This window comes from Lytechinus variegatus, chromosome 7, assembly GCF_018143015.1.
Source record: "Lytechinus variegatus isolate NC3 chromosome 7, Lvar_3.0, whole genome shotgun sequence".
Lineage (NCBI taxonomy): Eukaryota > Metazoa > Echinodermata > Echinoidea > Temnopleuroida > Toxopneustidae > Lytechinus > Lytechinus variegatus.
The window spans coordinates 7468293-7540381 of NC_054746.1; the positions used below are offsets into that span (position 1 = coordinate 7468293).

At 36.2% G+C, this 72089-nt stretch overlaps 5 protein-coding genes across 6 annotated transcripts; 2 read left to right on the forward strand and 3 right to left on the reverse strand.

The window, feature by feature from the left end:
• Window positions 1-1375: 1375 nt before the first annotated feature.
• Window positions 1376-22372, reverse strand: LOC121418337 (enolase-phosphatase E1-like). 2 transcript variants are annotated; one of them, XM_041612151.1, is made up of 7 exons: window positions 22367-22372; window positions 7406-7538; window positions 6771-6872; window positions 5607-5803; window positions 4082-4214; window positions 3176-3299; window positions 1376-2460 (listed from the first exon to the last, which is right to left on the reverse strand). In XM_041612151.1, the coding sequence occupies exons 2-7, from the start codon at window positions 7529-7531 to the stop codon at window positions 2309-2311; spliced, it is 834 nt and encodes a 277-aa protein (XP_041468085.1). In that variant the 5' UTR covers window positions 7532-7538; window positions 22367-22372; the 3' UTR covers window positions 1376-2308. The 2 variants fall into 2 exon arrangements, with proteins under 2 accessions (XP_041468085.1, XP_041468084.1); XM_041612150.1 differs by lacking the exon at window positions 22367-22372 and adding an exon at window positions 16024-16171.
• Window positions 19642-31552, forward strand: LOC121418336 (coiled-coil domain-containing protein 170-like). The gene is made up of 11 exons (XM_041612149.1): window positions 19642-19996; window positions 21576-21646; window positions 22043-22088; window positions 22434-22559; window positions 22939-23328; window positions 23809-23994; window positions 24483-24800; window positions 25287-25487; window positions 26116-26289; window positions 26992-27234; window positions 27710-31552. Exons 1-11 carry the CDS (start codon window positions 19799-19801, stop codon window positions 28232-28234), a joined length of 2478 nt encoding a protein of 825 aa, XP_041468083.1. The 5' UTR covers window positions 19642-19798; the 3' UTR covers window positions 28235-31552.
• Window positions 31553-37126: 5574 nt separating this feature from the next.
• LOC121418338 (TWiK family of potassium channels protein 7-like) lies at window positions 37127-44089 on the reverse strand. The gene is made up of 3 exons (XM_041612152.1): window positions 43910-44089; window positions 38287-38714; window positions 37127-37969 (listed from the first exon to the last, which is right to left on the reverse strand). Exons 2-3 carry the CDS (start codon window positions 38663-38665, stop codon window positions 37206-37208), a joined length of 1143 nt encoding a protein of 380 aa, XP_041468086.1. The 5' UTR covers window positions 38666-38714; window positions 43910-44089; the 3' UTR covers window positions 37127-37205.
• Window positions 44090-48166: 4077 nt separating this feature from the next.
• On the reverse strand, window positions 48167-56482 carry LOC121418340 (NPC intracellular cholesterol transporter 2 homolog a-like). Its single transcript, XM_041612153.1, has 4 exons — window positions 56162-56482; window positions 53609-53710; window positions 52379-52554; window positions 48167-50941 (listed from the first exon to the last, which is right to left on the reverse strand). Exons 1-4 carry the CDS (start codon window positions 56325-56327, stop codon window positions 50855-50857), a joined length of 531 nt encoding a protein of 176 aa, XP_041468087.1. The 5' UTR covers window positions 56328-56482; the 3' UTR covers window positions 48167-50854.
• Window positions 56483-59242: 2760 nt separating this feature from the next.
• On the forward strand, window positions 59243-66595 carry LOC121417949 (acidic fibroblast growth factor intracellular-binding protein B-like). Its single transcript, XM_041611661.1, has 10 exons — window positions 59243-59439; window positions 60311-60509; window positions 60835-60961; window positions 61567-61667; window positions 62124-62257; window positions 62929-63037; window positions 63581-63650; window positions 64281-64367; window positions 64661-64761; window positions 66101-66595. The coding sequence occupies exons 1-10, from the start codon at window positions 59352-59354 to the stop codon at window positions 66177-66179; spliced, it is 1095 nt and encodes a 364-aa protein (XP_041467595.1). The 5' UTR covers window positions 59243-59351; the 3' UTR covers window positions 66180-66595.
• The last annotated feature ends 5494 nt before the right edge of the window (window positions 66596-72089 follow it).

Sequence of the window (72089 nt, forward strand, 5' to 3'; positions counted from 1 at the left end):
TGGCCTATAGTGAGAGCTCGCGCGCACACGTGCTGCAAACTTTAACGGGTGTTAATTTCGTTATTAATGGTCGTAGAAGGTTGATCAAGGTATCAATTTGTTCAGAATTTTATTATCAATGAAATGATGTAAAAAAAAACGGTGTTTCTGTGTTGCATTAAGGCGTTACGCGCGGAAACGTGCGCGCATGCGTGCGCGCGTGCAAAATTTTAAAATGCTTAAAATGACTTGAAACGTACTCTCGTTTGGTCAAAAAGTGATTTTGAGCATTTTGAAATTTTGACGCGCGCGTACGCGTTCGTCGTGACCTCCAGGTGACCTTTGATGACATGACCTGATGACCCTTAACTTGAAATTGATGTGATGTTAATTTAATTGATTTTTGATAATTGATAATGGAGATATGATTGATAATGTGATTTTACAAAATGGCGCCTAGATGACGTCATCATGACCCGGGGGGGCCACTTCCATTCACGAGTGGATACCATGCGCGACCATGGGGTCTCGAAAAGCACCCTAAACACGTAATTTTCATATTCTGAAAATGCACCCCTTAACAAGTATTGGCATGTGAAAACCTACCCTTAACAAGTGTTGGAAACAAAACGATACTCTTGGCAAATATTCCCTGAAATGAACCCCTAAACAAGTAAAGGAATGTTTTATTGTTACGGGTCCTTCGGTCGTCGGCTTTACCTTATTTGGTTTAGTACGACCCCACCTTCTACACCTCATGCAAATCGGACTCTAAACACGAAGTGTTGGGGCAAAAAGGACATCCTTTATGAAACATTTTAATTTTGTTTTATCATCCCCGCAAATTTGACCCTAAACACGTAATTTTTATATCGAAATAGATACCCTTTTAAAATTATTTTTGTGTTTTTGACACCCTTATCACGTTACGTACGTAACGTGCCCTATCGTGAAAAAGACATCCTTTTTACGTGTTTTTTGGTCGCGCATGGTATCCACTCGTCAATGTAAGTGGCCCCCCCGGGACGTCATCATGACCTGATGACCTTGAAAAGCTTATTTTGACGTGTCCATGACAGATCCTATAAATGACATGAAATTCAATGAAATTGATAAAGTCCATTTTGAGATAACTTGGCGACAAGAAAATCCGTAAAAATAAAGAAATAAATAAAGTAAGAAAGAAATAAAAAGAAAATTCTGACGAAATTAAGAGGTGATCTGTCAAAGACAGACCACTTAATAAGAATGCATTTCACACTTATTTATCCATGATAAAAAGTAATCTAAAATCATTTCACACTCGCTTCTTTCTCCAATTTAATAATGAAAATCAAACAAGAATTTATTCCCCACTTATTTCTTTTTTTTTCAAATCCATATTTGTTCTGAATCATTTGTGGAACCATGAAAGATAACAAACAACTACATCAATTATTGATTAAAAACCACAACAAGATAGCTTGGAATGGAAGAATGTCTACCTGCCCTCAAAATAGTATTAAAAAAATACACAAAGAAACGCCATACTTTATACTTTTGTTAGAAGTGAAAAAAACAACAAAAAACAAACTTGATGCACAGTTTAATGAAAAGAGTATACATGTAAAAACAATGACTGAACTGAATAAGGAAAGTATGACTTATTATTCTAAGAAAGGGATATGAATGAGTATTAAACACATTTATACATCAAATATATTTCAGTGTTGAAAGCAAAAACAAGAAATGTAGTACTGTTTTTATTATTTCTTTGCTACTCCAAAATAACTGTTTTTTACACAGACTAACGATAGCATAATTGCTACACATGATCGACATCTAAATGATCATCACACACACCTTAATAATCACATATACAGATCAATTTATCATGATAATAATTATAGGCATTTGTATAGCCCCATCTATCTAGAAACAATATATTATGAGGCAAATTGTTATTATTATTATTAACCTGGCTTTAGCTTGAGCTGCCTTTCAGTGCATGTGCATTCAAGGAATTAATCCTGACGGGTATCCATTCACCTCACCTGAGTCGAGAGCAGCACAACCCACGACATCCCCAAATGTTGAAAAAACTTGTCCTTTCAGCTGTCTATGAAATACCCTGCTTACAGTACACAATAAAATACAGGTTGAAACCCCTTTTGTGAATACAGGCCTTTTTGTTCAAAGCCTATTGTCTCTTATATTCAAGTGGTAGTTCGACAAAAGTTTGCTAAATAAATAGATGTATCGGAAAATAAAGTCTCCCCTTTTCTTCCTTTGATTACCACAATTGTATCACATCAGCAGCAATTTTTGAAAATACTTTCTTGGAAATTGATCAAGCATCATCTTTGTCCTCCCAATCCGGCCAGAGTTCTTTAAATGATTCGAGTAGATCAAACTCCTTCTTCTCTTCATCTGTCAAAGCCTTGTTTCCCGGACGAACTAAAATAGCCGATTTAAGCCCCGCCTCCTTGGCTGGTCTGGCCTCTGCAGGGAAAAGAAAGTCGCCATAGCAAATGAAATGGTTAAACATCAACAAAAAGAACAAATTTTTAAAAAATAAAGCAACGACTATCAAAAAGGATAGACTGGGTTTTTACTGCACACAGTCAAAATTTATGTCACCAGTTGCCAGATCAGAAACATATTACTCCTAAATAAGCTCAAAATAAATTAATATATCATTTCATATGCACATATCAATATTTTCTTGATCACATACATTGAATCCTTTTCGTATCTTCGCTTTAAGTGTCATGGCTTGCTCATAATCATAATATAATAATTGGATTTATACAGTGCTTTTTATAGAGGATACAAGACGATGTTAATGACAATTTTAAAACAAGTTAAGGTTTATAAAATATAATAGTGTATTTTAAGATGCTTTTTGAAGAGGTAAAGAAGAGATATTTCGGAGAGTTGGAGGAAGTTTGTTCCAAAAGACAGCAGACAAGATATTTAAAAGAATTGAAGCCAGCCTGTTTTCTGGATTTAGGAATGACAAAGGAATGAGGTGATATATATTTCCATCAGCCCCCTAAAATACATGGAAATGTTTATTTAGACAAATCATGTTATTATTTTAACAGACCATCTGAAACATACCATCAGGAAGATAATTAAACTTAGAACAAAGTAAATGCATTCATGCCATCGACATACAGAAGAAAATGAGAAAGGCTCATCATCGTCATCATACCTCGAGTAACATCAGTAAGAAAAAGTATCTCTCCTGGTTCCACCTTTAAATCATCAGCAATCCGAGTATAACTTTCTTTCTCAACCTTGGCTCCGATCTTGGTGTCATAGTGGCCAGATAAAAGCTATCAAAAATAAATCGATAGACAACTAATAATATTGGAATGTCCTTTTTTTTTTTTATTAAAATACATAAAACACTCTTCCAATAACTACAATTAATGATTGCTTATTGCAAAATTCAAAATATCGAATTTTTGGAAAGGCAGATAAAACTTGTTTTCTTGTCAGACAAATTAGTTCACATCCCTATTCCTACGACGAAATTGAAGTCCCACCTCAACAACAAAATTATATCAACAGAGACAAATCTTACACGATCAATATTGGAAATATCATCTAAATCAAATTTAAAATAAGAGAATTCAGGATTTTTTTAAGGTATATTCCACTTCTTTGCACATTTTCTCATTTCATCCACTTGAACATGACATTAGGTGACTTGGGATTTTCATAAATGATCTCAACATTTAATTGTAAATTAAAGGTTTTCTGTAACAGATAAGTCATGTTCGAAAATGTGTTATTAATGGAACAGCCTATATCAACAGATATGTGCTTCAGAAAACCTATGCATTTGCACCAGTAATGTACACAGCAGAACTTAACATCATTGATGTGGTTCATATCAACAAAGAAACAGACCAACTGGAGGGGAAAACGGGTCAGTGAGTCAAAACAGCTTTATGTTAACCAATGCCACGGGGAGCTCAACTACTGCAAATAAAAAAAAACAATTGAACCATGAAACCTTGAATTTCATACTGAAAATTTGTGTACAGGCTCTCGATCCTTGCATCCACAATAAAATATTTGGAAATAAAAATACAGGTTTGTTTTTACTTACTGGTAAAATGTCTCCTTCAACGCTATTGCCAAAGAGAAGCTTTTGTGCCTGAACACTGCCAGATGAGTAGATGTAAACATCTTTCTCTTCTTCTTTCCATCTTTTAATGCACGGCACAACATCTTTATACAATCTACAACGTAATGAAAAGAAATACATTCAAATTGCTTTTACTTTTAGCCAGCTGTAATATCAAATAGATATTTTCCAGCGCAATGATATCATTCTAAACATGAATAAATTTACTTCAAGTTCATCCACAGATCATTTGCACACAATCATTTATGAAAAAGATGCTTGTTTATGGTGACCTACAGAGCCTTTTAAGTGCCAGAGATACCTTCTCTTGCCATGTCGACATAACCTAATTATGTCGACATGGCGAGATACGTTATCTTGCCAAGTTGACTTACAAAACAATATATGTCAACATGGCGAGATATGAAGTGTCCAAGGCCCGACGAGAGTCCAAATATCTTGCCAAGTTGACATATAACTTTTCATAAGTCAACTTGGCAAGATAACATATCTCGCCATGTCGACATATAACCTTTTATAAGTCGATTTGGTGAGATAACATATCTCGCCATGTCGACATATAAGTTTTTATAAGTAGACTTGGCGAGATAACGTATCTCGTCATGTCAACATAATAAGGTTATTATGTCGACATGGCAAGACAAAGTATCTTGTCAAGTCGATGGCACTTTAAAGGCTCTGTAGTGACCATCAATCAAATCACATTTAAAATGGTATGGGACCAAAGACCTTCCAACAACTTTATACTTCTCGAGCTGGGTTAGTTATTACTTGAACTTTAACAAATTCATTATGTTGCCTCCTAGATCCACGAAGCCTTTGTAGAAGGATAATAGCATCATGAATTCAGTATTCAAGAGGTTTCACGTTCTTAAGTACTCCATTACCAACTAGTTTGCAGTGCAAACCCTTCACTCAAAGAAAATGGTCTGAATACTCCCTGCAAATGACTGGAGTACAGAAGGTCCCTCTCATTTGTGCTAGTCTTGTGTGAAGACCTACTTGCTCATAAAAGTTTCAATCAGGGTATACGTCTGCACTCTGCAAACTACTTACTTTAAAGGTTAAAACTTTGTGAGCAGCTGATTTAAAAAATTCTCAAACCAAGATGAAACATGTGTACAAGTGCATGTATTAGAACTAATAAACCCTGAAAAGAACCATTATTGAGAATGAAAAGCTAAAACTACAAGGCAAACCCTGATTTTGTAAATATGCGTCTTATAGACACCTAAATAGTGTATGGGATGAAATTAAGATGGTGTTTCCGGTCACTTTATATTTCAATTTTTGAAGCACTAAATAAATATTTTTGAATGCAATTTTTTTCTGGGCTTCATTTTTGTAACAAATCACAGACACAAGTGACAAGTGTGACCTTCTAGCTCAGATTTTTTAAAAGTCAAACCAATGTTAACCAATCACTTTAACAGACATGTCATTATTACAGATTGCCTTGGATTAACATTATGAAAATTTCACTTACTCTCCTTTTATCTTGGAACCATACGCATCTTGCCACATATGACCCTGTAGCTGCTTGAGAGCAGTCACCTTACGGTCAGCATCCATCAGCCAGAGAACATTCTTTACTACAGCCTCTTTGATAGTCTCCTCATCAGACTCTTTATCAGATGCATCTGGGATGGAGACTACTCCATCAGCCTCTTTGTCCAATTCAGCCTGAATATATTCATTGGAGAGAAATGAAAAAAATGATGATTTTGCAGGTTATAATTTTGATGCAAATCTTATCTCACTGTCATAATGTATCTCATTTGGCTTCTGAGGTTATTTTCAATTTTAGGTTATAGGAGTTATTTCCTTGTTGGGTCCTGTTTTGATAAATATATTATATTGGACTATTATTTATCAATCCAATCTAAAAGTTTAGGGAACATTCAACAATTTCCCATTGACTTAAGTCTTTATATTTGTATTTGACAATTGGCCTGATTTAAGTGCCAATTTTCAGTAATGCTATCATCTTTTTTTCCTATAAAAGACCTACAACTTACGCACTTTCTTATAGAATTATTTATGGCACATTGAAAAACAAACGCATGAACATTCTATCCTGAAATTTCCATCCCTTTCGACACTCAAGAAGTTGTGTCATACCACAATGGGTGATTTCAAGTTCAGTACTGACCTTTTGGTGTTGGTGTTAGGTCAATTTTTACACAATTAGAACACCAAACATAAAATGAAGATGGCCTCCAAAAGTCACTCACTAGTTGCTGAGATGTCAATAATGTGATCTGGTCAGTTTTACAAACTCTGAATAAGTTTTGGAGTTGAGGGAAACAATACAAATTTCAACACCAACACCAAGGCCACCACATGACTTGAAATCACCCAGTGTTTCTAATGAACTTTTGTTGAAGCTCTGCTTTGCACAATTTGACATTGCAATTGAAAATGACATCAATAAATGTAATAGTACGATTGCATCTTTCACCTTGAGCTTTACAAAAATTGAATACATGTTTCAATCTCACCTATCTCTCTCCATGTGCATGAATCTATTTCATTGTTATTGTTTTTTTAAACCACTAATGCAGAAATCACTGTTTTACTTAGCCTTCATATGATCATCTTTTTGCCAATGAAAAAGAACTTAAAGAAGCGATCATTACAGAAACATTACCTGTAATCTTAGTGCCTCAATATCTTGTTGACATTGTTCTTCTTTCCAATGAGCATCTAAATATTCTGCTACGTTCTCTCGGATGTATGGAAACAAAACATCCTACACATGTAGATGGAAAAAATTAACAGTGGGAGATAAAGAAAATCAAAATGCTTGAAATAATAATGTAATACCATGATACAGTAACATAAAAGTTCAAACAGAACTTAGTTCATGCAATTTTGAGATATTCACAGCTTACCAATGCATATGATCATTAAAATAAAACTAAAGTTCTTAAGAATTGGTTTGGTAATTCTTATACACTTTCCTTTAAAAATTTGAACATATGAAAATTACCGCATTTTCTTTATATTTTTTTATAAGGTGAATCTTGCCGTTTCCTATACTCATAAAAGTGTGATCTAGATCATGCCAACCTTTCTTGACCTACCACAGAGGGAATCAGATTTGAGCTCACCACCAATAACCATGGATCCTCTGTGAGCATGGGAACAATGCTTTCTCAATTCACATTTAGAGATGATGCAAACTACATCTACATCACACTGTGTTTTCTTCAGAGAACATAGTCACTAATTTAGAAATTATGGAGGAAAGATCTTTTCTTTCGTACTATGAGAGCTACTTACTGCGACAAATGTGATAGGAGTAGTAGTTCCTTCTATATCCAACAGTATTATCTTTGCATTGTTTTGAAGAGATGACACAGCCGATTTGGTTTCTTTATGCCTCTTTGTAGGTGGAGATGAAGACATCTTGGACCTAAAAAGATGAAAAAAATGATTGGATATCAATTCATCTAATACCCCTTTCATAAACCCAATTATGCGGCTAATAGCAGCATAATTTGGTCGTAAAATCGGAGGAGGACCAGAGTTATCCGCATTATTTTGATTCTGCTATTATCCGCATAATAGCAGCATCGGGACCAGATTTTGACTTTATGAACGCATTTCCAAATAATGCGGATAATTGCCATGGTGCGGTAACAAGGTCACCCTTTTCCAACACCACCGCATCGGAGGGGGCGTGTCCAGTTGTCATGACGATTATCCGCCTTTTTCAGGACGGGTGCTCGTAAAAATAGTGCGGATTATTTTCAGAGTTTGTGAACGCAATTTTTATTGAATTATCCGCATTACTCGCTAATTGGAGGATGGGTTTATGAAAAGGGTATAAAACACACCATGTTTAGAATTCTAATACATGGCATTCGACCCATAGATCTACAGGGGCGGATCCAGCCTTCGCAAATAAGGGGGGGGCGGAATTGTTTTCAACCACATTTCCCTGATCGGCCGCTTGAAGTTGATTTTTGTTTCTTTCTTTGAAGGGGTAGTCCTAATAGTCACTTTTAAGCTTTATTCTTATAAATCAACATAAATAGATTCTATATAATAATCTCATAAGCCTAATTCAAATGGTGCAAGCACAAACAGAGAGTCATGTATTTTGTCCTAAAATTGAAACATTCTGGGCAATATTTGTGATCCTAAACGAGATGTGTATCAAACTAAATAATGACTCCGAGTGTGAGCAGAAATTTTTAATATACATTTTGATCTGATAAAAAAGGATCTGTTAAGGGCTGCTCGCAGTTAGCCATGAAGTCATTCCATATTTCAATAATAAAGTAATGCGAGTGTGAGCTGAAAATTTTGACATTTTATACTTGAAGAATGGAAATTCTGAGCACTTTTTGTAAACATGACAAAGATAAGTATATAATTAAACATTTTTGTGCGAGCGGAAAAAATTGAGAATAACACCAATAAATGGGACACTCTATTCATGTTTTGTAAATCATGAAAAGATGAGTAATTGGAAATATTCCTACATTAATAATGCAAGCGCAAGTAGAAAATTTTTGATATTGTGATCTGAAACTGGATAATGATTTAAATGAATTAAATTAATAAATAATAAATGTAGAACAAGCTGCGTGTCTGAATAAACATGCGCGCCTTTCAGATTTTGACCTAGAATCTGGGCATTCTAAATAAGTTTTTTAATCCTGAAAATCAATAAAGCGAGCGCAAAGTGCGAGCTTAAACTATTTGATATTCCGATCTGAAAAAGGGTCAGTTTAAGTTCTGTATTTCAAGCACTATGTAGAAAAATTGTGAGATGGATATGGATCACGGATAAAAAGAGCTGATATGTCTCATTACTTTGAATTTTGACATACAGTAGGACCTGGATATTCTAATAACATTGTCATCATATGAAAATGATGACTATATATTCCTATTCTTATTCCTAAGCGCAAGATGAAACTAGTTGATATTCCATTCTGAAAAAGGACAATTATTATCAATTTATAAAAAAAATGAGAGTGCGAAATATGTTGATATAATGGCCTGAAAACTGGACGTCTGAAGCACTTTATAAATTATGAATAAGATGAATAATATATTTTCATATTTGTCATTTCAGGTTCCATTATCGATCTTGTTTATACGAATCGGCCTTGTTGATACTGCAAGTAACCCAGTGAAATCTGATCATCATACTGTTAACATCTATATCCGTTCTCTGAGACCTTCGCCCCAAAGAGCAACTTTGAGGTCCTTTCTACAGGTTCGTTGTAGAGATTTTGCGAAACTTTGATACCTCATTCATCTGATCCCATGGCGAGCTATGCTATCTGGAACTGATGTGGATGAGTGCAACGAAATCTTGTCTTTCTTGATGCTGCCATTAAGGAAACTATCCCACAGGTGCACAAACGGAAGAATCACCTCTCTCCTTGGATCACACCTGAAATCAGGTCTCTGATTAATGAAAAACGTTCTGTTTAGACTTGCTAGGAGAACTCATAATCATGTAGATTGGTCATATTACAAAGTTTTCAGAAATAATGTGAAGAAGGACTGTAGAAAAGCGTATTGGACATATGTTAATACATTGTTTGTCTGTGATGACAATAGACGTAGGTTCTAGACTTTTTATAAGAACTCGCCTCCTCCTCCTAAGTTTAGGTTGAATGATGTAGATATTTGAAATCCTGCAGATATTGCAGATGCTTTCAGTTCTTATTTTAATTCTGTATTCAGTCATCAGTGTACCGTACTCTACAGAATGCCACACTCACTGCTTTTGTATAAACTTGCCAAATCATTTTTAACATTCAAGCCTTTACGGAACTGGATTCACTCCAACAGATCCAAGCGAGTTTTGTTTTTAGGCGCTTCATCGGACCGGATTGATGTCCCAAGCGGCGTCGTCCCCCAAGGGATTGTCCTGAGTCCCACACTTTTTAACTGTTTGTCAATGATATCTCCCATAATACTCTATCTGCTTGTGTTCTGTTTGCAGATGATGTTCTTATTTTTAGGAACATCTATTCATCTGCAGATGAACAGCAACTGCAATCAGATCTCTTTGCTGTGAATTCATGGTATGCAATAAATGGAATGACTTTTAATACCTCAGAGACAAAGGTGATGCATATCACAAGTAGACAAGTTAACTCACCTACCTAAATTACTTTAGTTGGTTCTTCCATAAGATACCTGGGACTGATCCTCTCTTCCGATCTCTCCTGGAAAACCCACATTAACTCGCACAGGATACGATTTTTTTTAGCTCGGAATTTTCTGGATTAATATTGCTTTTTAAGTCATCATTTCGATCATTTCAAAGGTCTTGAGAATTCGCCGTCGAATACTATACTCCCTTGATCAGTTTTTGGATTATTTTCTCTGCCATTTGGACATCATGCCTAACAGTACTACAGGGAAAAGGAAAGCTGCTACAAAAAAGAAGACTGTGGTCGACAATCCCTATCAACCGCTAACCGGAGCTTCGGGGGAAGTTTGTATCAGTGATTGCGACGATTCGGAGGGCAATTCGGCTGCTTACCCAACCCTATCAACGCTTTCAAATTCAAATTCGCCGGATGGTATGAAGAGTGATTTAACTAACAAAGTGATTATTGCCTTACGCTCCCCAACTGTAGTCAAGGAGATCGTTGACGCGATATACACAACAATCTACAAAAAGATTGCAAATGAACTTCATCGGTCATTTCAACTGGATATGAAGAAGACCGAAGAGAAAATAGCTTGCTTATCAGCCTCTTCTGACTCTTTGAAAAAAAGGATTGCAGATATGGAATCACTGATTGAAGACCAGGAGCAATACACAAGAAGGCAGTATCTACAGATCTATGGCGTGAAAGAAAGAGTTAATGAAAATACTGATGACCTTGTCCTAGACATAGCTAAAAGGATCAACGTTGCTATTGACACTCGTGACATCGATAGAAGTCATCGCATCCGCTCCAGGTTTGGAAATCAACCTACCAACCAGTCCTCAACATCGTCTGTTATGTCTGAACATCGTCCGAAACCAATCATAGTAAAGTTCTCAAGATATAACGCCCGTCAACTCATGTATAGCTCGAAGTCTAGGTTAAAAAACTCTGGTATAGTTATTAGAGAGGATCTCACATCTCGTCGACAGGACCTTTTCTCCAAAGCTATGAAGCATCCGAACACGAAATACACATGGTCTAACGATGGTAGGATCTTCTCGCTCACCAAAACTGGCCAGAAGGTGTCAATAAGGAATGCCTCCGACATTGAACGTCTTGGTACGTAGAACCATCTCAGACTTGAAATTTAGTTGTTAGTGATTTTTCCTTCTTACATGGACACGTTAGATATCATCAATCAATTTAATGAGAGAGATTTTTCGCCTATAACTGAAGAAGAAGATGACTGTGACTTTGTCTTTGTTCAAAATACACACTGTAAATATTTTAATGAAGATCTTTTTCATAAGAACATTCGTACTGTCTCAACGAGACAATTTAGTCTCGTCCACTTTAATGCACGAAGTCTATATAAAAATTTTGATAGCATTTGTGCATATTTAATGTCTTTGAATTATCCTTTCTCCTTGATTGGAATATCTGAAACTTGGATGAATAACAAACCTGACATATTTTCTCTTCCTGGATATACATTTTGTCAATCAGCTCGTTTATCTGGAAAAGGTGGAGGAGTGGCATTTTTTATAAATAGTAAACTAAAATATCGAATTTTAGACAATATAGATTTTGATATTGATGGTGTAGAATCGTTATTCGTTGAAATTTCTCATACCAAAGTCATCGGAGTTGTTTATCGTAAACCTTCAAGCAGCATTGTCGATTTCATAAGTAAATTCGAAAAAATATTACACTCTCCGTTATTACGGATGCACCCTTTCCATTATTTTTTATTATACCTTGTACTTTATTATTTGTATGCTATGTATATTACATTTCCTATTTTGTATCGTTTTAATCGATTTGATATTTCCATTTTTACTTGTATATATCTATGTATTTTAATGGAAATAAATAAATGAATGAGTATCACGTGCTAATCGTCTGTTGGGATTTGTACATGTAAGACTGGTGGCACGTGGGGCTTCTGCATCCTCCATATTCTGTCTATACAAATCAATAGTATTTAATACCGATCTTAGAGTATGGTGTGCCTGCATGGCATCCCACTACCTCAAAACAGGTGGATAAGCTTGAGCGTGTTCAAAGGACAGCCACTAGACTTGCCCTACAAAACAGCGTCGTGGTGAGATGTCCTACGAACTGATAAGCTCAACCTTCTCAAATGGTCCTCACTTGCCTCCCGACGGGATTTTCTCCTGTTTCTTTGGATTTAAGTGTCTTTATGGAATTTGTGACTGTGAACAGCTCAGTGCAAATATCTACGTCAACCCCGCCATCCTGAAACAGTTTCTTTCCATCATCTGCATTCCAGAACTCAGTCTTTTTTCTATTCACCCTCTAGGCGCCATCTAAGACTTTGGGACACTCTTCCTCTAAACTATCAAGAGACAATGCTGTTTCAACTTCCCTCTTATCATTTCTTTCTTCTTTAAAGGGAGCACTCTTGCCAATTTTATAAATACCTCCATTTTCTTTCTATTTCATTTGGTTTCTTTTCACCAACTCGTTATTTGTGGTATGATACCAACAATGACATTTCTTTAAAAATTATTTATGTCTGCTGCAATATACAGTGCATACCACTTCCCTTTTGATATGCCAGTCATATAACCTAGATAATTTACTTTGTAATATATTTCATTCTTTGATGTGCATCCAACAATTGTGTTTCCTGTATATTAATTTGATTCAATTATCTGTCAGTAAGCATTTAGTATATAATTGTTTTTTTTTTCAGTTAATATTTCAGAATAATGCTCAACAGTAGTATAGACTGTATGATCTGTTATATCCATTTGGTAGTTTTTTTTTTAGCAAAACTTTTGGGGGCACATAGAAATCTAAGAATCTCAATATCATTACTTTTTTTTTAGTATTATTACTACGCAGTTCTTAATTTCTCTTTCTTTCTCTTCATTAAAGGACGCGAGTTTCCTGTAATCTTATTTGTTGTCTCTATATGTGTTAGGTGCTGGAGGCTGGCAAGTACACATGTCAATAGGAATGTGGAGGCATGCTCTTGCTGTTATCTAGGGCATTCTTCCTTATTTCATTGTTGCTTTTCAGGCTCTAGTACCTCACACAAATTTAAGTTTTTTTTGTACTATGTTATCTTAAGCATTACACACATTCTTTAATCAGTCCGGCATGGATATCCTAATTCTTCCCAATACCCCTCTTTATTTTTGTTATCTTGCCTGGTATCACATACCTTTTTAAATAATATTTGTTGAATGCATTTTCTTTGAATTTTAATAATGTGTAAATTTATATATTAGAATGTGCAATATTTTCTCAACGGTATTTCCATGAGGGCTCGCATGCCTCTGGGCAACTTGAGGGCAAGTACTGAATTTTACTTTTGGGAGCCCTGGCCCATGGAAAAAACCGTTTTCTTACTCTTTTCTTCTTTTTTTTCATTTCTACTATACCCATCAATTATACAATTTCAGATTGTATTTTTGTACATTGTACAATTTTTGCATGTTTTTAATGGCCGAATAAATAATAATCAATGCAGGCGCAAATCAAGAGCCAAAATTTGTCATGAAATGGGGAGTTCAAGAAGTTAATTATAGAATTAATATTGAGAACAATGAAAATATGAGCTTGCAGTGCTAGCTGGTACGTTTTGACAATCTGACCTGTATAGGAATACAGGAAAATAATAGGTTCCAAATCAAAGTTTACGAGCACGCAGCGCGAACAGAAAAGTTAATATTCAGACCATAAAACATAATATTTTACAGAGCACTTTTTGAAAATCAATTTGTAAATCAATTCCACTTATTTGACATGAAGAAAGATTTTTAAAACTATTTCCCCTCAAAACCAAAAAAGGGCCTATTTTTTATTCTAAACTCCTCAAAAAAGTTTGGAAATCTGAATTTGATCAAAAATCCCTCTCCGGTTTTAATAAATATCAATGTGTAATTAATATCAATGAATAGAGCATTTAATTATCTTTAAGATGATACCCTACTTGATATGATTATGGTTCAAATGGAGGTGCAGTGCCTTGAAATGTGGGGCAAGGTCAAAATTCAAAAGCTGCAAAATGGCACAATATTGTTCTTTTTTCCGTGGTGATGAGTGAGTTTCTCAGCAGTTTTGTTTTTACTTTGACTGATAATTCCTCAACGGTTTTAGTAAATATCAATGTGTATATATCATTGAATAGATCATTTAATTTTCTTTAAAATGACGGCCTGCGCCTATATGATATGTTTATCATTCACATGGAGGTGAAGTGCCTTGAAATGTGGGGCAAGGTCAAAATTCAAAAGTTGCAAAATGAGTAATGACGCAATATTGACAATTGCGCGATTTGCGTGCCGTCGCCAAGCGGAAGACAAAGAAATCAAGATAGCGACGTATACACGGCTGTAAGCTCTTCCCATCTTTTCATAACATTTTGTTTTTTTAATGAATTCTTCTTTAAAAATGAAATCAATATCGCAGAAATGTTGGAAAAGAAGTTGACCCTATCCTATGTTGTACTAGACCAAAAGCTTCGGTCTCTGTTATGTTGGTTGTTCAGCTGAACTTCGTTGGCTTCACTCACCAAATACATAGACCGAAGTTAAACCGTCGTCTGTACGAGGGCTCAATGGCCACGGCTAATTTCTTGTTTTTCTCCTCAATACCATGATATTTTACACAAACTGTGCATTCATATGCACTTTTAGGTGATAATGTTTAAGTAACGACAGTTTCTTACCCTAAATTCCCGCTTTGAAACTGGCATTCAGAGGATTGTCTCTAAAAGTTGACACTTGCGACTCGGAGAGTGGGCAGCCATCTTGGTAATGAATCATTCATGAAAAAGTGGCCGGCGAAAGTTAGACTCCGCCCTATGACCTTTACGTCACACATATACAGTGCCCGGGCGAGCAAACGTTGAAAAGGAAAAGAAAATTAATATTCATAAGCCTGACGTAAAAGAGATGATCTGATTGGCCAACGGTTTCGATAAGCAGTTGACCCGGAAGTTCATCCCACCTCATATGTTTGTGTACATTATCGACTTCGGAGGAACGAGTGAATTGGGAGCTACACGACAGCCGAGGAAAGTCACTGTTTTCGTTCCTTTTCAATTGAGTTTTCACCACTTAAATGCCAATCAAAGCCAAGAGGAAATAACAAGCTGCATTTTGGTAAGCTTCTTTTTATATATAATAATGCATTAGTGAAAAAAATCGATGAGCCCCGCCGGGGGGATTTTGCGTTGTACCTCCCCTAATGGCGTGGACACGCTAGCGAGCCGTCTGTCGACGAGGAGAAATTAAAAAAATAAAAAAAATGTTAAAAAACTCCTCGAAACAGACGGCTGCCAGCTGTCTAATGCTGTACATGTTTTAGGGCTAGATCTTTACTTTAATTAGGCCTAGGCGCTAGGCCTAGATCTAGACTAGCATTGACTAGGGAAAGAAAGTAAAAATCTCGGGGGCGAAAGTTTCAGCGTTTTGTACCCGTACATGGGTGAATATAGCTTGGGATCCCAGGCGTCAGTGGGGAGAAAGCCTACGTAGAGTGCTCCCCAGACGCCTCCCGGCTACCCGGATCTTGGTCGGGTGACGTGACTCGGGTCTCATCTGAGCTGAGTACCGTGCGATCCCGGCTAGCCAGATGACAACGCCGTCGGAGTCCCGTGGTGTTGGCCTGGCCTGGGCCGGGTGGGTGGCCAGCCTCCCGCTGCTCAATAAGTAATGCCAATTGCGAGTATCATTCATAGATGAAATTTCACATATGACAATCTCAAAATAAATTTGCCATTTACAAACTTACTAATTACTTGGATCAGAGCTCAGAGCAACCCAATCAATGATCGATCTGTCAGCATCTCCCCGCAAAGACTAAAGAGCCAATATTCTACGTTATTTTCGAGAAGAGCTAGACTCGAGCTGGACAATGTTGTCTGCTTCCAAACAGCATGTGGTCGTATACGGTTATAAACGTAGAGGGCTTTTTCATCAACAGCATGCATGCCATTTCGGGCAAGTTCCGACTTTGCGATAATTAGTTTAGTTTACTCCAACGATGTTGTAGGACGAAGCCTGTTCATCGATCAAAGTAGAAATGTCTATTGCTGCTCTCCTTCAGACAAAATTAGATGCGCTACTTATGTTGGCATGGAGGAGTGGCAGGGGTATCGTAGACAGTGAAAAATCCCATGGAAACACACAAGAAACGAAAATTACTCAAAGTCATAGGCAATCTTCTCCCAATGCTTATCCAGTCTATTCTTAAAAGCAATCACTGAACAAGCAGTAACTACATCTTCTGGGAGACTGTTCCACACATCTATCACTCGGTTAGCAAAGAAAAACTTACGCACATCAAGACGCGAATATCTTTTCTCTAGCTTTAAGGAATGACCTCGCGTTTTACCACCTTGTCTCAGAAAAGTTCAGAACTTGAATCATAGTAACCATCATGACCATCTGACCATGCAGATATTTGTACACATCAATCATGTCACCTCTTTTACGTCGGTGACTGAGTGATGGCAATTTCAGGAGGCGAAGACGTTCAGAGTATGATAGGATCAATTTAGTAGCTCTACGTTGGACACTTTCTAACCGCCTCTGCTCACCCAGCTTATACGGTGACCACGCAGCCTGGCCATGCTCTAAGATAGTTTATAACTATTGAAATCATTCAATTTGATTGGCTGCTAGTAAAATTGTTATAAAAAATGAACAACATTAATGACGATATGATTATAATTTTTTATTAAGACGATGATGATATTCAAAATAATGACTATAAACGACAGTGATGATGATGAAGATGATGGTGAGACAGGTACGTACGTGGTGCATGATGACGATCATGAGGATGATAATGATGATGATGATGATGATGATAATAATAATAATGATAATAATAATATAGATAATAATAATGAAAAATGTAATAATTATTATTATAATGAGTAATGATAAAAAAATAAATAATAATATACTGATAACAAAAATAAGTAATAATATACATAATGATGAAAATGTAATAAATAAAAAAAATATATATATTTATATATATATAAAACTATAATGATATGATCAGGGTAACCAACTGTGTGGCAAAACATTGATTGATTCTTTATTTCCATGCAAAAAAATAATCATACAACATAAAATATATTGACAACATTTCACGGTAAAATAACAAACAATCATTGTATGGGAAGGGACAGTCATAAGCACTAAGGCTTGAAAAAGGACGCCCCTCAAGAAAGACTACGGCCCTGAATAAAATCAATATAAAGTCATTAAAGAATTACAATAAAAGCAGGGCCAAAAGGAAAACACATCAAGCATGTCAAGAATACTCTAATGATAATAACACACCAGTCGCGTATGTTACTATGCTTAAAGGTCAAGTCCACCTCAGAAAAATGTTGATTTGAATCAATAAAGAAAAATCAGACAAGCACAATGCTGAAAATTTCATCAAAATCGGATGTAAAATAAGAAAGTTATGACATTTCAAAGTTTCGCTTAGGCAACAAAATAGTTATATGAACGAGCCAGTTACATACAAATGAGAGAGTCGATGATGTCACTCACTATTTCTTTTGTTTTTTATTGTTTGAATTATACAATATTTCAATTTTTACGAATTTGACGATTAGGACCTCCTTGCCCGAAGGACAAAATGTTAAAATAATGGAATTCCAATGTTCAGGGAGGAATGAAACTTTATTTCACATGAGAATGACGAGAAAATCAAAATATTTCATATTTCATATGATGAAATACAAAAGAAATAGTGAGTGAGTGATGTCATCAGTTCCTCATTTGCATAGCGACCGAGATGTGCATATAACTGTTTTGTGAAATGAAGCGAAACTTTAAAATGCCATAACTTTCTTATTTTACATCCGATTTTGATGAAATTTTCAGTGTTATTCTTGTTGAATTTTTCTCTTTTTATTCAAATCAAGTTTCGTTGGGGGTGGACTTGTCCTTTAACATAGTTACGTCTTTATAAATACAAAAAATACAGTAAGCAGTAAGATGAAATAATGATAGAACAATATCTCAACTATGTGTAGTGCTAATGGAATGCTTAAACTCAAACTTATTTTTATGTAGGAGCACCAGGTCTACTTCTATTATGAAGAAAATAATCTTGAAAATCATCATTTTACTGATTATTTTTTAATATCTAGTACTGCATGGGGGGGGGGGCGGGGGCATGGCCCTGGAAAGTGGGGGTTTGTGGTGCGTGTGCTGCATGAAGCGCACCCCCAAAAAATCCTTGAAAGTAGTGCATGTATTATTCTCCAGCACCCCAGGCCCCAGGAATATCGCTGGCAGTTGTTTAAAGGATTTTTGTCCTGATTGCGATCATATTTAGCAAGTTTATAATAGACGCCTTTTACCTTTCCCGTTTTTTTTTATATTTCAATCCTCGGCAGCCCGGTCGTATAAGTTTTTTTTTTCTTTCCTTTCCTGTCCATTTTCTTCATATTTTTGATTTTTCAATTAAAGCTATACCTTCTTTCTTTTTGCCTCTTTCAATTCCCCGCCATTCCCCGTGCCGGCCATTGAGTCATACCTTATGATTTTATATCCCCCAGCTCTTGCTAATCATGCTAATGTAATAGTAGTATTTTGTACTTCCTCAAATGTTCTTCGTTCCTTTCCCCACTTTCCTCTATGTATGTTCTTTCTTTCTTTCTCTCTTTCTTTCTTTCCCTTTCTCTCTCTTTTCTCCTTTTCCCGTGTTTTTCTTTATTTTCCCGTTGAAATCCGCCTGTTACGCCACTGCCTTTCCCATCCTTTCCCACACCCTTCGATCTCTTCTTCTCCTCTCTTCTCCCCTTTCCTCTTTCCCTCTTCTCCCCGTCTCTTATTAGTCCCATCCCCCATCTCATCTCGGTTCCCATCCATATCTTGGCATCTTTCTCCCTCTGACCCTCTCTCGTATTCTCTTCTTATCTTAAATCATTTTATCTGATCTAATCATGTTATATCATAATGCCATTTAGATCTATATAAAAAAAAGGCATCATAAATTGTGTTCAATCGTCGCCAAAGCAACTCTAATGAGGCGAAATAAATGTCCTCGAGAAAAGATGGGAAAATGGTAAAACAGGTGGAGTGCTCCATTATTATTATCATGTTCATGATATACAAAATCTAATCAAATTTTCCAAATGACTCACACAATACAGTTGAAAACTAAGTGAGGTAATTTAATTTATTGACAATTCTATGTGATATTTATTTTTCCAAATGTATTTTGAACGTTCAATCTCAGTTCATATTGTATTACTTGTGACAGCCAGACTGATTCCCCCATACACATAATCGATTCGTCCAATTAATTAATTCTGTCATCAACCCGAAAACCAGCGAGGAGATACGATCCGATTTACGCTGCAGTGCCGTATAGCAGGTGTTTGTTTGTTGCCTAGCAAAGAGTGTAATGTGTACACGCAATGTGTATGTACATATCGCTCGCATTCCAGCGATTTTCTCAAAATTTTGGTCTATCTCACCAATTCATAAGTGAAAATAAAGTTATATGTACCACAGAATAAATCTTGGAAATGGCATATTATAATAGAGATCGTTTCGAGGATGGTCTCCCAAGATTATCCGGAGGAGGAGGAGGAAGAGCAGCGGATTTGCGACTTTTAGACGATGAAATTCAACGACTTGTCCACAATCGCTCTGCTCCCCCATCTGGGTCGCCTAACGCTTCGGCGTATGCAAGCCCGATGCAGTCGAGAAAACTGGTGCAAGATGTAAGTAGACTCACAGAATGGCAGATATTGGTGTAGACAGCTGGCAGCCGTCTGTTTCGAGGAGTTTTTAACATATTTTTAAAATTTTCTCCTCGTACACAGACGGCTCGCTATCGTGCTGCCACCTTTAGGGGACTTCATTGCAATGCAAAATCCCCCCGTCGGGGCTCTCCAATTTTTGTCATTAATGAATAAAAATTTTGAAAATTAACGCAACCAAAATGCAAATTAATATTCCCTCTTGGCATTAATTGGCAAAAAAAAAGAGAAAAATCAAGTTAAAAGGAACAAAAACAGTGACTTACCTCGGCTATCGCGCAAATTCACTTCCCCGTTTTATCGATCTTAAGTACATAAACATATGGCCATTGAGTCCCTTGTACAGATCGCGCTTGAACTTCGGTCTCTGTATTTGGTGAGTGAAGCCAACGGAGTTCAGCTGAACAACCAACATAACAGAGACCGAAGCTTCTGGTCTAATATTGGTGATGAAGTAATGTGTAAATGATTAAGAGTATTCAACAATACACAAGTTGGCGGCCTATGCTCCAGAAGAAGAAGAACTTGAAGTTTAAGGAGAAATTTAGGAGAATAGAATTGATAAATTCAATTAGTTAAAAAATAAGTTAGCTGCATTAAAGTCAGTCTTTGACTTAGTTAACTCTGTAGTAGTCTCCATTTTGTTGATCTACTTAGATTAAATATTGAAACTAGATCTACTAACTCTATACAGTAGTTCTACACGAAGTACATGAAGTATGGTATTAATAAGATAATGTTATCGCTTTTGCCAGTTTAGGAATAAGACAAAAATATCCATCTCATCAGCTGTTTTGGGGACTGAGAAATGTGTGAATATATGTAGGCACTACTTGTCAACCTCCAGACTGCAAATTAAAGGTGGAAAGGTGGAGGGGTGCAAGGGTACAACTACAAGGGTAAAGCAAAAACGCCGATTAAAAAGGTATTTTTTAAAGACTGGTCAATGGTCAGGTCAAACGTATTTAGGGTATGTTTTTTTCCAAAGCTTTTTTTTAAAGACTAGCCAAATATGTTTAGGGTATGTTTTTTCCCTAAGCTTTTTCCCTGAGGTCATATTCTGGCGACAACTTGTTAATGGGCCAAATGTGTAAAAGCCCACGAAAAACTTGTTTAGGGGGTTATTTTGCACAAAGAGAAAAAGTCGTTTAGGGGTTTTTGGAAATAATTTGGCCACGTGTGTGTACAGCAACACATTTGACCGGCTCCCCTGGAGACAGCGGAGCCAGACATATAAATGCCAGCTGCTATTAAATGCAGACTGTTTATTTTGGTCTATTTTTATTAGATGGTCCGTTTGAATCAAGAAAGTCAACAAGACATCACTTTATTGAGCACTATGCTATATAAATTATTTTGTATGGATATTAAAAAAAAAAAACCCACTCTCCACCAAGGTAATGCAACTGTATAATATGTATTAACTAGACTTTGTCAAGTAATGAAATTGTCATGTTTTATAATTTATTTCATAACATTTGTTTGTTTGCTCCTGCATGTATATATTAATTTTAATTTGCGTCTTTTCTTTTTTATGCAGCTACATGAACAAGTCAAATTGTACAAAACAGAAGCAGAAAAGAAAGATAAACTCATACAAGAATTATCCAGGTAAGATGAAAAGAATCTTATAGAATTATCCAAGTGGTTTAGGTCTGAAAATAAAATCAACTTCCCCTTTTTGTGTAGGATGTAGGTATTCAAATCCAGAGCTGATGTTTGATATCAAATAAAAAAGGAAAATTCTCAATAAGGATGGATAATTGGATTTCCAGTAGTTGAGGAAAGAATTTGTAATCTCTGATTTTTTTCTCATAAAGATGCCTTTTTATATATAAATTCATAACTGAATGTGCATCTAATTATTAATAGTTGGATTCAATTGAATGTTCCTTTGATTCAAATGTCAATCATGATCTAATATAATGAGTGTACTGGTAGCATGTAGAATTTATACATGTATTGGAAATATTAGGCCTAATTCAATTTTCTCATATTGCTTTTCAGAGGGGATATCTTGGCACACAGGAAACATGTTGCATTTGAAGACAAGGTAAGGGTTGTTTATAACTGTATTTGATCATTATTGTTTATTTATTGTTATTAAACTTCAGGACAAAGTAGAGGTAGTGATGGGACAAGGATAAATTATTTAAAATGATGGAATATAGTGCTTAGAATCATATAAGTCTCTGTGATCTCTGTGTTAAATGTACAAGGTACTAATAGCATTCAAATTGAATATTTCACTAGCAGTCATAAATTGATAAAGAAGTGAGGTATACAAAAAATCCTGTAAATGTAATCCAGTGTAACATTATATGTAGTGACAATAATTGCAAGAAGATTAGTAAGAGCAGAATCCTTGATATATTAATCATTCTTCTCATCCCAACAGTCCAGCCGTATGTACTCTGATGCGGTACTGTCTTCTAAACTCTCACAACTCAAGATGCAAGCGGAATCGGCACCCAAGAGAGATCTGGCTCTCCTGCATCTCAAAAATGAACAACTCGAAACTGAGGTAATGATACTGGCTATCCTACTACATGTAGGAGTTATGCTTACAATCTTTTACAAACACTAATTGTTCCATAGGTAAGGAGTTCACAATCTGTCAAAAATAATGTTTGATGGAAATAGACCATATGTGTTTCACTGTTAAATAATTTGTTTATAAATTGTTAGAGACATGAAATCAAATGTTGTTATTTGTGTTTTTACCATATATGTGTAATGTATTTGAAAGTTATTGGTTAATATAGAATGTTATACAACAAACAGAATATCCAAATAAACAAAATGCAGTGTACTTTATTCATTGAGACAATATTGTTATCAGCTTGAAATTATCAAGGTAATTCTTGATTGAATTTTCTTTGATTTTCCTTTTTTATTTCCAGCTTGCCGAAGCCCAGGCCAAAGTTGCTGCTCGTGAGCTCCAGCTGAAAGAAGTCAACTCCCAGCTAGAGCACCAGCAATCCGATGCGGCCCAGCACCTCTCCATCATCCAGTCCCTGCGAGATCGCATCGGGGAGCTCAACAACCAGAGCGGGGTACTAGAGGGCGCGCACGCCAGGGGCGAGTACACCATCGAGGCGCTCCAGAAGGAGTCCGGTGTCCAGGCGGAGCGGATCCTGGAACTGGAGTCCAGGATCAGAGACCTGACCACAGAGAGGGAGGACTCGGAACAGAAGGCCCAGACGTTGCAGAGGAAGTTTGATGAGGTGTTCCTGCAGCTTCGAGGAGCCATGAAGCTGGAGAGTTCCTCTCCTGAGAAGATGCTAGATAAGGTCAGTCAACAATGAGATCTACACAAACCTCATTACATTGAAAGAGCCCCCTCTGTGTTAAGAGAAAGAAAGTTAAAATCATACAGTAATAAAGGTAGTTGAGAAAATGATGGCATTCTGAAATAACAAGCTATGATAAATAGCCTTTTGAAGGTAACAAGAAATTATGCTTTTAGACAAATATAGACAGCCAAACATAACTTTTATTTTCTGGATTGCTCATTTGCTTTATGTTCATTGATTCTATCATTTCTAGCATTACTAGTTATCTCCATTATGACACTCATCCCAACACTGCTATTTTTTCTAATTTTGTTTGTACACCTTGGAATACTACATTTTTAGATATGACACTTTGTTGTACGTCTATCATTCTCATTTTTCCTGAATTCTTTTACTTGATAAAAAATATTTTTAAAAAACTTAGAAACAAGCCATTGGTAATCTAAATTTATTTATTAATCATTTTATTTTTGATAGGTGAATGACCTGGCCCAGGAGAACATCATGCTCCGAGGGAGGTTGTCCTCTCTCACTGAAGCCCTCAACAGCAGCGAGCTGGAGTCCAAGGCAAGTCGAGAAACCATCCAAAGACTGGTTGGAGAGATTGAAAGAGAACAGAAGACCTACGTCGAGAAGGCTACCTCAGTGGAGAAACTGAAAATGGTGAGTATCTTTTGAAGCTGCCTAAGGATGTAGGTTATTGCTTGGTTCGAATTCGAGGTAGCTGAGATTGTGGACAGTCATGTAATGTTGTTCATACTGTCTTTTACACAGCTCATCATCATGGGCATTTCGATTGAAATACCTATCTAGGTGATGTAAAATTGATTGAGTTGTATTGTGTAATTCACAATTATAGCTGTATGCATACACAGCTATGTCTGCATAAGCAGACCTCCAAGTAGAGTAATGGCCACAGTTCAAGCAATTTCTCATACCAAATGCAAAATCATGTGATTTACCTCTTCTGTAAATTCAAATAGATTTCTTTCATTCCAATTAGGCAAATTTGTTACTCTGGGCTATATATCTCCATTAAACATTTGTTTGGGACTTTTGAAACACAAAGTCTATTTACAACCTCCAACAGCAAAGAATCAGTCCTAGCATGCTGAAAATTTATTGGCATTTCTGTCTCCATTATATCGCAGGAACGTGACATTGCTTTCCGAGATCGCAGCCACCTCGAGGCGGAGAACCGTTCTCTCCGGGAGCGCCTCGACGCCAGCCAGGGCATGTGGGCCAATCGGCAGAAGGAGCTGGAAGAGAGGGAGGTGAGGGTGGCCAACCTCAGCAAGGAGTTCAAGACCATCGAGTTTGATTCTCAGGTGGCTAAGACGGAGCTGAAGTCTTTCAAGGAGTCCCTAGCTCTTCTGCTTTCCGAAGGTACCTCCAACTGCCAGCCACATGATGACGTCATCAAGGAGAGAATCAAAGCTCTTCAGGTTGCTTCCAGGGAGAACAACGTGGTAAGTAACTACGATATAGGTAAAAATCTGTTATACAGTCGTGCTGTGTTATGATACTAGAGGAAGATTATATGTGATAATATTACCTTGTTTTTACTATTTTTATACATATATTGGGTTGTGTTAGATTATTCTACAGTGTATTTCTATATGATATCCAAAATTTCTTTTTTGTTTAGGGGGGGTGTTGTTGCAAAACCTGCATTGATCTGAAGCAGATAGTGTGCATCAGTGTCAACATCAGTCAAACTGTTTAATTGTGTTGTTTTCTGTGCAGATTTTAGTGTGTGAGTTTTCAGTAGGCCTTTGCCTCATTTTCCTTAATGCACCAACACATATAGTAAAGCTTTAATATTTGTGCATTAAACTTTTAAAAATGAATCGCAAACTACTTTGATTCGTCATATTTGTTGAATGACTATTTCAAATAAGGTATAATTTACTTTCAAATGTTGATTTTTGTTTTTTTGTACTTTTCACCATCAGCATGTTGATGCAATGGAAAGCAAGGTGAAACAGCTCTCCGATCAGCTTGAAAGTCAAGCCAACCTTCACCAGGCGGCCATCCGACGCGCCAGGGAGGCGGAGGGCTACTATGAGGACTACAAGGAAAGGATCCGGACTCTGGAAGGCGGTCTGGCCTCGAGTGATGCTCTGAGAGACAGCCTCAGAGGAGAGAGGCAGAAAGTAAGTTTATTTTTGTAAAGAAACACAAATTATTTCAAATTATTTCATGTGGGCAAAGAGAGTTGTGCCCCCACAAACCTTTGAATTAACCCATGAAGACTATGTGCAAGTGGTAAAAGAAAACAATTATCATCATAGAAATAAAACATGTTCGCTTCATGATTTTTCTGTAAATTGAATTGCTTTAGTGTTTGATTTTGAATGGAATCTATGAAAGAAAAAAAATCATCATAGAAATGTTACAAGTAGATTTGAAAGTAAATGTGTGAAAACTCAACACAACCTACATTCAATGAGGAGAAAGTTAGTCTCACTATCATATTTTATGTAGATTAAGTGATATATTTTGCCTGTCTGTGACCCCAGAAATTTGCAGTGACATGAGAATCCCTTTAGCTAGTGGGTTGGCATGCGGATTTTATTTAAAGAAAAGACACGGCTCAATAAACCAATACACAGCCACCCTTCTTTTATGATTTCATTGAAATTATTTTGTAAATAATCTCGGAATTCTCTGTATTTGAATAATTCTTTGATAACAAAACAATTCCCAGCTTTGTAAACAATATCTCAATTAGATTCATTACGATGAGAAATTATAATGCTATATTCTGTTTTTATCCTCCAGTACATGGCATTCCTGGAGAAGCTCGCCAATGTCATGAACATGGATAGTGTCTGTAAGGACGTAGGCTTCGACATGAATGGCGAGGCTCTCCTCGCTCGAGCTGAGCAACTGGCAACTAGAGAGGGCGGTGTCCTTGCGGACAAGAATACGCACGTGTATGCACTCCAACGAAAGGTAAGGGCTTGAACATGAGACCAAACAAGCTTATTCTTGCCTTGTTACTTACAACTGCTTAACAATGATAAACAAAAAATCTTTTGTGTAGCAGGAAGGGGATGATGGCATGTATGCAGAAGCAGGGATCTTGTTGATTAATCATGTGTGCTCATATGTTAAGGAATGTAACAGGAATATTTACTGCTAAGATCAACCTTCCAGCAGTATTCAGTGATTGAGTATTGTGAATAATATAGTTTCCATGAAGTCTCTTTCATCCAATGTTAAAGTCAAAGCTAGTTAAACTTATTTCATTCAATAATTCTTTGACTAGAAAAGGTGTAAGTCCTTGATGTGCCAATATCTTTAACATTTGAAATTATGAAATGATCGCTACATTTAATAATTAGATTAAAATGAAAAATCCATATTCAGAAATCTGAGGATAGAAATATTTAGAAAATTCATTTTGCCGAAATGATTGGGGGCCCGGCAACCACTGTGCAGTGCCAGATCGACGAGGCTCTATCCCTTGAATGTTGAACGCCAAGCAGGGTAGCAGCAACTCCCATCCTTTTCTGTCTTTCGGTCTGACGCGGCCGGGGTTTGAACCACCGACCTTCTGGTTGTGAGATCGACGCTCTACCGACTGAGCCAACACACTGTTAAAATTTACATTAGAAGTAATCTTTTCCTCATCTTTGTTCTTGCCTCCATCAGGTCAAGACCTTGAAGCAGCAGCTGGAGAGCAAAGACCTCCACCTGGATCTGATGAGGAAGAAGGTAGCCAACCTGGAGGAAGGGGTGATGGGACGATCCAATCTCCAGAAGGACAAGGACGAGATGGAATGGAGCTATAAGAAGCTCGGCAAGGAGAACGACAGGCTCCGCGCCGAGCTCGCTCGGGCCAAGAAGATCGTGGTGGAACTCAAGGCAGAGATGATGGATGTCAGCAACATTAAGGTGAGTTTGGATGAGATAGGTGTGTTCTCAAATCTCATTTGAAAAAAAATCTAGTTTATTTTTTTCTTCTGTTGATCGGTATTAGGAACTGTAGTTTGACTTTATGGGTTGTCAAATACGAAATACATCTCCATCAGTAAAAGTTAGATGTGATTCTGATAGTAAATTGGAATTTCTTGCCCCAAGGTGGTTTGGTGGCAGATTACAGAGAAAAGCAAGGACAGACAGTAGGACAGTCAGACACAAACACAAAAATGTCCACATCATAGTAAGAATCAAGCAGTAAACTAGTGTGTGAGATGTCTATGGGCATTAATAGAAGATCACCTTGATGAAGTCTTCTCTAAGTGTTAGGATAATGAGGTTTGTCATTTCGGGTCCTTTGAGGTAATGTGATGGAGTTCCTTATCTTAATGTTCACATTCCTATTCCAATTATATGTCTTAATTTGCATCTTTCTCTTCTCATCTTCTAGCTCTCTTCAATGCACCAGAATGCCACCATAGAAGAACTGCAGAAGGTTGTAGAGAAGCTGGAGAAGATCAAGGAGAAACAGGCCCGCAAGCTGGCCGGGATGAAGCAGGAACTGGACTTCACGGAGCACGAGGCCAACGAGACCAAAGCCCGCTCCGAGCAATCAATGGGTTCTATGTCGGAGGAGCTCCACACCACCAAGATACTGCTGGCAGATCTCCAACGGCGAGAGCAGCAGCTGACCGACTTCCGACAGGTCATCGGCAGGATGCTGGGCATGGACGTGGGTGTCCTGGCCGTACCGGACTACGAGATCATCGCCAGGCTGGAGAAGGTTATCCAGGCTCACCATTCGCACGCCATCACTAGCCTCGGGGTGGAGAATACCCTGACAGAGATGGAGAGGGGGTTCAAACAGGGCTACCAAGAAGCATCAGCCCTCCTTGGAAACACCAGGATGAACAGGTCAGGAACGCGGTCTCTGTCACCAACCAGAAAGAAGGTTGTCCGTACAGAAGTCTACTAAAATTTCAATTACCTCATTAGTAAAAAAAAAACCTTGATTGTAAAATGTATTTATGCTCCTGGACATTGAGAAAATATTTGATATTTTTCTTCCTTTTCTGGGAAATAAAAATGAATCATCAATGGGTTCTCCTTTGTTGTGAACAAAAAAAAATGAGGTGCCCAAACTTGAACAAATCTATCTTTGATTGAGAATATATATGTTTTCATAAGTTATGCTTTGTGTCACAACCCAAATGCAAGAATAACTTTATCAATGTACTGTTCTTATAACAGTAAATATTATTCAGGGGATTAAGGATGGGATATGGGGTGGGGGCTGGACTGGGACTCTAAAAATGAAATTACTTTTGAGATGTTTTAGGTCGTTTATCTAAAAGGAAGATTGTTTATGGCTGAATGTTAGTTGTTTGTACACAGTGAACTTTGTAGATATATTGTACAAAATGTACAGATTGTACATGTTGTGTTCAATTTAATTCAGTATAACATCATGCAAGAGTTGAATGAAATGATTGTGAAAACATTTTCTTTGTACAAAGCTTCAGAGAGGGGAATAATGATGAACCAGAAAACCGTTCATATTGTATCATGTATTGTTTTGTACCATCTGATCATTGATTTGTACTCATAATATGTCGGGTTTTTGAATAAATTGAACTTGAACTAGGGTACGTATTTATACTGAAATGCCTATTTATGATCGAGAATTACACCTGTACCGGTTTATATTTTCTTTAGTATGGTTAGGACATTTAACTTTTTATTGCATGACAATCATGTTCAAATTTCATATGTAATTCTTTTTCTTGAGAGTTAGCAAAGTACAAAGTATAGCTATTACAGAAGGTATGAGGGAAGAAATGTTTCTTCATTGTCTTCACTCTCGTACCTTGAGAGGGGTGGGGAAGGGGATTCCATCCATATAAAATTATGTTTTGTCAAATTGGGATACCTTTAATTTTTTTGTATATGGGTATTGCTTTGAAATACATATTTGATTTGTGCCAAATATTTTATATTATTTTTTTTTAATGCTAATTTTTGTAAGAAATTTCCATTATTTTGACTGGCAGTCAGATATGTCTTTCTCTCTTAATTACATTAAAAATCTATTGTTTTTTTTTAACCTGGTTGTTAGGTTGTGAAAACATCTGATTCAAGGAAAGGATAATGAGCATTTAATGTAGATTTAAAAAGCACTTTGACATAGGTACTGATTGGTAATGCGTCAAAAGGGGAAGGAATTCGAAAAATGATCATATTTATAAGGGTTGGGATGGGTTATATTGTGTACAATATACATGTGTACTGTATGTGAAGGATAAATGTTATTTTCAGTTTCAATTTTATGCTTGTTTCTTTTCAATTGTGATATGTTTGTGTTATTACCAAAGAATCATGATGCGCGCATGTTCCTTGTTTGTAAAACAGACTAGGATTTGTGCAGTAGCATGATGACTATAGTCCTATGATAACAGTACTTTGTGAAGTAGTTGTTTCATAATACCCCCCCCCCCCCATTTTGGCTTTCCATACACTGATCATCATGTAGTAACTACCAGTACATTATTTCATATGCTACAGTCATGCGAACGAACTGACTTCAAACCAACTGTTGATATACTTTAAATAGTGTAACAGAGGCACGGTTTGATAAGTCCCAGTGATCATGAATCTTGTCATTTGACAAGATGTGGCTCTACTTTTGCCACTCTCCACCCAGGTGTAGATGGGGTTCCATGAAATGCTGTTAGTTCCATATTTTAGAGCCATGCTAAGTAGGGGATATTAATAGATCACCTTGAGCAATTTGTCCAGTGGATGAATGCACAATATGAATCATCATCATCATATCACTTACTGTATATTAGACGGGTCAATAGACCAGTTTGTAGTTACTTCATGGACAATTTTGGTCAAATGACCTTTCATTTCTTTCATTATGATAGGCAGATTTCAAAGCAAGATATTATGTAAGCATGCCTTACATAGCAGGATGAAGAAATTAAATGGCTGTGTATCCATAACCACTTACAACAAAATTTCTGCATAAAATACCCTTAGGTCAGCCTTGGGTGCAAAAGAAGTGAATTACCATCATAGTGGCATGTATCAATCAACATCTTCATCTTATTTTTTCAACTTTCCTTTTCTGTACCACCTTGCAACTACATATACCATGTGAGCCGCCTTGCTACTTCCTGTGTTTTCCTAGATGTACATTACATTCTTTGACCTGAGATCGTCATAGCGATCATACCATATTTCAGGAAGTTTACTACTTCCGTCATTTTCTTTAACTATAGTATTGAGCCAGTATCATCATACCATATTTCAGGAAGTGTAGTACTTCTGTCTTTTCCTCTTAATATTTACCGAAATTCATTATACCATATTTTAGGGAGAGTACTTTTTTCTAAATATGTTTTTCAGACACCTTGAGATAATGTTACTTATTGTAAAAACATTTTTTATTGCTTGTATTTGCTGATTACCTGTGGATTGAATTAACATGGACCTGTTTCACAGAACTTGATGTCAATGGCACAGTACAGGTTAAGTACAGTGTCATTTGATTGGTGAAAACGTTTAGTGAACCTGGGTCCAGATATATTTACCACAGTGATAATGATTGAGTATTTAAGGATTCTCAGGGAAAATGCTGCTGTAATCGATTCAGACTAATGATTTTTTTTCATTTTTCCTCCTGGTTTGTGTCTTTTCTTATCTTTAATATTTCACTTTGTAATCCTCTGTAAGTTGATACCACACTGACAAGATAGCACCCCAATAAGAAGTTAATAAAAAAACTTTATTGAAATTATTCAGATTTTGTACAGACATTGCATATATATCCTTAAAATTATGTACAAAAATATTTTGTTCTCTTATGAAATAATATTTGTTATAATGTGCATTTAAAAAATGTTTTCATTGGTTTTCGGCTACTGTATAAGTAAGTGAATATGTTTGATTTGTGTTTCTTCTTTTCAGTCAAAAAGCATGTAAATTAATTCGAGTTGAAACCCCACTCCTATGCTATTCCTATTGATCCAAATTATTTGTATTAGTATGTGCATGCATATTTGACCCATTGTGCTGTTCATATCCTTTGTACATTTGTAAGTAGAGAAATGCATTTTTGAAATGATTTTAATGTATTTAAGATATACACTAACATTCGTGCAATGAAATATTCCTGAATTCATTCATGTTTATATCTGTGTATTCATGTAGGACATAGTGATGTACGCGTACATGTATGCAAATTTGTATAGTGCTCTATGCATAGATTAAAGAGAAATATAACAAAGAATGGTATGAGAATTTGTATGTGTTTATTGCTGGTCATGAGTTCAAGACTTGCTTTCGAAATTGAAAATGTGAAAAGGCGTTCTAGCGAGCGGTTCAAAGGGCAACTGTTTCTAAAGACTTCATTTTATATATCACTCAAAAAAGATCAGATCTATTCCCATACCACAGTCAATTTGCATGTGTGTGTGTGGGGGGGGGGGGTGTGAGTGGGTGCTTGTGTGAAGAAGGTATCTCTTGGTAACCCATGATATTAAACACAAGTAAAATTGTTTCTTCAGCTATATGTGAAGGTATCTAATTCAGAAAGAACATTCTGGAAAGGACTGGCTCACCATTTTAATAGTGAATCAAATTATCTGTAGTTTTGGGGGGTTTTCAATTTTGTAAACAATCGCATTTCAGTTACAAATTCTTATGAGTAAAACATTGCCTTATAAGATGTGCAGTCTTGAAAATTGATGAAATGAGACCCCCAGGAAGCTTAAGCCTTATAATTTTAATTTTAAAAAGCAAACGTGCATTTCGATATATATTTACAAAATGAAAAATTTATGAATGCATTGTAAAAATGTGTTTAAAATAAAACATTTGAAAGCGCTATATAAATCCATCAAACTTGACATGAAAACACTATTAAAGATATGAAATTGTAAGTTTTTCGATGTGCTTCGCGTTCAAAATTCTGCATTATAATTCATAGATTAAAAATTTTGAACATTATCTTAACCCCCCTATCGCCACCCGAAACATGGGTCGACACTCATGTCGCTCTAGTATTTGTTTTAAATGAGTTTAGCCTCTATCAGGGAGTTATAGTTAAAACTTCAATTTTATGGCATTATTATTGTTAAACTCGTGGTAGATGAAGTTTACAGGAAGGGTTATTTTTTTGGGAAAAAGTTGCAAGGCAGTCTATTTGCTATGTCTGGTTTGTATCTACATTTCAGTTCGTTCTCAATAACCCGAGTCATGACATAACAGTATACCCACTTGTGTTTTCAAATAAAAAATGAAATATTGGAACTTTCGATTAAAAACAATCATGGGTGGACTTCCGCAGGAAGGTCATTGTCCGGCTTTTCTTGAATAACATTGTTCTTGATATAGGCCTACATATCACGCCAGGGGCGTCGATCCATTTTTTCAGATGGAGGGGGGGGGGTGGGGCAAAATCGTGAATCAACGTTCCAAAGGCGCTCGATCACACAAAACGAACTCACCCCCTCCCCCACATATATATATATATATATGTATGTATCGACGCCACCCCAACAAAAAGTTGGTTTGAATAAAAAGAGAAAACTCAAACAAGCATATTTACAATGAAAAATTCATCAAAATCGGATTTAAAATAAGGTTATGACATTTTAAAATTTTGCTTGATTTCACAAAATAATAATATGCACATCCCAGTCTGTATGCAATGCAAATGATGGAAATGATGACATCATTCACTGTTTCTTTTGTATTTTATTATATGAGATATTCTAATTTTCTCCTCATTGTCCTGTGAATGAAAAGTTTTATTTTTTCCTGAACATGTGGAATTACCTTAACATTTTATTCAGTCAAGTTGGTCCTTTCATACAGTCGAATCTGTAAAAATTGAAATAATGTGTAATAAAGACAATAAAAACAAAAGAAATAGTGAGTGGGGGACATCATCGGTTCTCTCATTTCCATGTGATTATATCTTGCATATAACTATTTTCTGGAAAATAAGCGAAACTTTAAAATGTCATAACTTTCTTATTTTACATCCGATTTTTGATGAAATTTTCAGCATTATGCTTGTATGATTTTTCTCTATTGATTCGAATCAACATGAGGTGGGTTTGACCTTTAAAGGCAACTTTCTTCTACTCCTAACACTATCGCGGCGCTTGGATGTTTCAGCTGTATATGATGTCCCCAATAAAATAAACGCAGGAAGAAGAACATCTTTTGGATATCATAAAAATCATGGAATTGAAAAAGATAGCTCTTCATAATTTGTCTTAAGTCCAGGTACGCCGACCCATACCCTTTTGACCATCGTTAAGAAAGCAAATAAAATAAAATGATAGCGTTGCATGATCATGTAGATAGATACTGCTATAAATATGAGAAATTCTTAAGCCGAATCCGAAATACAATGGAAAAAATAACATGTGAGCAAGGGGGGGGGGGGGCGGGCGGCACTGGGATGTTTTCAGGAGGCAAACAAGCTAGACCTATACTGGTGACGTCATTTTTCTCGATTAATTTGTATAGAGGGGAGGTTATACCGCACATATACCTCTTGCTAATTATCCTTTCCTCATTTCCCCCTAGTTTTATCCCCCTTCTTTTCTTATTATATGGTTGACAAGGGGGTAATTACCCCCCCCCCTGACCGGTTGAGGCGCTGCCCCTATATGTGTGATCAAGAAAGGAAAGTGATGGGCTCGATAGAGGTCTTGACCAGAGTTAAATATCGGTCATATGACAAGAGTCCAATTACCCGGGGCCGTTTAATAAAGCTATTCGTAAGAGCGACTTTAAGAATGACTGGTGATCATTTCTTACGCGCTAAAGCATTGCCAATGAAAATATCATTTACCACAAGAAAGGATCTCTTAACTTACGAACAGCTATATGAAACACCCACCTGGTAAAATAAAATCTTGTAATGTACACAACCCAATCATTCATATTCTCAATAAGAAATTCACATTCTACACAGTGTGGGTTACGCAGAAAACATGACCTCGACCATGCGTGCCAATAGGTAAAGTTTATTATCTCATAACAGCTCCTGCATAGATTTGTTGCAAATTATTTACAAACATTTAGGTTCGTAAATGATTATACACAATTGTAAAATCCATGTCGTGTTTTCTCCCGGGTTTAGCATGATCAGTACTAGACGAAATTTTGCTTAAAATGCCAACATAATTATAACTATCAAAACTGAAATATAGTAAAAACTTAACAAAAAGATAATTTCGATATGAAAACCCTGCCAAACAGTCAGACCGCAAGTCGCGTAATTTCCACTCTCTGTAGGGCGGATATTTAAACTCGGATGGTACTGTGGTCTACTTGAGATCATCGCCTCTTTTTTAAATTATTTAGATGAGGTTTTGATGTCTTGAGGATTCAATTTACAAAAGCACATCATGTTGAATAAAAATTGAAAATAATTATGCTAAAAACTGAGGAGAAATTATTTCTTACCGTCTGAATCTTCCCACAGATTCATGCATTTCAACTTCATGTATTTTTTCTTCGAGAGGTGAGTTTGTCTTTTTTTTACGAATAAGTGATGTCGACTTAGGTATAACCAGTTTGAAAAGTTAATTAGAATCAGAAACATGCCATGTGCACAGTTTGTGAAAATGATAACAAGTTATATTAATTGCCTACACTCTAAAAACAAAAAATGTTAACTTAACATTTGAAAGGTTGGAGGAGTGACAACATTTTCTAAATGTTGCATTTACCACTTTAAATGGTTCTACCCAACACTTAAAATGTTGGATTCAGCTTTATACAAGGTTGGATGTAACATTTGGAAAAGGTTGTCACTCCTCCAACCTTCCAAATGTTGATTTAACATTCGAATTTTTAGAGTGTAATTGTATTAAGAGTCTATCTACATTTTCTCGGTTTCTCTTAATATCCAACATTTACCCCCGGCATTTACCTAAGAGCAGAATTTCTGAACTGCAGTTTTATGGAAAGAAGCGAAAGCACTAATGAATTTTAAAAAAGTTTTTGAAATCCTAAGTTGGCACCCTACAATCCAATCCTTTACATATGATCTACGCGGAAATATTCTCTGAAACTAATAACCATGCAAACATTTTATGTTGAGATAATTCTAAGACTATCTGTTAAGAAGCTAATAGCTCTGTTTCTTTAATACTAGAAACTAAGTTTAAAAAATATTGCTTTACATTCATTGACAGAATAAATTGGTTTATAAAACGGTAAATCGGTAGTGATACATAATTATGATTGAATACATATTATCATAACAAGACCGGTTAAAGTTATTGCATTACATAATTACAGTTAGAATATAATTGGCCTTACACAATATATATATATATTGGAGTAACAATTAATATTTTGTACATAGGAGTATTGCTGATTAGGTATTCCTGAAGGCTTAAAGCACAAAATCATATACTTTTCCTTTTGCCAATGCCGCCGCATATCTTCCTGGTTAATGAATACATTAAAGTATAAAATGAAGTTCATTTTATGTTATATACAGAAGAGCATGATACACGTATGTACAGTTACGTTAAATGCACTATAAATAGTTATTCATTTCCTTTTCTCATCATATTTTCTTACCAAGTATATGATCATGTAAAAAATGTACAATAACTGTTTTGATAAAAATGGTAAAAATATACGAACAACTTAGATACCGTGTCTTAAAAACTTAGCAATGCCCCATACGCAATAAGGAATAATTTTTGTAATAGTACAGGCCTACATGACAAATATGAAATTTGCCAAAACCTTGTGTCCGTTTCATAGAACTTTGCAATAACTGGGGCCCGTTGCAGAAATAGTTGCGTTTAAACGCAAGTCAACAAATCAATCGCAAGTCCCAAATGCGCGCTGTTGATTGGTTGAAAATCAAGTTACGCATGATTTTTTAGAGTTGCAATTGATTGCAACTCTTTCTGCAACGGGCCCCAGTTATAAAGACCATGCGTTGAAAACCTTCAATCTGATCGGCTGAAAGTGAATTCATTTTTAGGAATTGTAAAAAAAAATCTTTATGAAATGGGATCCTTATCATACCTCTTACGCCACAGTCACGAGCGATGCCGATTTCAGACCGATCAAACATTTTACGTGATTACAAATGGCATACCATCGGTCGTTTTGGAGTCGGTTTCGTTAGTGTGACTGTTTCAATTTTTTTTCGCACCGGGACGCAGGACACATTCAAGAACACTGTAAGTGTAAGGAAACACCCGTCAGAAATAATGACTAATAAGAGCAGTCGGGATGTCTTTTATGAAAACTGGTGAACCGGAATAGCAGTTTCGTCCTGGGGACCGTTTCATCAACATTTTTGTCTGACAAGTCATCTGACATCTTTCCTTGATTCTGATTGGCTGAGAGGCACTGTTACTATAGTAACTGTCGGAAAAAATGGGACTTGTCGGATAAAACGTCCGACAAGTCCTTTCATGAAACGCTCCCCTGGGAAGCGTTTCATCAATATTTTCATCCGACAAGTTGTCAGATCTGACATCTTTCCATGATTTTGATTGGCTGAGAGGCACTGTTCCTATGGTAACTGTCGGATAAAATGGGACTTGTCGGATAAAACGTCCGACAACTGTTTTGATGAAACGCCCCCCAGGACTCCGTAACACAAAGATTAGCGATCAATCGCTAAATGTATTGACCAATCAAGATCAATGTTACACGCGCATTTGAAGCAAAATGCTGACTAGGAACCAATCAGAAGTGTTCTTTCATAATTGCTATTCATCGCAAACCTTTGTGTTACGGAACCCTGGACTCTGGACAACGACATATCTGCAATTAGGACAAAACTGCATGCTGTTTTGATTCGCCAATTTTCGACACGGGCTTCTTGGCTGTTATTTGTTATGAATTCGTTGTGCGTCGTCAGCAAAAACTCGCGATTAAGGTATCTAAATCGACATGCTAGAATAGCGTGCATCCCTCTGCCGAATACGTTCTCTTCTGACTAGTGAATCCAGGAATTCTAGCACCCATGTGGCCACTTTGAGGATCTTGCGGTACGCAAGAACGACGCATGTCGCCGTGGTGACCAGACCCATCCAAGCAAAGATAAGCCCGATGGAGCAGTCCGGTACAACATCCCCGAAACCGATGGTGGTGATGGAGATGTAGAGAAAATAAATGGACGTAGGGAAGGACCAACCTTCGATGAGTGCAAACATAGGAGCGCTGAGGATGATGTAACTCCAGAACACGATTGGCGGCAGAAAAATCGGGACGTCGTCCAGCAGTGCGTCGTCAGCATCGATGTCCTGTTGATGGTTGTAACCGATCCCCTGGATCTGGGGTTCGTCTACGTGGTGGTTCTCAGCTCCATTCGGACTATGCAGTGCGCCCTCTTCCTCAGGGGTAACGTCGATCTCTGTAAGATCTAGCTCCCGGTCGTTCTCCTTTTCTCCATTGGGATCCATCCCACCGCTGCCACCAGCTACGGATCCTGGGTCTTGGGAATTACGCTGACTGCTCTTCTGTCCTTTGTCCTTCCCGCATCTGCAACACATTGCCAGACACTTGTAGTACATTTTCATGATGATTACTGCAAACAGGTGACCGAGGTCGGCGAGCAGAAGCATTGTCAGAGGTATCCCGACGCTTGTGTACATGATGCAGATCAAGCCTCCAATGAATGTATGAGGAACAAGATGACCATATCCTGCAACAGACCATAAAATATATGCAATAATTTCATCTGTAAACAAAATTTCTCGTATATCGATTAATCAAGATGTATTATGACTCGGATTAAAGAAATCAATAAATTAAAGAAAATACTGTAAGCAATTATTAGCCCCACCCGTCTCGGTATATAGAAATACCAATGTATCATAAACAAATAGCGTGAAAAATGTAATCATAATTGATTCCATCTGGACGAAAGACTCGTCCAAGGATCTCAACCAGGACATGACCTTCATGAAGGTCTTTGTGAAAATAATTTTCCTATATCGGTGATCAGATCGATTTCCTTACCAATTGTCGAGATACTGGTCATGCAAAACAGCATGGCGTTCCCAAAGTTCCACTCCTCTCCGATAACGATTGTCTTGTTATGCTGACCTATCATCACGCCATCGCCGTGTTCCGCAGCATAGACCAACCTCTTAAGTCTGTCGAAGACATCATCTCCGTCGATACCGCTCGTGTCGTTCCCGTAGGCCTGGATGAGCAGCTCTTTGGCCATCTCGAAGTCGTATTCCTCCTCGGCTACGAGTTGGTCGTACCTCGGACCTTCGATCATGGAGAAGACCAGGCCGCCGAAGAGGAGGTAGAAGATGTAGGCGGTGACGAGGATCAGCCGAGGTACGACCCGCTGCAGGGCCCTGCAACAGGTTCTTCCGTTGACAGGCATGTTGTGGAGATTTTGACAAAAAAAATAAGCCGTCCCTAGAACTTCAAGTCTGTTTTACAAAAGAAAATTCAGTGTGTTAGACAATTATTTTTTAATATATGTATATGCTTATATTTATAAAATAATGCTGAAGATAATGCTTTCATTGCCAATAAAGTTTTTTTTAAATTTTATTGCCAATGAAAGCATTATCTTCAGTGTTATTTTGTTACCTTACAGAAGCCAATACGTGAAACTTTAGGATATATATATATATATAGCCCAAGAGGCTACAGGTTTGTCCTTCGTCTCCCCCAAAGTCAAAGAGTTCTCACCACATCTCTCATCTCTCCACAACCCTCTCCCCAAGCTGACATCATTTCCTTCTTCAACAATCAATCGGGTCTCTCGGCCATTTTCTTCATTTGCATCCTTTTTTCTTCACTACTTTAAAACCACAAGGGTGATCGCCTCCATGCCCCCTCCTCCTATCATAGCGCTGCCCTTTATCATTACATGTATTATCTATTTGATTATTTATTTTTGCTGTAGTTGCACATACTCTTCCGGACAAAAAACCCAAGAGTAATCAAATTGATACGCCATGCACCTATGCCTATATATGCTGTTCATCCGGTGTCGTATACCGATCAGGGTACGTTGGTAGTGATCAAATAAAAGCCGTTTTGACAATCAGACGAAATTAATGATGACAACATTACCTCACCAAGCCGGTGTTTGCACATTGTATACTCAGACATTCTGCACATATAAAATGTCTTTACAATGATGTTGAACACGCAAGCGAAATTAGGCTCTTTTGGCTTTCAAAAATGAATAAACCAGCTCCCACGATAAATGAATTGCGGTATCATGAAGACGTGACGAAAATGCAGACAGGAGTCCCATTTTATGTCAATGTCCCATCCAGTCCTTGCAGTTGCTATGGGAACACGACGCAATGCCATAATCAATATCGCGATCGTATGCACGAGATTAGATTGATATTCATGAATTCATCATCGGTTCTCTTCGACCAGTTTTATGTACTAGCAAACATAATAGAAACCTACCATATATTGGTATGTATTTTCATTCAAACAATGTTTTGGCCAGGTGTATCGGAAGCGAGTCTAGATTCGTTGGGGGGTCATCCTATCGGCTTTGGGTGGCATCAGTCGTGCCCCCCCCCCCCCCGTTTCTGGCGCCCTTGCTTGATCTTGACCTCCTTTTTTTAGCACTGCAGGTTAATAATTGCTAAAATCTATATATTTACATTATAAAGGGGCAAAAATATATATATATATATATAAATATTCCTCTATACCTCCCCCACTTCATTTTCCTTAACCTGCTAAAGATGGAACACAGCGCATTATAATAATAATGCCAAAAGGACTATATCTCTATTGAAATTAGTTCAAAGGGGGTTTTTACTTTGGGCTCGCTCGTGAAAATTTAAAATAGTTTACTCATTACATTGCGGATCAACTACCCGCCTTTGAGGGTTGTGCCACCCATTTATACATAACTATAAGTGCATGGGTATATCATTTTGTAAAATTTCCTTCATAAGAACTTTAGGCACAGTATTGTCATGTTTTAATCAAGCACTTAAAGTATCATGTTTCAAAAGATTTTAAGATGATGATAACAATGGGAAATGGAAGTGTTTTTTTTTTTAAGAATCTGTCCGTTTCATTGGTGAGAGCAAATTTACGATTTGGAATATTAGCAAAAGTCATATATTATTCAATCCATGTACCGAAACTTTTTGGAATGATGTATTGAGTTCATGGTCATATTACAGATACTATAATCCTGTTAAGTTAAAGGAAATACTGTCGCAACCTCTGTGGTTCAATTCACACATTATAGTCAATGGAAAACCTCTTTATATTCAAAGATGGTCCGAATCTTCTTTAAACACTATTTTCGATTTTCTAACAGCAGATGGACTTTTAAAATCTTTTGAGGTAATAGTTGAAAACTACGGTTACACATCCATCATGATGTATAATTCACTATTATCTGCCATACCAAATGGAAAAGAGTTATCAGAAACAAATACATAAAACAGAATACAAATTTTGAAACACATGACGATCGATTACGTAATTTACTTAAACACAAAAAAGTTTCTAAGCTATGTTATTCTCATTTTATAAATAATTATACTTAGAACATATCAGAGACAGATCAACGTCACAAATGGGAAAACGACCTTCCACTGCAATTATCAAATAATGAAATTTGGGATTCTCGTTTTACCCTGATATACAAATCGTCAATAGATAACAAACTAAGGAATTTCCAATTTAAATTCATACACAGAAAAGTGTCGACAAATCGTTATTTATATAAAACCGGAATTATTGATCAAGACACATGTGATTTTTGTCATGAACAAAATCAAACATTGATGCATCTGTTTTTTGAATGCCAATTTGTTTCGAACTTTTGGAACGATTTGTTTACTTGGTTGACTTTAAAAAATATCCGTTCTTATAAGTTGTCTAATTTAGAAATTTGTTTTGGAACGTTGAAAAGAGAACATTTTTATTTGGTAAATACCATAATACTATACGGCAAATATTTTCATTTTTTCATGTAAATATAGTAAAACAATTCCTCTTTTTAAATCGTTTGTATGCACTTTAACACAGAAAAAACAGAACGCCACATTTCTTATAAATATAATCGTTCGCAGTTTCACAGAAAAAAGTGGAATATAGTTACTCTGAAAGAGTAAAGGGCACAGATCTATTTTTTTTTGTTGTTTTGAATTGGATCTGTTATATATTACTTCAACCTAGCATGGTGTTTATCTATATGAATGTAAAGGCGCTGTCACACCTTGGCGTTTTAGACAGCGTATGCCCGACGTATCAAAATTTCTCTAAAACGTCGGCATACGCTGAACTTTGTTGTTTTTTTCAACTCTGGGCGTATACTTAGCGTATTCATAACGAGTTGGACGTACACATAACGTATTAGTAACTTATATCGAACGCTTCGTTAACTTATAAGTAACGTATTCCAACGAATGCTTAGCGTATTGCTGGCGTACACAACTTATGCCCTACGATAGCCTAACTTAAGGCGCTGTCACACCTTGGCGTTTTAGACAGCGTATGCCCGACGTATGAGGAATTTGGCGAATACGCTGGCGTACGTCGAATACGTTACGGGTAAGTTTTGCATACGTTGAGAGTACGCTAAAACACGCTGGTATACGCCGTCATACGGCGAGGTCGTCGAAAAATTTTGTGCAAGCACAAAATTTTTCGACGTATGCCAGCGTATGGCTCATACGTCTCGCATACGCGGGTCATAAGTTGTAGGCAAGTTACGCGATCGTTGATACACGTTGACACGCGTTACTCGTAAGTTACTCATAAGTCGATGTACGTCGAGATAATGTCCAGCGTACCCTAAAACTTACTTCTAACCTATAACGTGCTTTGAACGTATGTGTAACTTAACTCCAACGTATATTGACGCATGAAAACGTGCTCGGACGACCACAAAACAATACTGAACGTGTTTATAACTTACATAATGGCGTATTGACAACGTTTATAGGAATTGGTATACAAAGGTGGGGTTCACAGGAGTTTTCTTCGGCATGGCGGTGGTGTTGATACGGTGATGTATCGTGCGGTTATGATTTGAAATGTGTGTGTGTGTGTATTTGAGTTTTGTCAGACGTGTATCAATCAGATATGATTATTTACGTCTGGGACCGACCTTTAACGTCACCATCCGAAAGACGTGACCAGGGCTCGAACCTCGACCCCCTGCATCAATTTGTAACTTCCCCACAGCTTGGATTACAGGCGCCCGCCACAACGCCCAGTTGTCGAGGGCAGCCTTTTTATAGTCGAGGGCAGCCTTTTTATAGGCTATGACACGTGTTCGTCAGCGACACGCTGCCGCGCGCTATGCGTAAAGGTGGTGTCACACTTTGGCGTTTTAGACAGCGTATGCCCGACGTATCAAAATTTCTCTAAAACGTCGGCATACGCTGAACTTTGATTTTTTTCAACTCTGGGCGTATACTTAGCGTATTCATAACGAGTTGGACGTATACATAACGTATTAGTAACTTATATCGAACTTATAAGTAACGTATTTCAACGAATACTTAGCGTATTGCTGGCGTACACAACTTATGCCCTACGATAGCCTAACTTCTCTCTCCCTCTGAAATGCCACAATACTCCAAATTCATTTGTTTGTTAAATGGGTTGGTTTTGGTATAAATAATAAACTGGCCACTTTTTGTGTAAATAATAAACAGGTCTGGCCTTCCTCTGCTTTTGTCCCTATATGCGAGAACAGAGTTATGTAACATCATTGAACAGACCGGAGGTTTTCTATTCAAATCTGGCGAACTATATGAGGATTTCATACAACTTTTTTGGTGTTGTTTACCCTTGACCAGAAATGGTTAATAGTGGGCCTACCATGAATGAAAGAGGGCAAAGTAATCGAGAGGATAGATGGAAAAGATGAAGAGGGAGCTAGAGGCACGCGGGAGGGGTGTGTGTGTGAAGGGGGGGGGGGGGATAGAGGGGGAGAAGAGGGCCGGGGGGGGGGGGGGGAGAGATATATACGTAGATAGAAATATAGAATGAGCTACATCGAGAGATCATGCAGAAGCAGGATAATATTGTGTGTACCGGTATTTACGTCTAAAATAATGAAAGCGTATAGTGGTCATGAGAATTTGGTGATAAAAGTAATTACAGAAATCCTGGATAAAATACCATCGATGTTACAAGTTATAAGCATGCGTTCACTTTATTTTTGTTCAGGGTTTCTTTAGAAGTGTATTCTAAGGTATTTATTGAAGCAATATTCGGGGGGAATGTACCAATCATGGTTTTCATCCGGTTTACATATCATCCGATCAAAGATATTTCGTTTTCGATATATAATATATTTACAGGGCACACTGGTAACATGACTGATACATTTTTTTGGACGAGCTTGACGGTAACATCCAAATAAAACACGAAGCATTAAGCATAGAGCTATTACAGATAGCTCTATGCATTAAGTTTACTATTTTAATTAACTTGCATATCACGTACCCTCCTCACCTAGCTGGCCCTGTCTCCCCCCAACTTTAGGTCCGGATCGACCGCGACGCCCTCCTCCTAATGGAATAATAATCCGGGGGAATATACTTTGTATTCTGAAAATGTTTACTGTATAATTCATTTGATTTTTCTTTAAAATAAGTGAATATATACTCACCGAAAAGTTGTTGCAAAATCTGCTATCGTCGGCACCTGACAACGGTTGATCAAACTGCATGGGTGAAAACACCCTATATGCAATGCAATGGCGTCCAAACAATAACAGATTCCCTACACGGGGGGCAAGTCTTCCCCTCTTCTATTGTTATGGGAGGGGTACGCATTCAAGAGAGAAAGTCTTGCTTTGCATACCAAACAAGGCACTCACAAATTCTCTTGATTCTCCTGACCTTAGAATCTTTTCATTTTCGGCGACCCCGATCCGCTTGAACAGGTTGAATAAAAATACCAAATTGGGCCCTCACAGCACGTACATCATTGTAAATTTCTGGCAAATTTGCTAAAGTTTACGGCGATTTATTTAAAAGGGATAATGGGAGAGAGGGAAGGGGAAATGTGAGAAACGGAAGAAAAAGAGAGCAAACAGGCAAAGGGACGAGCGTTAAGCGAAAAAGGTTTTTTTTTCAAGTGATGAGAGGGAGATCGAGACGAAAGAGAGAGAGAGAGAGAGAAGATAAGAGGAAAATTCAAGCAAATTGAGAGAGGAGAGAGTGTTAGAATAAAAAGAAAGTGGCGAGTATCGGAGAAGGGAGACACTAAAAGCTCCTAGATTATGTAGAGGGTATCAGAGGTCAACTTTAAAGGGGCGCAAACAAAGCAAAGTTTTTTTTAATGTAGGAAAAGGGAATGAAAAAAAACCCCAGAGATTAATGTTAATAATATGAAAAATATTGCAAAAATATGAAAGGGTGCGATTTCAGTGATAGTCTGTATCCCCTGTATCCCTGTATGCAGTCAAACTAATGACAGGGGCGCAATTTTCGCACTTGCTCCGGGGCATGATTGTCTAAGATATGTCACTGATGTTTAGAGAGGGAGAGAAGGAATGATGATGGAAACATGGAGGGAACGTGTAGATGGGAGGGGCTTAGATTAAGGATGCTGGTTCCATGATAAATCAACAAAAGAGAAGACAAGAAAAGGGGTGACATATATGACATTATTTTTTAATACGAAGTCAAATTCCATCATATATAGCCTATTAGATTTTTATTTTTAAAAGGGTATCCTAATTTCATTGCGTGATCCTGAATTTATTGAAGTTCGTCCTTTAATGCGCCCATCATGTTAAAAAATATTCAAGTAATTAATTTTCATGATTATCATTATTATGATTGTATCTTTTTCTGGGGCGGGAGCTACAGTTATGCTACTGGGAGGAGAAAAAATAGAAAGGAGAAAAGGGGGGGGGGAGGGAGAGAGAGAGAGGGGGGGGGGTGAAGTGCGCACAAAAATAAGGAAGGAAAATGGTCAGTAGTTTAGGTTGATAGAGGGTAGTTCACACAAGTCTGAAGTGCATTTAATAAAAAAGTGTTGTTGGATATTTTATCCGACAAAGTCGTTTTTCCAAAAGCTTTAAAAAGTTCCAAAAGGAAGGGCAGTTCTTAGCCAATCGAAATCGAGGAAAGTTGTCAGGTGACTCGAGTCTGATCATGGCCCTGGGAAGTGGTGGTGCTGAAGCACCCCCTAAAATTTCATTGGGGGTGCTGCCATTCTCCATTATTCAACACCTCTAGGTTTTCTGGAAGATGTGTACGAATTGACAAATTATAACTCAAATAACCTTCATTTTGTTGTGAAAACCCCTTTTATTTTTGATTTCTCGGGATCATTTTGACCTCCATTATGTTTTGGATTTTTTTTTTGTTGCTTTCCAGATTAAAATTGTCCCCACGGCCCTCGGTCTGTCCTGCCAGATAACAGTGAAACTGTCCCCAGAGGCTTATTCAAGTCCACCCCTGAAAAATGTTGATCTAAATAAATTTTAGAGAAAAATCAGACTAGCCTAACACTGAAAAATTCATCAAAATCGGATGTAAAATAAGAAAGTTATGACATTTTAAAGTTTCGCTATTTTGACGTGCAAATGAAACAGACGATGACGTCCCTCACTCACTATTTCTTCTGTTTTTTTATTGTTTGAATTATACAATATTTCGTTTTTTTTACAGATTTGTCAATAAGGACCAACTTGACTGAACCATATAGTATTAAACAATGCTAATGTCACATGTACAGGGAGGAATTAATCGTTGTTTCACTTGGCAATGAAGAGAAAATTAGAATATTTCATTTTTCATATAATAAAATACAAAAGAAATAGTGGGTGAATGACATCATCAGTCTCCTCATTTGCATACCGACCAGAATGTGCATATAGCTGTTTTGTGAAAATTAAGCGAAACTTTAAGATGTCCTAACTTTCTAATTTTTCATCCGATTTTGTTTCTCTTTTTATTCAAATCAAGTTTCTTTTGGGGTGGACTTGTCCTCAGAGAAAATCTCATAAACGATTCCCCGATTATATTCAGAAAAAACCTCTGTACACGCACAACCATTTTAAATATTTATTTTGTTTGACAGAGTAACCTTAATTTGAATCTGAATACGAATGGAATATGGCGGGAATCAAAAATGAAATCAACCTTTCCAATCTTCTATGGGGTCACGTTTGCTTATGATTACAGAGGAAGCACACCCTAATGTGAAAGTTGATATTTAAAGGTCAAGTCCACCTCAGAAAAATGTTGATGTGAATCAATAGAGAAAAATCAGACAAGCACAATGCTGAAAATTTCATCAAAATCGGATGTAAAATAAGAAAGTTATGACATTTCAAAGTTTCGCTTATTTTCAACAAAATAGTTATATGAACGAGCCAGTTACATCCAAATGAGAGAGTCGATGATGTCACTCACTCACTATTTCTTTTGTTTTTTATTGTTTGAATTATACAATATTTCAGTTTTTACGAATTTGACGATTAGGACCTCCTTGCCTGAAGCACAAAATGTTAAAATAATGGAATTCCACGTGTTCAGGGAGAAATGAAACTTCATTTCACATGACAATGACGAGAAAATAAAAATATTTCATATAATAAAGTACAAAAGAAATAGTGAGTGAATGATGTCATCAACTCTCTCATTTGGATGTAACTGGCTCGTTCATATAACTATTTTGTTGAAAATAAGCGAAACTTTAAAATGCCATAACTTTCTTATTTTACATCCGATTTTGATGAAATTTTCAGTGTTATGCTTGTTGAATTTTTCTCTTTTTATTCAAATCAAGTTTTTGTCGGAGTACAATTTGACAATAATCTTTCAAAGAACTAAAAAATGATATGGGTATTTAAACCTTATTTGAATTTGTGACGTCACACCTATGAGGGCCATAATCACCATTTTGAGATAATAATCTCATGAATTCCAGGGCCGTGATTCACGTGAAGTCTACCTTTCGGATAAACTGAATATTGACTCGGTATTCAACGAACTGAATAATAAGTATATATAATGATAATGTCTGTAAGTCCACGGTCCTGTCTGTCACGAAAAAATATATATTTTTTAATTCAGTAAAGGAACTTCAAATAATAGTCTTAAAGCATACTGCATTAAAAATCTCACGTACATGCAAGTGGTTTGCGATGGCATTCCATATCATCATGAATTACAAAGTCTTTAGAAAGTAAAACAGAGTAAAAGACAACTACCACAAACAGAAATGGAGAAAAAATAGCAAAAATGAGAATGAGGAAAACCAAATAACGTTTCATCCCTGCCTGGAATTATATACCACAAAAACTCAGCTGATAGCTTCTTTCGTTTAGATAATCATCAGTTTATCGAACGACTCATAAGTACAAAGTTCACTTATAATGTGTAGAATGTATATTTTAAGTGGACATTTTATTGCATGATGAAGACTTATACATTGTTGACATGTCTTTCGCAAGGAGTTCATTCATGTCGCTATGTATATAGGCAATATGTGAAATATTTTGATTTCACTTTGAACTTTATTATCCAAGGCAAATATAAGTAAACATTAAATTGACTATCAAAAGAAAGAAAAATGTGCGTAGTTCTAAATTTTTTAAGAGGGGATAGTGTGGCGTGTTTTTTTTTAATCAATGAATTGCTCGTCCATAAATAAACATTGATTTTAGTTACACGACAAATAAAAGGTCTGTGACTGGTAACCCAAAACACTAATGAGATCTGAAATCACTCTCTTTCTTCTCTTTATTTTTTTTGCAATAGTCACTCCCTCTCTGCTTCTTTCTTTTCCTTTCTCACATTTTCCTACTCTCTGTCTATACCACGCGTGATCGTTTTACACCAAAATTCAAATACTGAATGAATTCCAAGTCCGTATTAAGAGAAATGGGAAATGGTACATGACATGTTTAATCTTTTTATTTTCACCTGATATTCAATTATGTCCATGTCACAAAGCAATGCCGAAACGTGTCTTACAAAGCAATTTATACAAAGTGTACATTGGAAAAATCTAGAATAGAAAATACAGTGAATAATCCTGATCACTGATCACATAGAGCTACAGCGTGAAGAAATCAAAGTACAAGTTTTTATAGTAGCCTGTGAATACCATGCAAGCATTTTTATCACTCCTTTGAAAACAGCCGAATAAAAAAAGAAAAGAAAGAAATTAAGAACATGGGGAATGCATACATAATTACTTACATTTATATGAAAATGGCAAGTCATTCTATAAATAATGGGTCTGGTTGAAAATCCATCATTTTTTTCAGAACTGAACACAATACTGCTTCTGTCATCCAAATTCTGAATTCTGCTAATAAAGTGAATTACAAGGATTGTAGTTTTAAGGTGTTTTTTTTAAAGAACAGGAAAAGACATGTTTCATAAGACCAATGTAGATACAAACCAAGTAATAAATCTTGGTAGAAGAGAGTTTAAATATAAGGGATGTTTTAGAAGAATGTCTGAAGTTTTGTCTAAGTGTTGCGAGATTAAGTTAAAAAAAACAAAACAAAACAAAGGTTCATAAGGAGGGGGGGAGGGATAATGCTCCTGAACCAGTGGGATTTCATGCCTTTTATCAAAGTATTCAAAACATTAAGTACATGCATGTTCTAATGAATTGTTTCATAAGATTTAATTTCTCACTTTCCTTTTTCAACCCATGTTCAGGGGAGCGTTTCATGAAAGGACTTGTCGGACGTTTTATTCGACAAGTCCCATTTTATCCGACAGTTACCATAGTAACAGTACCTCTCAGCCAATCAACATCAGAGAAAGATATCAGATCTGACAACTTATTGGATGAAAATGTTGATGAAACACTCCCCAGGTATACATGTACATACACACAAAAAGACTTCGACCAGTCCTGAATTTGAAAGAAATCCTGAATAAAAAGAGCAGAAGGATGGCGGGGGGGGGGATCTCTGTATGATGACTTGAGTTGGGTGCTACAGGGAGACCAACAGCCGGAAGATGACAAGCACTTCACACCAAGGGATACTGATCTCATGCGGTTTCAACTCCAGATAACTCATTATGACCCACTTAATCACGGAATCGGACTTTGCAACAATCAGGTGAAGAAGATTAATTACAGGTTTGAACAATTAATCATTAAACCATCGAAACCGCCCACAACCAATGACAATCCTTGACCATTGTCTTTACAACGTGTGGACTTGGTACTGACGGAACAATTGATAATTACATGTAGATGGATATACTGTATGAGCCATCTATACCAGGGAATATTGCATGTACCCAAACTCATACCATAGCAGATGCAACAAATAAAATAGGATTTATATTAGATTTCAAGCAACCTTGGTACATGGATATGGATGAACATGTAAGTTCCGGAATGGGAAGGGGGGAGACTAGTACACTATAGGCACCCCGCCCCAATCACTGCCCACTCATCAGGACAAACCCCTAACCTCTATTCCCCAAATAAATCTCAATATCAAAATGAAGCTTTCCAAACTTTTTTTACATTGAAAAACATGAATGAGACATCACAAATTTTCTGAAACCATTACAGAACTAAACTTTTTTTCTCTTCCAAATATCAATAGAAAATGAGCACATCCACAGTATAAAGTAGAAAAATATGTCTTATGTTTTAGTATAAAAAACAACTCATGGGAAATCATTCCTCATTTTATTTTTCTTCACTTCATAATTTGTACACAACAAATGAAATAAGTAGAAGATATTTTGCGCTAACATCCTCCTGAGTGATCACTACATTAAAATTTATCAAACAATTTCTGCACTACAAACAGAAAAGAAGTACTTCAACAAGCATCACGATATAAAGCTCTAGTAGAATAAACATTGTATAATTATTTGCAGTTGATAAATAGTTACATACACATTTTAAATACACTGTCCCTAATTAATAACAATGACAATATCCACAGATTACAAAAAAAAAATGCAAGTTCATAATATAATAGTTCACCTACAGAATGTTAAATATTTAAGAAAGTTGAAGTCTTGATAAAACATGACCAACCTTCCTGAAATGCTTGCTTGTGTATGAAATGCTTGTTGATATTTGTATATTTTACAGAACGCAGATATGTATCAATGACATTAGCACGGTATATTGATAGCAAACAACATTGACGGAGAAAGATTGTCTTGAACTGGTCTTAGTGCTAGATGCAACATAAATCCCACACGATGGAAAACGTACAGATAGCCATTTTAGCTATAATATTTAGTAAAAATTTCAGATGAAAATCGAACATCTACACTCCATCATCATCCACAAAAACAACAGAAATTTTAATCACGGTTCAGATGGAACCTGAATATCTTAAGCAAAGATTTGTGATTAGTGATGTAGACTGGCTCTTTAATCATTTAAAAGAAAACACCATATCTTCAATAATTTTAAATCATACTGACTCATACCCAAGTCGATGTGATCCATTGAAGAAATCATAGATACTACCCCCCCAGAAAAGGATTAATGCAGATCTATTAATCACTTACATTAAAAGAGAAGAAAAAATATTGTGGGTAAAGATTGAAAAATGGGTCAGAACATCGATACTGGCCGGACCGGTATTGTATGGCTACGCAGACTTGATCTGGGCAGCAACATCCATACACAGCTCTTCTCCATTTGGACCTTCAAAGTACCAAAACACAGCCAGCGTCATCTATGAATCAGACGAAGAAATGAACATCAAAGTAGTTATTGGGGGCATGGACCTACTATAATAATAATAATAGCGGCATATTTTCCCAGGGTAGCCACTTCAGTTCCTAAAACTGTTATCCCAGTGGGCCCTGCTATTACTACCCCGGCTTTAGCATGACTTTACTATGACTGGACATCCAACAAATCCATTCCTTTGGACCATGGACCTACTTGGTGAGGGCATGTGCTATTCAAGAATGTTATTGCTTGCAGTTATGGGCTGATTCAGAACATGCTTTTTGTTTAACATTGACCGCCAATGATTTTTCTGCGGACATCGTCGGACTGGTGAAATATAGTACAAAAAGTTATTCAAGAAATTATAGTGTCATCTTACACTGTAAAATCCACCATTTAAGACCAAATGAAATTGTTAGAGATAAAACAAAACAAAAAATGTACAAAAAAAATCACAACATTCTTTGAGGCCTACTACTTCATCCTGGTTTAATGCATGAAGTAGTCTTTCTAGAGCCAAAATTTGTAACAAGAGAGCCCTGCACAAATAAAAACACAGTACAATGTAGAACAGAGGAATGATAATGCATTCAATAGCATATGAATTTGTTTTGTTTTGAAAAAACCCCACAAAAAACCACATTGGCAAGAAAACATTAACAATAAATAGTATGTACAAGAAAATGTACAACAAAGTATTAATATACAGAAGGATACCATATGTGTCAAAAAAGGATTCTAAGTGCTTAGAAACACAAAATATTAAGCACTACATAAAATAATTATCATCGTTACGTTGATTTTGTAAATGTTCATGAACATTGTTTGTGGAAATCTTGGGGAGACTTTAGGAAAAGATGGTTGCCCTACAACATTCTATTTTGCAAATTTTAGGGGCGGTTTGACTGTCATGATGGTCAAATCGCATGTCTCATTCTTCCAATTCCTACGCTGACTTGGATCAATCTAAAGGGAAGTTCACCCTGACACAAAGGATATAAAAGTTATTCAAATTTTAATCATTAATGGTTTGATACGTGATGTCATATGCGAGCATCTTTTCTACATGTTGTATGGTAAAAAAAATAAATGAAATGTCATTTTTCATTAAATTGAAAATGGTTTTTACTGTAACTTCAGTATATCAATAGACAAATTATTTCCCACCCATTTCTAAACAAAAGAAAACAAAAATAAGTCGTCACTTACCATTAAAAAAAAAAGAAATTTGTGCATTTTGTATTACATAACATATGGGGCAGATGCTCATTTATGACGTCACAAATCAAAAACTTTGAATTCTAATAACTTTCTTAATCTTTAATGGCTTTTCTTCAAACCCTCACCAATACTTTTTTACTATTTTTTCTGCTATTTTTACAACAAACTTCTTCAGGGTGAACTTCCCCTTTAAGGTTCAGTAAATAGGCCTACTTACCGAAGGGTACTCCTCTTTAACTTCTAGACTGTATTTGTATGCGTATGATTGTCCTACTACGGTGGGGCACTTGACATTGCAGCTACTGCATGCATCGTCGTTACTGATGGGGAACGGAACCTTCACGCCTGCTATCTGGCCATAAACCTCAGATTTGATTTGGGATGTTGCAACACCTACAACACAATGTTCAATAGATAGAATGCACACATAAGATATATTCATTCTCCACTACTGTAGTGTACACTTACCTGTTCAAAGGAAGGCCCCATTTCTGCACACCATACCGATCATATAAAAGCAATAACAGTTAACAAGGAAATTGCTCCAGAAGTAAAATCAGATTGTCTTGATCACATGACATTACTGATGGAGAATACAGCCTTCATGTCTGCAACATGTATTTGGCCATATACCTCAGGGCCCCGTCTTAAATAGACTTGCGATTGATCCAATAAATCGTAACTCTATGGAAATCCATCAGTGTCATAATTTTTTCTACAGGAAATTTGCATATGTCTTTTGTAAACAAAGGAAAACATACCAAATTGTCTAGAAATCAATGACTTTACGGATATACATTCACATCTCGAACAATTTTTTAACAAACATGTATTTCATATGTTGACTTTGCTGGCTTTCCATAGTTGCGATTGATCAGATTAATCGCAGCTCTTCTTAAAATCGGCCCGATGTGCCTTTGGATGTTGTGATAGCGTACATCTATATTATATATAATTGGTCAACAAATCTTACACACATCAGTGAGGAATATTCATTCTTTCATAAATCATAACCTTATACAGGAGGAGAAGTTTGCCTTGAAATCTGTTAGTAATACACAAACCATGATAAGGTTGGTGATTTTCATCAACTAATTTGCTCTGAGCCAATCAGATGCAAGGATTTTGGTAGCTTATAACAATGTGTTTCATGAAATACTCCCCAGGTTGTATTTGGAATGTCCTCAAAAGTAAAACATTTTCAGTCATAAGATGTCAGCACTTTGCCCTACCATACATCATATTTAATGCCACTTTTAGCTGTCAGGATATTAAAAAAAATAAACAGATTTAATATCATTTTATTTACGACCATTTGGAAACGAGTAGGGGCACTACTAAATTTTGGCAATGTCACCAAAATGGGGCAAGTTCAAAACACATTGAAACACCAAAATTTAATGAAACAATAAACTTAAATATTATGAATAGATACACTTTTACTTACGAGCTATGAAGTCAATCTCCACCGAGACATTTTTTCCTTTGATTAGAGGGCAGGGTGGCGCAGTACATCCCCCAACAGCAACCCTCGTCAGCTCAAATGTATCTGTAGAAAATAAGAAACAGGATAATCAAAGTGAAATTGTACCCCAAACATGCTATTCATCATGACAAGTTATTCTGAGCTAATTTATTAAGGACAGTGATTTTCCATTCAACAAGAAGCAGCCTTTTCTGTTTCTGAAAACCTGTAATTCCTTTTCAAACTTGAACTGAAATGGAAATTCCATTTTACATGTATAAAAGATAATGTTCACTACTTCACTTTACAGAAAAAACATGACTTCTGTTTTGAAAGGGTGAATTCAATAAATTTTCACATGAAAAGTAAAGAACAAAAAAATATTTTTCTTTGATTTACCTGTAAACAATAAAAAATTATTGTCCCAACATAAGTAGTGATTTTCTAAAAGGAAAAGTGCTTGTTTTTATGGACAAGTCCACCCCAACAAAAAGTTTATTTGAATAAAAAGAGAAAATCCAACAAGCACAACACTGAAAATTTCATCAAAATCGGATGTAAAATAGGAAAGTTATGACATTTTAAATTTTCGCTAAATTTCATAAAACAATTACATGCAAATCATGTTGGTATGCAATAAGAAGGCTGATGCCATCCACTCACTATTTTCTTTGTATCTTATTATATGAAATTTTTCAATTTTCTCCTTGCCAAGTGAAACAATAATTACTTCCTCCCTGAACATATTCAATTAACATTGTTCAGTCAAGTTGGTCCTTATCTAATTATACTTTATACTTATATTTGTATTTATGTATTTTTGTGTATTTCAAAGAGGTGTGAAATAAGTGAATCTGAATCTGAAATCTGTAAAAAAAACAGAAATATTGTATAATTCAATCAATAAAAAAACAAAAGAAATAGTGAGTGAGGGACATCATTGTCAGCCTCATTTTCATGTCACTGAGTTGTGTATATCACTATTTAGTGAAAAATAAGCGACACTTTAAAATGTCATAACTTTATTACATCTAATTTTGATGAAATTTTCAGCGTTATGCTAGTTTGATTTTTCTCAATTTATTCAAATCAACATTTTTCTGGGTGGACATGTACTTGGTAACATAATCATTGCAGTATGAATGCATAAAGTGAATTAGTGTGTTAACACTTAATCAGAATGTTGGCTAGATTAGAGTACCGGTAGTCCAAGTCTTGAGGCACTGATTACCGTACAATGCTGTTGATAGTTGGTGCGTATTGGCCTAAAACATGCATACTTTCTATCATGTTGGCAATGAACAAGGGACGATCCCATATTTGGACTTACATGTAATCATTTCATGAAACATACAAACTACATCAGTCCTTCACGTTTATAATTTTGTGGAGCTCAATAAATCGCTCTCCTTATTTTTTTGAGGAGCTCAATTGAGCTTCTCAAAATCGCTCTCCGTGAGGAGCTCAAATCAATTCATTACCATACATGTATGATAAATTGTAGATTTTTCTTAAAATTTTATATATGCAATAGCTGTGTTAGCTATTAATTAATCTGTGGTGAAACTAGGCCTGGGTCAAGTCAATACGTTTACAAGATGTCATACGCGCTCCTGCATGTAGACTTCCATGGTGTTGCCATGAATATCTACATGATATGGGACTACATGGGACTGCAATATTGACCGAGTTTAATGTGGGATGTTTTTCGGGTAAAATTTTGATGGAGTCGTAATTAGTAACCATTAAGCTAACAAATAAATCAGAATCTTTGCTGTATTTCATAGGACCTTTAAAAAAAATGTGTTCCAAGAATAAACTTCCAATGGTGGAGAGGAATTTACAACAAAAATTAAGTAAACAATTAAATGGTAATATTTTTGCTAACTGTTCTACTAAGAATTAAAAAATTTGTTGAATTTTTTAAAAAAGGCATCACTTTTTGTTTCAATAGAATAGGCCTAAATTTAGTTCATTTTGTTTACCGTACTGGTATATTGTTTTAATTCAATAAGAATACTTGATGAACGTTGATTTTTAAGTTTTTCTAATGTTTATAACTGGATTTGAAGACTGAAGTTCGAAATTGCTATCCACTTTTGACAAAATATTGAAGCAATTGAAATCAGTGATTTTCATTTTTTCTAATCCAGAAATTTGAAGAAAAAATTGTTGAGGGAAGAAAAATATTTAAGGCCTTAACGACGAGTTATTCCAATATATTATTCATGACAAATAGAAACTCAGAAAAGCCAAAAGGCAGTCCCCCCCCCCCTCCTCTCTCTCTGACTCTGGTAAAAAAAGTTCTAACCTCTTTTACTTTTATTTTTTAATCATTTTCACTTAAACATGTTAAAGGAATAAAGCTTTCAGGTGGCTTGGCTTAACTTAACTTAAGTTAAAACATCTTTTTTAACTATCTTTTCTAAGTCATGTAAGTTGACTTCAATTTTATAACTAAGCTAAGTTTAGGTGGCCTATTGATTAATTTAAAGTAGCCTAAAGGTTGTAAATAGATAAAATAGATCTACTCACCTGTCGCTTTACTGCAATTGTGGAAAATAGGAGGACCGCCGAGCTTTTTTGAACTCGATTTTATCAAAGTTGCAGGTTCCAAATCATACATTGAAATGGTCCTGGATTCTGCTAGACAGAAAAAGGCAAATGCCAGGCAAATAAACATGAAGATTGTCTTGGTCATCGTGTGTAGATCGTCCTCAGGAAGTGAAGGAAAGAAAGAGTGGTGAAAAAGAATTCAAGAAAGTCACAAGAATTGATATTTTTCTCTGTTAAATAGTGTTAACTGACCCTCTCAAGATGACTTCGTTGGCCGCAATGCAATGGGATCACTGGACTATTGGGCCGACTACATAACGCACAGTACATGCAGTGTACGTACACGGCTCATGATCTCGTGATACTTGTGAATGAAATAACCAATCAATACCTGTACTGGTATATCAGGCCGCGCAAGACAGTAAAAATTGATTGAATATAAAATATATATCCAACAAAAATTGCAAAATGCTATTTTTCGATGGATATGGGATGAGGGGGGGGGGGGGGTTGGGACTGGGGGCTGCGAAATTGATGAAGCCCTGTGCAGACTTTCTTTATCAGAGTTTGGAACCCTTTTTGTACGCAGGAAGGTGGTTACAATTAAGGGTTCACCCGGGGGTTCACCCCTTAAATTTCTTCGACCCCCCTTTGTTGCTTGTCAAATATTTTTTTGGATATGGAACGACCTTTAATTTTTTTGAAAACCTTTTCATTTTTTATTGGTTGCGGAGCAAAAAAAAGGGGGGGGGGGTGAGAAAGAAAAAAAGAAGGAAAAAGATAAAAGCCGAAAAGAGAAGAGGAAAATAAGAGGAGGAAGACGAGTGAATAGAACAAGGTGAGGGGACGACTTTAAAAAAAAAAAAATCTTTCATGTCACTATATGAATTTTTCGCTCGCGCTTCGCGCTCGCATTGCCTGTTCCATGAGATACATATCTTTTTCAATATAGGCTGACATTGAGGTTAAAATAGGCCCTATCAAGTTTTGAAGTCAATGTAGGCCTAATATTTTAGCTCGAATATCAAACTTTCATTATTTTTTATATATACAAATTGATTTTGTCAACAACTCTATATTCCTTTTCAGATGTGACTTTTAAAACGTTGGCATATCAGCTAGTGCTGCTCGCTCGGATTGGTGAGTTTATTAAGTGTGATCCACATCCACTTCGCAGTTTAGTATACACACTGCTCGAAATAGTGCTTAACTCTTAAAGGGGAAGTTCACCCTGAAGAAAACTTTGTTGTAAAAATAGCAAAAAAAATAGTAAAAAATATTGGTGAAGGTTTGAGGAAAATCTGTTAAAGAGTAAGAAAGTTATTACAGTTCAAAATTTGGGATTTGTGACGTCATAAACGAGCAGCTGCCCCATGTGTTATGTAATATAAAATGTATGAATTTCAAATTTTGTATGGTTCCTGATGACTTAATTTTGTTTTCTTTTCATGATCGGGTGTGAAATGATTTGTCTATTGATATACAAAAGTTACAGTGAAAACCATTTTCAATTTTCTGAGAAAATGACATTTCATTGATTTTTTACCATTCGCTATGTAGGAATGCTGCTCGCATATGACGTCACAAATCAAATAATTGAAATTCTAATAACTTTTTAATTATTTGATGAATTTTTCCCAAACCTTCGGCAATATTTTTCATTATATTTTCTGCTTTTTTTACAATAAACTTTTTGTCAGGGTGAACCCCTTTTCAGATCGGAATATAATTTTTTTTTCCAGCTCGCGCTTCGATCTGGCATTATTAATAAAGGAAGATACACAATTGCCATCCTTAATGATTTACAAAACATGATTAGATCGATCGTATCCCGTTTTTAGGTCTAAAATCTAAATTGTCTTCCGCTTGCGCTTCGCATCAATAATGTTTACATACCTATCTCTTTATATGATTACGAAAATTGTTTATAGAATGACAATTTTTTTTTAGGTCGGAATGTCACAAATTTTCAGGTCGCGCTTCGCGCTCGCATTATTTAATTGTTGAAATATGTATCCTCTTCATGGGTAACTACAAACAGTCCTCAATGGTCCCTTTTTATCAGACCATGAGGTTTATTAAAAAATTCTGCTCGCGCTTGGCGTTCGCGGTAATTATCAAGTATACCGGCTCGCATCTTGTTCAGGATCACAAACATTGCCCAGTATGTTAAATTTTCAGGACAAAATGCATGAATTTTATGCATTTTGTCCTGCAAAATTTAACATATTCGTGTATAGGTTAAACGAAGATTAAGATTATCTTTGTGTAGTTGTGAAACCAGATGATGATCTTCCCATCTCATATTTTTACATACATATCATATTTATTTGTGTCCATTTAGACATATTAAATCGCATTGATACATTCGTTTCCATTAATTTTGTTTAAATTCTTTGTCTCAGTGGAGGAACCGTTGCTATTTAAGGAAGAAGAGCGTGTCAAGCTTTAGAAGTGAGAAATAAAATTTGGTTGCATGCAAAAATGTGATTGAGAAACCTACGAATCAGACTGGTGAAATTTTGAATAAAATTGAACAAAGATCCATTCATTTTGAAAAGATTTATTGTTGAAAGTAAAAAAAAATTAGCTTGCACTTTGCACCAAGGACTTATTTTAATTGGCCTCGCATAAGAATAAAGTTAAGAAGTTACTATGAGGCAATGGAATACCCCTTCAAACAGAAAAAATAACTTTGAGTGGCTGATCGGCCCACCCCCTACGTAGTGGCGAAAGCCGCCCCTGTGACACATACAGAGAAAAGATTTGTTGCCCCGGCCCCCACAATTAAAAAGCAAGGACCCCAGTGCCCCCCCCCCAAAAAAAAAATCCTAGCGAGGCCACTTAAGGTAACGGCCTTCATCCAAACTATTAACCCAGTAAACATGGGTAAATTTTTTTCCCCGTGGCCGCTGGCCAGAACCAGTAGAAGTAGATTCTTTTTTAATTTGCTTTTTCAGTGATACCACTGCATAGTGAAGTGTATAAATTCAGTGGATATGCATTTTAGTACCGGGTAGCGAAGTGTTATTTCAGCGTCGCGCTTGCGCTTGCATGTACGGTGCATATATAGTGGGTACGGTGCAGCTGTATGCTGGTGTTTCTACGATCTCCAGTCCAGATCCACCAACCACTCTGATTACTCGGACAGCTATCAAGAGAAGGAAACATGTCGGAAACAATGGTCAACATCGTTGTTGGCAACATCACTATGGTTGATCCTGAAGTTTACAGATATTGGTTGGATGGTTATTCTGGTAAAATAAAAAAAAAAATGGGTGATTGTGGTTGTGTCTGTGACGTGAGTGTGACTGTGTTGACTGATCATAATTCATATTTCATACTGATTTAATCAGTGATTAACTCCGAATTGACACTGGATTGTAAACTTACTAAAGTTACTCCCACAATTCATAAGTAAGTACATTGTCTTCTGTTAGAGCTCTAACGTTATAATTCATGTAATTCAGCTCAGCTACATGTAACAACATTAAAAGTTATAAGTTAACAAATTAAAAATTTATTGAAATATATTTTTCATATTATTAGTTGATCTTTGAAATACTTTAGACCTATCCTCACTGACCAGGTATGTCTGCTCTGGATGCTAAAAAAGTAATTAATGTTGATGATACATGATGATGTTGTGCTGTTCTTGGTGCTGTTGATAGCTTTGTTGTTGATGGTGATGATGACAATGATGTTGAATCAATGAGATTGAACATCAATGGATGCCATAGACCCTATGCTATAAAACTGATTGTGATGATGATTAAATCAATAACAATGATCAGTATTGATAAATAATTATAACGTATAAATACTTTTTTCTTAATCTAATGACATTCTCGTAAATACATTGACATAAAATTTGGAAGTTTAAATTGATACTTCTCGATTGGCGACTTTTTTGTAAGAAGTTTTACTATGATCATGCATTTAGATTTATATATCCATAATAAATTTTGTCCAAGTAATGAAAATGAAATAGAAAATTAAAAAAAGAATTGTCGCCAATTTGAGGAGCAATTAGAGATCAAAAGAAGATTATTCTCGACTTTATGAAAGATGTGCACTTACAGGTTATCTAAGTTCTGTGTTTGCTTCATCCTCTTTATTATTGCCTAGCTTATGAAGCGGCCAGGAGGAGACACCAGAAGGTCAATCGCGAGAAGCCAGGCTACTCCTTTGAGATCATCAAGAACGATACAGATGATAACTACAGGGCCTTCATAGCCATGGAGAAGCACCTACAGAATCCACTTACTCTTGCCAATCAACCGTTATTTCAACTGCCTCCAGACATGCAAGGGTTCCTCATAGAAAAGTGAGTAGTAGGATCAAGGTCGGGGAGGGGTAGGTGGTATGTCCAGATTTCTTTCTTTGTCTCTATATTGAGTAGAAGATTTTCATTAAAGAAGTTCTATTTGACTTCAAGTCAAGTATTTGACTTATCAAGTATTATCAAGTATTATGAAGTCAAGTATTTGACTTCTTATCTAATCTGTATATTAATTATAACAATGTAATTTGTTAATTATTTTTTTTATTTGAATATTTTTGTTAAGAATGAATTATTTTTGTTAGTTTATATATTTATTTCATATTTTCAAAATGATTAATCAATTGTTCTATCTTTGACTCTTGGCTAGTTTCTATGAATTAGATTCCTCTGTTGCAAGGGAAATCCTTGGTAAGAAACTCTCTAGCAGGCACAGGAAGGACTTAGATGAGATCAGAGACAAGACCAATGTCGCTCTTAGAAGCTGCAGAAGACAGGTACAATTCATCCAATGTTTATTTTTTTTTGTAAGATCATAATAATGTTTCTTGGGAAGTAATATGTGTTCTAGTTGTGCTAAACTTGGTATTCCTTAATTTTGTCATTTTTGGTAAAGAATTTCATATTTACTTAAGTAGCTTATTTCAGATGCTTGTTACTATCAACAATTTTATTGTGCAAAGATCAGATTTAAGCTGATTGAACACTCAACAACATATTCCAGGCACTTGTTAAATTGTGCATGTAACTCTTGGACATCTTTATGGAACTCTTACTACCCTGCCATTGTTGCAATATACTTTTTTTTTCTATCAACACTTGTTTCTTTTTTAAACAATCAAACTAGAGCTAATTGTTTATTACAATGTTTGGAAGTATGTCTAATACTATCGTGGCATGGGGGAAAGATTTGGGGAGTGAGATTACAATTTCAAAGTTTGTCCATTGGCAACATAAGATGATCCACTTGTATTGTAATTATCACATTTTCAAATGATGGCACAATCTTAGGCTATGAATGTTGTGTATGAATTTTGTATTATATTCATTTGTATGTTTCATTTTCTCTCTTTCTCTATGAAAATATCTACCTCACATGCAGTATGATAATTTCAAAAGAGTTTTCAAGACAGTTGAGGATATGGAAGGCCCTATGGTGAAGAACATCCAAAATCATTTTCTCCTCTCGCAAGAGCTAGCCAAGTGAGTACCGGTAACATGATGATTACTAGGTTATATGTTCTTTCCCTGTCTAATATGTATGTAGACAATGGCAACTTGATAGTTTTGTTATAATCAGCATTTACGTTACCGGTACCTATTTTACTCCTGTCATTTGTATACCTCTGCACAATGATGTTAGTTGCCAGAGAAATTTTTGTGTATGAGGATGTTTTTTTTTTGGGGGGGGGGGGGGGTGAGAAGGAGTGGCTAAGACAAATCAAATAATAGATAGATTAGCATGAAATGTACTAAAAAAATCATTATAGCTGTGTAAGATAGGTATATGAAAGTAGCTGCATAAAATGTATTCTACTTTGATAAAGATACATATCCGATCAATCTTTTGTGATAGTTTAGATAGCTTTGTACTTTAAATAAGAGAAAATAGAAGTTGATGTATATCAAATAAGACTGAACTCATTTTTCCACTACCAGGAAGTATGCTGCCATCGTATTCTTTGCCAACAATCGGTTTGAGACTGGTAAGAAGCGTGTTCAGTACCTGACCTTCAACGACCTAGCCTACTGTGCTGATGAAATGATCAGCAGTTGGACTGCTGGTTCTGTGGGTATGTACTCTATTCACCATATTGATTCTTGTTGCAGGATATTACATATTTAGGTATTTTCAGAGATGCCAACTTGAACAAGAACATTTCAGTATTTTTAAAGCTGAAAATCAGTATTTTGGTGAGGAAATCTGTATTTACAAAGAAATTCCGTAGGACAACACATCAAACTGAAACTTTAGAAATCAGTATTTTGCATGAAACCATCAGTTCTCATTTTTCAGTACTAAATGCAGAAAATCTGTACTACTTGGAAACTCTGTATTCTGATTATTAGTCTGCAAATACAGACACAAATTTGACACTTCTACTATAATACTTCCAGCACCAAGGAGGGGGCTAAAACTTATTTAGAAAAAACCCAAACAAGAGCTTTGCCCATTCAGGCAACCATGTCTTGAGCTCAACACTACTACCCTTCAACCTGCATAGATGAAATTATTTTGTTTCCAAGTTCTTACAAATCTCATGGTTGAAAAGGAAAGAATGATGTAATAAATTGGGTTAGCCTGGCCCCCAAAAGGAATGAACAAATGTTAAATAGCAAGAGTTTAATTAATTGCTAATGTGCTTGAGAAACAAGTGTTGATGATTAATTCCAGTCATTGATCAGTCTCATCATTCACTGGTTTGATCGTTTTAACCGTTTCTGCTTCATTTCTATAATCCAGATTCTAGAAAAGAAGACTTAGATGCAGATTTTGACCGGGAATTTCTTCAGATGCTGAGAGAACTCAAGTTTCTGGCGTATGATAAAGATGCAAGTGACCAACATAGAACGTAAGTATGACAAAATATAATGGTCCATATTTGTGTCCAGATACTGTATTTATGTATTCATTAATTGTACGGTTAGTCCACTTTCACGTCAATTAGAATTAATGTTTAGCATATAGATATATGTTGCATTCATATTTTCCTCCTGCTGTACAGATTTGTTGACCCAAAATAAAATGAAAAATTTGAATATTTGAAATTCCATATTATCCAATGTATTTCGAGTGTGAAATATCCTTGGCTCCTTCATCCTCATATTTTCAATGAATCTTTAAAGCAATGCAAAACTTTTAAATGTTGGATGACATACCACACTACTACATTGTAGGTATGCAAAAAGTAACATATGATTGCCTTTGAGAGCATTTCACGAAAGGATTTGTTAGATGTAAGAAAAATTTTTTCCCGTGAGTTTCTACGACTAATTTGTTCTTGACAAATGAGATGTAAGGATTTGCAGTAGCTTATAACAATAGTCAGTAAAACTCATTGTCAAAACTTTTTGTGAAACTTTCCAGTTCTTTTGATTTCTCTCTTGAATTGTAGATTGGTGTGCAACTCCATTAAAGGCAAGATCACAGATCGGGCCTATTCAGATATCGAAGGGGATTTCAAGGTACGTTAATTTGTGAAGGAACCAACTTGATGATAGCTTTGATGGTAATGATTGTAATGATCATATTTGTATGGAATCCATGTATATCCATTTGAAAGATTTTTTTTATGGTGCAGACTCCTCCAAAAAAAGTTATGTCTAGCAGAAAATGTGGGTCTTCATGATAGTGATGGCAGGATAGTATATTCTAACATTTTGCACTCACCCTCCTACTTGTTATACTCATTCATAATATCATTAGCATTGGTTATCACTATTGACAGATGCTTCTTTCCTTATTACCACTTGGGGAAAATGAAATGCCACAAAACAACATTCCGACCATGAAAGGTCATCTGTGTTGGTTGAATATATTGAGAAATTCGGCTTTTGTTCTCAATGCAATGGAAAATTTACCTAAAATTTTTTGGCTAATCCACTGCAGACTCTATCAACAATGTGCTGTGGATCGCATAAATTTTGAGGTTAATTTTTCCAGTGTGTTTATAAGAAAGGTTGAATTTTTCAATGCAAAACAACAATCCTTAATATTCACAAATTTGAAAAAATACCCTTCCTAACTAATTGAGCATATTGTTATCTTGCTATAACACTCTATTTTGTATCCTTTTTTCTTGCTCACAAATTCAGACTGTTTCTCGAGCCATCATCAGCATTGCTTGTGGAATGATACACTCAAAAGAACTCAGGGACTTCTTCAATGATGTCATAGAGAAGGTAAGCACAAATCATCCTCACAGATATTGATCATAATACATTATTACACAACAAAGAAAAAAATTACGAATAATAAGGGGCAAATGAAAACTGGATACATACATTGCGCATTATTCGGCTTAGACTGTGACGTCACATAAAATAATTTTTGCTCATATTAGTCTTGATAAAGCAAAATACTTAGAAGTGATCTTTAGCCAAATAAAATAAAAAGTTGTTTACTTAATAAGTGCTCTGAACTGAATACTGACCCAGGTTAAGAAATAATCCGCATTCTATATTTTTCCTTGTAGATTGTTGAGCCATGTAGACAGTCGTTCTGGACGGCAGATGATATGAGCAAGTTTCTCACTGTGTATACCAGCAGTAGTTACCAAGTTGAAGCAATGGGCAGGTGAAAAGTTGTTCTTTTTTTATTTTATACTGATGATGATGTTAATGATGACGATGATGATGATGTTGATGACGATCATGACGATGTTGATGATGTTGATGATGATGTTGATGATGAGGATGATGTTGATGATGATGTTGAGGATGTTGATGATGATATTGATGATTATGATGATGACAATGAAGATGATGATGTTGATGATGATGATAATGAAGATGATGATGTTGATGATGTTGATGATGATGATGTTGATGATGATGAAGATAATGATGATGAAGATGATGATGATTATACTGATGGTGATGATGATGATGATGATACAAAACAAAACAGTATGTCAAGGTGCTTCTAAGGGGACTTGGATAGTGTTACCCTGGCTCTAGCCAGGCAAATGTTTTACAGCACACTAACATTAAAAAGAATATTCCTGCCAGGTACCATTTACCTCACCTGGGTTGAGTGCAGCACAATGTGGATCAACTTCTTGATGGAGGAAATTGTCATGGCTGGGATCTTAATAAGACCATGACTATTTCAAGGTCCAGAGACTAATCCATTGGGCCACAAGACTCCACAAACAATTATAGAATGATTATCCTTGATAGTTTTTGACTTGTCAATTAAATAAAATGTTTTTTACAACTTACTCGTAGATCCTAATCAATGAATTTTAATTGGATGTGATTTGCCTAATGTCTTTGATAGTTTGAACACAGCCTCAAATCAAGTTTAGATAGATCGTATAATGAATTATACAAGTCCCAAGAATGTTCTGTAATCTGATTGGTCCAAATCAGATCACGTGATACTCTGCGAATTGCACTATTGCATCCAAAATGCAATATCCTGCACTCTGACGTCATACCAAATACAATACACGCATTCTTGTGCATAGAGGACCTAAATAAGTTTCAAGTTTATTTTTTATTTCAAATCCAAACAAAGGATTACAATCAAAATCAACAATTTTTTTTTTACAAATTATCGTACATAAATTACAATGATAAATTAGCATGTCTAGAGCAGCGTTTCCTGGCTTTTAGCCACGAGCCCCGCATTTAGCATGAACTTGTGCTCGACTTGGTAAATGGATATACTGCACTTGGTCCTGCGAACCTTGGTGCGGTATATCCATTGGCTCTTCTCACACATTGTTTATTATTTCGCCCTGCATGCACGCGCTTAACATGTATTATTGGTATACTGTTCATGCATCATTTGTTTAAAATGTGATAATCAAATATCATACTTTGACAATTTGTGCACACATTTTTCTGTGTTTTTAGTGTATTTTACAAACCCAAATAAGGCAGAGATGTTATAATTTTTTTGCAAATAGGCATCCACGGCTACATTCCACTCTGGAGCGTTACATGTCAACCCTCAGGAAGTGTGTCATTAGGATGTATCACAGCTGATTGCTGCTCAGACACTGTGTGTGCAAGAGACTTATGAGAAATACTATATATATATATGTATAGCGAACCCATGAGGTGTGCTTATAATCCAGACTGATATGCGGAAACAAGACCGAGGATTGTTGGAAGAGCTCTGAACAATTAGTCATGCAGTTTTTAGTTCTCACATCTCTATAAACTACTGAGAAATACTGTATGAAGCGAACCCATGGAGGTGTGCAGGTACAATGTTGAACGTAAAATCCAGACTGAAACGAGTGTGGAAACAAGACCTAGGATTGGTGGACAAGGTTTTTCTGATGTTTCATGTGGTCATCCGTGACCTTGTATCTCAATTTTAATACAACATATTAATGATAATAATAACATAGGGTATTTATATTGCGCACATATCCACCTTGTTAGGTGCTCAAGGCGCTCCTATATTACCCGGCTAGCTAGGCGTTCATAGAGCACACAGCTTTTTAAGGAATAACTTCCTACTGGTACCCATTTACCTCACCTGGGATTCGAACCCATGACCCTCTCTCTGTTTCAAAGTCCGAAGACTAATCCACAACGCTCCACGTGGATTTTGAGAGCTTAAATCCTGTTATCATCAAGTACTACAAATTGCTTGGTGCAAAGTGGACTGAATCATTCAGAGTTGAGGATGTTAACGTGGACAGTACACTGGATGTTTCCTTTATACTTTCATATGGATAGAATGTACAGTGAGTGATTGTATTACCGAACGCGCGCATCATACGCATCAGAAAATAATTTCATATGCTCAAAATTTTGCAGCATCCTTCCAAAGAGAACTTGAATAGAAAGATGATGAAAAATTGTCAAAAGCACATTTTCGAAGTCTTAATATTCTAAAAATAAAAAAATATGGTCAAATTAGCTCATCAGTGATTTTATTGTTTTCTCAACTTTTCCCATAGAAAATACATGTTCGGTATTACGATATGATTTTCAAGTGACCAAAATATTTCACATGCAAAGAGAGGTCCGATTGGAAGCTACTATCGTAAAAAGAAAACGATTTTGGCGAAATTTTTACATATTCATATTTTGTAGGTAATTGTGTATTTATGGTGAAAGATTGGTGAATTTCATGAGAATAATGTGTTTGATATGACTGAATTAATGAAAACTGTTTGGTAATATGATCCACTACCATATGGGTCCTTCTATCTAAAGGGGGATTTCTATTGATGATAGAAGATGCATTGAAATGGGCTAAGTGGAAAGCAAGATAAGACTGCTGAGGTATCGCAAATTTGAACTCAAAAGTTGGGCAAGACTTGAAATTAAATTCAAATAAGGTCAAATAAATTCGCACAGCAGATTTGTTGGACAAAACGTTTAGCCCCCCCCCCTGGGCTTTTAGGATTAAATTATCTTTTTCTTTTGAGTTGTGGTACGATTGACTCCACTTTATCTTTAAGCACTTATGTGACTGAATATTCATACAGTTCCATATCAAACATGAGTGCATTTTCAGTTCAATTTACCAAAGAGGAGGTTGAAGGTTTTTCTACTTCAAGAGGTCAGTTGCTGATTGCACTTTAAAAGCTTATTGTAAGCGGTGATATCACACTGACACAGTATTTATTCAAACTGAACTGATAGTTGTTTAGTTACTTGTTTAATACTGAAACAAAAACATGAGTCATGGAACTCTTCTAACAGAGATGTGATTGTCCTGCCATGTGTTCATTCGGAGATAATATATGAATAGTGCAATATTTGTGAATCTTGTCGATGTATATATTCTCAAAACCATTGTAAGTTATGGTTTAGTCCATTTAAATATATATTTTGATGTCATGTTCGCAGAGAACATTTGAACATGTATTTGGGCATTTCCATGAAGTGTGGGCCCCCTATATTTGTGACCTTTCTGAAATAACTTGTCTCTGTCTTGTGGTTAATATGAAAGGTTTTAATGTACTATAAATTTATCATGGTTTGAGCAGTTCGTGAAGAAGGAAAAGAAATAAAAATGGGGCCAGACATTGATAAAAGTTAATTTAATGGAATAAACTATCAAATTCTAAATGGCGTTATTTAAAATGTAACAAAAAAAGAGAGACAATTCTGTAATATGCTCTGCCCGATGTAGAAGTTCTGTAACTTGAGTGCAGCAATTATCACTTGACTACCAGCAGCTGAGGATGTTTTAAGCAGTCTACGTGACAAAGCAACGTTCAGGCGAGGCTTTATTAATTAGCACTGTATTTTCAGTGGAAGGTTATGGGAGCTAGCATTGATAGGAATGGTGCTAAATACAGAGTGATGGAAGAAGGTGGCAAGTCTTTGTGATCAAAGACAATGTGAGTCTATTCAAACACACACAGAAATATAGGTCATAACGACTTTCCGTGAAGTACGGTACATCGTACAACAGTATTTTTTGTAATTCCAATGGCACACATGTAGATCTGGGACCAGTTTCATAAAGGACTTGCAACTGTTGTAACTTTGCCATTATGGCAACTACAATGGAAACCTTGATTCTGATTGGCTGCTGAGCCCTGTTACCATGGTAGTTGCCATTATGGAAAAGTTACAACAGTTGCAAGTCCTTTATGAAACAGGCCCGTGTAGATAATATTGTATGAAGTCCCCCAAAACAAATTTGTTACCCATTTCTGTGCTCATGTACATTGTATTGTTTTGCAAATTGTTCATAGAACCATATTGTATTCAAGTATGGAATGTGCTCTTCTGATTAAATTGAAAGCACAGTATTTTTCAGTCAACATCTTGGCATTTGATTTTATTTCGTCTCTCCTCCCCCCCTTCACTCTCTCTCTCTCTCTCATTCTCTCTTTCCCCCATTGTTTTTAACTTACTTTAATTAAAGCCATTTTGAACACTCAATCAGAGATGCCTTTCAACTCCCCACCCTGACATGCATGGCTTCATCCACCATTTTACTTGTAAGCGATGCAATGCAATGTAAGATCGTGACAGACAAAATGAGGTTGTAATTTAAGCTGTATTTGTGACACGATTTGTGACTAGTCTTTGAGGACAGACTCATTTTTGAAACTTCAACCAAAAGAGGTCTAGAGTGAAGACTAGACTCCAAAGGCTCTGTGTCAAATAAGTATTGCCAGCCACAGTACACAAAGTGAATCTAGTCTCACTACTTCAGACTCTGCATTATGCAATATGTTAATTGCGAGAACCAAGGGTCTGTAACTGCAGACTACTTAGTGACCTTGCGGAACAACTAGCATGAACTGCATCGCCTCACATTTTTCAAATCTCAGTAGTAACACACCTGCTTGTAATGATTATTGGGGTGATGCATGGTACATAGCATGCAGTGGGTTTCGAGGGGGAAAAACATTGATCTTTCTCGGGCTTACTCAACTCGCAATAAATTAACATTCCTCATGTAACATTTCACAACATCTTAACTGCAGTAATTATATTTTTAGTTCTAAATTTTATTACACAAATGAAGCAATTTTCTCTTTTGTACAGTCGCTTATACAATACGATAACATGACATGTTATAGCAACTTTGTTGCCACAATACACTGTTTTCAGGCACAAACATCTTATACCATGATGTACATATACAACTGGCTACAACATTATATGCATTGGTGCTGGGATTTTCTTTTTCATATGAAGGGCAAAAACTGATTCAATATAACAAAATAGTTGTGGCTAAGGATAGGGATAGGTGACACCTACTCAGAAATTGCAAAACGAGGAAATCAAAGGCATGAATAAGATTTGCAGTTTTCTGTTACTGTCCCTCACACACAAAAATGTTTTGAATGCTAGAAGCAACAACAGACAGAGCTGCAATTGATCCGGTCAATTACAACTATGGACGGCCAGCAACATCAACATCTAAAAAGCGATTTTTTCAAAAAATTTCCTAGATATTATGTATATTCATACATTCATTATTCTCTTAAGATTCAGTGTGATACTCTGCGTTTACTAAAAAGATTAGGCAAATTTCCTGTAGAAAAATTATGGTATGGATGGATTTCCATACAGCTGAGATTGATCGGATCAATCGTAACTCTTTGTAAGACGGGGCCCAGACCACAATCCTACAACAATCAAGGAGACTTCTATTCATTGCATCTAAAGCTTTTTATTTCAGAAAGATGGAAAAGATCTTACTCTGAACAAATTTCTAAAGATCGACGTAGAGTATCATTGGAACATATCTTGAATGCCCTCAACCTCCGGTCTTTCCAAAATTACTGAAAGCAAAAATATCAGGACAGAATGGAGAAATCAACCAACAGAATGCTGGTTTATAATCAAAGCACAATTATGAGAATAACACTCATTAAGGTTTGGCAAAATTCATCATATTTGCATGTGTGATTTTCATGATTGGTTCAAATCAACATCATATCAAATGAAATCATTCAATACGGTCTCTCCGAATTCATCATAACCAGTCCATCTTCTAACCATATATTCTAACATCACTTGGTCTTCACTTGTTGAGATGGCGAAATAATTTATCTTGCCAAGTCGACAAACAAGAAGTGGTATGTCAATGTGGTGAGTTAAAAAGAAAGTTGCGAGATTCAATAATATATTTCACAGGGCGTGCACATGAATGTTGATGTGTAGCCAGTCACACCGTGGCCTGGATTCGCTTCCAACTGGATGTGGTGCGTGCACGCTGTGGATGAAAAAATCAAATTTTTCCAGTTACTTTTTATATGTCAACATGGCGAGACAATGTATCTCACCTTTTGAAGTTGGTGAGATAATGTACAGTAACTCGCCAAGTTGACAGACTACTTTCGTAAGTTGACTTGGCGAGATTTCATATTTCATTTGTCAACTTTACATACACCTATTCATAAGGCGACTTGCGAGTTGACACACTGTGGATGTAACATCAAAGCTTCATTTCAAAGCTTCTGTAGGTTGAGTAATCTTGGTGATAGATGTTCTGAGAATTAGGCCATTTATTAGTAGACCCTAAAAATACAAACCCTGGGGTGGCATTACGAACATTGCTGACTCTTTGTCATTACTGCATGATCAATGAAAGGTATTACCTTTCTGAAAGGCATTCTTCTGAACGCATCCATTGCAGCCTTTTTTTCACTGATGGTCACAAATAACTTAGCTGGGGAAGGTTTCACAAAACTGTAAAGTTGAACATGGTAAGCCAAAGAGAATTTTCATTCTTTTGTATTTGAAAGTAGCTAGAGTTGAAATATAAATACTGCCGAATGAAAAAAAAAAATTCAATGAAAAAATATGGGGGGGGCGCCCAATTTCATTGGGGTTACTGGAAACTGCAGTAAAGCAACAAGTGGAATGCCTCTGGCCGTCTCACCTGCATCACGCGGTTCAATATAGCAGCAGTGCTGACTTTGAATACTACTCTAACTCGCACAAGATGTTCAGTGATACATGGTTACTCTTATGTCCTCTTTTTATGAACTAGACCAATAAACTTACAGAGATATGATGGTTATTCAACAAAAAAACCCAACATGGCCAAAGTTCACTGACCTTACATGACCTTTGACCTTGATCATGTGACCTGAAACTCACACAGGATGTTCAGTGATACTTGATTACTCTAATGTCCAAGTTTAATGAACTAGACCAATAAACTTTCAAAGTTATGATGGTAATTCAACAGACACCCCGATTCGGCCAAAGTTCATTGACCCTAAATGACCTTTGACCTTAATCATTAGACCTGAAACTTGCACAAAATGTTCAGTGATGCTTGATTACTATTATGTCCAAGTTTCATGAATCAGATCCATAAACTTTCAAAGTTATGATGGGAATTCAACAGATATCCCCAATTCGGCCAAAGTTCATTGACCCTAAATGACCTTTGACCTTGGTCATGTGATGTGAAACTCATGCAGGATGTTCAGTGATACTTGATTAACCTTA

Coding starts and splice junctions, on each gene's coding strand:
- LOC121417949 (XM_041611661.1), top strand. CDS start 59,352: ATGTCGGAAACAATGGTCAACATCGTTGTTGGCAACATCACTATGGTT. Junction 60,962..61,566: donor TTAGAAGCTGCAGAAGACAG/GTACAATTCATC, acceptor CCTCACATGCAG/TATGATAATTTCAAAAGAGT. Junction 64,368..64,660: donor TCAATGATGTCATAGAGAAG/GTAAGCACAAAT, acceptor TTTTCCTTGTAG/ATTGTTGAGCCATGTAGACA.
- LOC121418337 (XM_041612151.1), bottom strand. CDS start 7,531: ATGTCTTCATCTCCACCTACAAAGAGGCATAAAGAAACCAAATCGGCT. Junction 6,873..7,405: donor CTCCTATCACATTTGTCGCA/GTAAGTAGCTCT, acceptor CTACATGTGTAG/GATGTTTTGTTTCCATACAT. Junction 4,215..5,606: donor GGTTCCAAGATAAAAGGAGA/GTAAGTGAAATT, acceptor ATTACGTTGTAG/ATTGTATAAAGATGTTGTGC.
- LOC121418336 (XM_041612149.1), top strand. CDS start 19,799: ATGGCATATTATAATAGAGATCGTTTCGAGGATGGTCTCCCAAGATTA. Junction 19,997..21,575: donor CGAGAAAACTGGTGCAAGAT/GTAAGTAGACTC, acceptor TTTTTTATGCAG/CTACATGAACAAGTCAAATT. Junction 21,647..22,042: donor CTCATACAAGAATTATCCAG/GTAAGATGAAAA, acceptor ATTGCTTTTCAG/AGGGGATATCTTGGCACACA.
- LOC121418340 (XM_041612153.1), bottom strand. CDS start 56,327: ATGACCAAGACAATCTTCATGTTTATTTGCCTGGCATTTGCCTTTTTC. Junction 52,555..53,608: donor GGAGATTGACTTCATAGCTC/GTAAGTAAAAGT, acceptor ATTGTGTTGTAG/GTGTTGCAACATCCCAAATC. Junction 50,942..52,378: donor TTAAAGAGGAGTACCCTTCG/GTAAGTAGGCCT, acceptor TCTGATTCATAG/ATGACGCTGGCTGTGTTTTG.
- LOC121418338 (XM_041612152.1), bottom strand. CDS start 38,665: ATGCCTGTCAACGGAAGAACCTGTTGCAGGGCCCTGCAGCGGGTCGTA. Junction 37,970..38,286: donor GACCAGTATCTCGACAATTG/GTAAGGAAATCG, acceptor GGTCTGTTGCAG/GATATGGTCATCTTGTTCCT.